The sequence below is a fragment of the Lemur catta genome, chromosome 12, assembly GCF_020740605.2.
Source record: "Lemur catta isolate mLemCat1 chromosome 12, mLemCat1.pri, whole genome shotgun sequence".
NCBI classification, from domain to species: domain Eukaryota; kingdom Metazoa; phylum Chordata; class Mammalia; order Primates; family Lemuridae; genus Lemur; species Lemur catta.
The window spans coordinates 92,760,654-92,832,742 of NC_059139.1; positions in this window are offsets into that span (position 1 = coordinate 92,760,654).

The following is a 72,089-nucleotide window of genomic DNA, read 5'->3' on the forward strand; positions in this document are numbered from 1 at the left end:
TTGCTATTGAGTTGAGTTCCTTATGTATTTTTGACATTAGCCTCTTATCAGATGCATGGTTTGCAAATATTTTCTCCCAAATCCATAGGTTGTCTCTTAACAGTTTTAATTGCTTTCCTTGCTATACAGAAGCTTTTTAGTTTGATACAGTCCCATTTGTCTACTTGTACTTTCCGAGTCCTACCCAAGAAATCATTGCCCAGATCAATGTCATGGAGCTTTTCCTCTGTTTTCTTCTAGTAGCTTTACAGTTTTGGGCTTTATGTTTAAATATTTAGTCCATTTTGAGTTTATTTCTTGTGTATGGTGTGAGATAAGTTTCTACTCTCATTCTAAATTTATTGTTCAAATATGGAAATCCAGTTTTCACAACACCGTGTTTTGAAGAGACTGTCCTCTCCCTATTGTGTGTTCTTGGCTCCTTTGTGAAAATCAATTCACCATAAATACTTGGGGTTTATTTTTGGATTTTATATCTTATACAATTGGTCAGCATTTCTATGTTTTTATGCCAGTGCCAAGCCGTTTTGCTTATAATAGCTTTATTTTGTGTATATATACATATAATTATGTGTATATATATATGTATGTTTTTTCCAATATATTAAGGTGGTACAAGTGTTTTTATTACATGAATGAATTATACAATACTGAAGCCAGGGCTTTTGTCTGCCCATCATCAAAATAGTGTAAATGTACCACATGGGTAAGTTTTTATAACTCACCCATCTCCCAACCTCCCCCCTTCTTAGTTTCCAACGTTCTTTACACCACTTTATGACCATGTGTACCCGTTGTTTAGCTCTCACTTATTAGTGAAAACATGGTGTTTGTTTTTCTACTCTTGAGATACTTCATTTAGGATAATGGTGTCCAGTTCCATCCACGTTGCTTCAAGAGACATTGTTTCATTCCCTTTTATGGCTGAGTAGTACTCCTTGGTGTATATATACCACATGTTCTTTATCCATTCATGAATTGATGGGCACTTAGGTTGATTCCACATCTTTGCAATTATGAATTGTGCTGCAATAAACATTTAGGTGCAGGTATCTTTTTGATATAATGACTTCTTTTCCGTGGGGTAGATGCCCAGTACTGGGATTGCTGGATCCAATGGTAGGTCTACATTTAACTCTTTGAGGAATCTCCATACCGTTCTCCATAGAAGTTGTAATAATTTACAGCCCCATCAACAGTAGATAAGATTTCCTTTCTCACCACATCCATGCCAAATCTATTTTTTTTAATTTTTTAATAATGGTCATTCTGATAGGGGTAAAGTATTATCTCATTGTGGTTTTAACTTGCATTTTCCTGATGATTAGTGATGTTGAACATTTTTTCATTTGTTGGCCTTTTGTCTCTCTTGTTTTGAACAATTTCTTTTCTTGTATTTTGCCCATTTTTTATGGGGTTGTTTGTTTGTTTTGACTGATTTGTTTGAGCTTTTTGTAGATTCTAAATATTCCTTTGTTAGATGTATAGTTTGTGAATATTTTCTCCCATTGTGAAGGTAATCAGGGAGTGTGATGCCTCCAGCTTTGTTCTTTTTGCTCAAGATTGCTTTGGCTCTTTGAGGTCTTCGGTGATTCCCTATGAATTTTAGGATTTTTTTCTATTTCTATAAAAATGACATTGGAATTTTGATAGGAAATGCATAAAATCTGTAGTTCACTTTGGGTAGTATTGTTATTTAACAATATTAATTCTTCTAATTCATGAATGCAGAATACTATATAGCCTTTAAAAAGAAGGAAATTCTATCATTTGTGACAATATGGACAGAACCATATGGTATTATGCTAAGTGAAATAAGCCAGGCACAGAAAGACAAATACTTCATGATCTCACTTAATGTGGAATCTAAAAATTCAATGTCATAGAAACAGAGAGTAGAAAGGTGGTTACCAGATGCTGGGGGCAGGGACGCAGAGAGATGGGAAAAAGGAAGATGTTGATCAAAGGGTACGAAGTTTCAGTTAGACTGGAGGAATTTGGTGATCTACTGTACTGCATAGTGACCACAGTTAATAATGATGTATTATATATTTCAAAATTGCTAATAGATTTTTGATGTTCTCACTCCCCCCAAAGTATTATAAGTTGGCAAGGTGATGGATATATTAATTAGCTTGATTGAGTCTTCCCAAAATGTATACATAGATTAAATCATATTGTACCCCAAAATATACACAATTATTTATCAATTAGAAATAAATTTTAAAAAAGAAAAATATTACCATTGGCAGAATTTTATTGAAATCAACTATAATAGTATTCTATAAAATTTTTAAATTAGAAAATATATTGCATCTAGTTTGCAAAGTGTATTTATGTTTATTTCTTATCTTATAACAGACTTTAGTGATAAGTGAGGTAGAAACTGTCACTCTGTGCTACAAACAGAAGAAACAAGAGTTTGAAATAAGAAATAAGAAACAAACAGAAGAAATAAAAGCTTGAAGTGACAACTCTAAGTTCACAATATTAGTATGTAATGAGCAATATTCCTCCAAGTGGGGATCAGATTTGTTCCATTGATATGACTTTTTATTTATCTGTATCCTGGTAAAATCATATCACATTGGACAATTTTAACAATTCTCTGCCAGTTAGATGGCTACTTTCTTTCTTCTTATTCTTATTTCAGCATATTGTGGAGGTACAAAAGTTTAGGTTATGTATATTACCCATTGCTCCCCCAAGCCCCCGAGTCAGAGCTTCAAACGTGTCCATCCCCTAGACAGTGAGCATCACACTCATTATGTATGTATCCACCCATCCCCTCCCCCACCCACATCTGCCCAATGCCCGATCAATGTTATTCCTTAATATGCTCTTAGTTGATGATCAGTGAAACCAATTTGATGGTGAGTACATGTGGTGCTTATTTTTCCATTCTTGGGGTACTTCACTTAGTAGATTGGATTCCAACTCTATCCAGGAAAATACAAGAGGTGCTATATCACCATTGTTTCTTATAGCTAAGTAGTACTCCATGGTATACATATACCACATTTTATTAATCCACTCATGTATTGATGGGCACTTGGGTTGTTTCCACATCTTCACAATTATGAATTGTGCTGCTATAAACATTCAGGTGCAGATATCTTTGTTATAGAATGTCTCTTGTTCTTTTGGGTAAATGCCCAATAATGGGATTTCTGGATCAAATGGTAGGTCTACTTGAATCTGTTTAAGATCTCCATATTGCTTTCCACAGAGGTTGCACTAGTTTGCAGTCCCACCAGCAGTGTATGAGTGTTCCTATCTCTCCACATCCACATCAATATTTATTGTTATGGGACTTTTTGATAAAGGCCATTCTCACTGGAATTAAGTGATATCTCATTGTGGTTTTGATTTGCATTTCCCTGATGATTAGCGATGTTGAGCATTTTTTCATATGTTTGCCAGCCATTCTTCTGTGTTTTGAAAAATTTCTGTTCCTGTCCTTTGATAGGGTTTGTTTGATTTTTTTCTTGCTGATTTTCCTGAGTTCTAAATAGATTCTAGTTATCAGTCCTTTATTGGATGTGTAGCATGCAAAAAATTTTTCCCATTCTGTAGGTTGTCTATTTACCCTCGTGACAGTTTCTTTGGCTGTGCAGAAGCTTTTTAATTTAATCAGGTCCTATTTATTTATTTTTATTGTTGCTGTGATTGCCCTTGGGGTCTTCATAAATTCTTTGCCTAGGCCAATGTCTATAAGAGTCTTTCCCATATTTTCTTCTAGAATTGTAATAGTTTCACTGCTAAGGTTTAAGTCTGTTATCCACCGTGATTTGATTTTTGTGGGTGGTGAAAGGTGTGGGTCCTGTTTCAGTCTTCTACATGTGGCTATCCAGTTTTCCTAGCACCATTTATTGAATAAGGATTCTTTTCTCCAGAGTACGTTTTTGTCTGCTTTGTCAAAGATTAGATGGCTATATGAGGCTGGTTTTATATCTGGATTTTCTGTTCTGTCCCACTGGTCTGTGTCCCTGCACTTGTGCCAGTACCATGCAGTTTTAATAACCACAGCCTTGTTGAATAGTTTGAAGTCTGGTAAACTAATACTTCCCATTTTTTCTTATTGCTTAAAATTGCTTTTGCTAAATGGGGTCTTCTCTGGTTCCATACAAAGCATAAAATTATTTTTTCTATATCTGTGAAAAATGATGTTGGTAATTTGATAGGGATTGCATTGAATCTGTAGATCACTTTGGGTAGTATAGACATTTTAACAATGTTGATTCTTCTGATCCATGAGCATGGTATGATTTTCCACCTGTTTATGTGCTCTACGATTTCCTTCCTCAGTGTTTCATAGTTCTCCCTGTAGTGGTCTTTTAGGTCCTTAGTCAAATGTATTCCTAGGTACTTTATTTTCTTTGTTGCTATTGTGAAGGGTATTAAATCTTTGATTTGGTTCTCAGTTTGACCGGTATTGGCATATATGAATGCCTCTGCTTTGTGGGTATTGATTTTGTATCCTGAGACTCTCCTGAATTCATTTATCAGTTCCAGGAGTCTGTTGGTTGAATCCTTGGGGTTTTCTAGATATAATATCATATCATCAGCAAAGAGTGAGCATTTGATCTCTTCTGTCCCCATTTGGACACACTTGATTCTGCTGTCTTGCCTGATTGCTCTCACAAGGACTTCCAGCAGTATGTTGAATAGCAGTGGGGACAGTGGGCAACCTTGTCTGGTTCCAGTTCTAAGTGGGAATGCTTTCAATTTTTCCCCATTCAGTATGATGTTTGCTGTGGGTTTGTCATATATGGCTTGTATCATTTTTAGGTAGGCCCCGTCTATGCCTATTTTGTTAAGCGTTCTTATCATAAAAGGGTGTTAAATTTTGTCAAATGCTGTTTCTACATCTGTTGAGAAGATCATATGGTCTTTATTTTTGCTTCTCTTTATGTGGTGAGTTACATTTATTGATTTGCATATGTTGAACCATCCCTGCATCTCTGGGATGAAGCCCACTTGGTCGTGATGGATTGTTTTCTTGATAAGCACCTGGATTCGATTTGCTAGGATTTTTGCATCTATGTTCATGAGGGATATTGTTGTGTAGTTTTCTATTTTTGTTGCATCCTTTCCTAGTTTTGGTATCAGAGTTATGTTGGCTTCATAAAATGTGTTGGGGAGAATTCCATTTTCCTCGATGTTGTGGAATAACTTTTGTAGGATAGGCACCAGTTCTTCTTTGTAGGTGTGGTAAAATTTGGGTATGAAGCCATCTGGTCCTGGGCTTTTCTTTTTGGGGAGGTTTTTTATTGCTGTTTCAATTTCAGTTCTTGATACTGGTCTGTTCAGGAATTCTATTTCTTCCTGGTTGAGAAAGGCTACTTTCTTTAATAGCATACTGCCACTAGAAGATGTGGTATGCATTCCTAAAAGACAAGGCAACACTATAGGATAAAACTGTTATAACACAGGCAAATGGTAGAATGAATTTGGTGTCATCAGATTTGTTCTCTTAATATCTAGGAACTGCTGAGAGTAAAATATTGATATAATATGGAATTTCTACATGATTCCCAAAATGTCTATTTATAAAAGATCCAACTACATACATGAAAAATATTTGGAATATTCTTATTTATTGGTTCTGAAAATAAGAGACAGTTTTCTCTAGTAAATGCTCTTGGGAGAAGAAATAATTTATTAAAGATTATAATATTGTTTATTTCTTCAATTTTTGCATTAACCTAATATTGACGTAATATTTAATACTGCTACACAAAGATATTGTTACCGTATTTAGGATTCAATATTTGTCGAATGCAATTGGAAACTTTGCTTTTATACCAAATAAAGAGGAAAGTTGAGTTTCTGAGAGTGAACAGTTTGAGTTACATAAATAAGTACATAATGATTATAATAATAATTAAGCTTTTTAACTTAATAGCCACATGACTTCAGATAAGTTACCCCTTGTCTCCTGAGCTTTATTTAGTTCTATCATTTGTAAATAAAACAAGAATTCCTCTCTTACTGGAATGTTGTCAGGCTTAAGTGGAATAAAGAGCTTTGAGACTCTAGAGTCACACCCATTTAGGATGCTACAACATTTGTTTTAAAAACCACTGTTATTTTTTTTCCAAGGACAGAGAAGGGATATTGTGGCCCACCTACCTTAAATGTACATAAAATATTTCAGGCTTAGTGATATATCCAGCTCATTATTCTCTCCTTGCTTTACAGGAAAAGTGAAAAACATATATATATATTTTTTTAATCTTGGGCTGAAAATTAAAAAAAAATGAAACCTTGCTTTTGAGAACATTCTGGTGCACAGAATATTTTAATACTAATTGAAATACGGTGATGATACAATTAAGTGATATAAAATTTAAAGAGCTTGGCTGTATTCACATATATATACTTTACTTCAGGTTATACAATTTTGTTCACTGTACCAAAAACATTCCTGTCTGAACATATCCAATGCCTCTCTGTTCATTTTTTGGGGGATTCTACGGGCAAACGTGTCCTTTCGCAGTCACTCGAACTCCTCCCTCTGGAGTGGCTGTCACACAGCTTAGATACCCCACAGGCACTACAAAGGATACAAGACAAATTATTTATAGACCCTGACCTCAGATTGCTTGGCAGCTAGTTGGATAAGGGTAAGTCAATTAAAGATAAATAGCAAAATACGAGAAACAAGGGAGGTGGAGCCGGGGAGAGCGCAGGGTGGCGCGGCCGGGCGGCAGGTGCCACGGGGCGCACGGCAGGCGCGGCTCGTCCCCTCGCTGGTCGCTAACCAAGAACCTCATCACCGATGTGATACACAACCAGAATTATCATGTTTTCTTAAAATACTGTTTTTGCTTGCCGTCATATTCCTCTTTCTGTAGGGGCGTCACAGCCTTCTCAGCTATCAAGGCCTAAAACATCTGTGATCTTTGACCCTTCGCTCCTTCTGCACCCGGACCCCCGGGCGGGCTCCCCCGTCGCTCGCGTGTTTCCCTGCGGTCCGGCAGGTCCGGCCTCGCGGAGAACAGCGACTGTCCACTCTGTCCCCGCTGCGCCGCTGCCCGCCCGGCCCTGGCTGCGGCCGTGCTCCTGGGGACAAGCTGCTGACGCAGGCGCAGCCTCCGCGGGGTCCCGCTGTCCCCTTCCCGGGACACCGCTCACTGGGGACACCCGCCCTCCCCGCTGAAGTCCCCTCTCTCTTGTCAAAGTCCGCAGCCCTCACTTTCTGCCTCTTCTACAGCCTGTCCCGTTCTAAGCCACAGTATAATTATTAGAGAACATACGTTATTCCTTAATTAGCTTATAAAACCATAAAGAAAAGGAATTGTTTGTTTCATTTTGGTATCCTAATTCTTGTGGGGTAAAATAGTAATAAATGTTTGTGTATGAGTGACAGCGAACAGGTGAATACGTGACTGCAGATAACTTCAGATCGAAATAATTTAACATTTCCTTGAGGTTACTCTGTTTTGAGAATTTTCCTACATACACAATTTGCATGTTATCTAACGAAAAAGCATATATATTTAGATATATACACATAGATTTTTTTTCTTGAGATTTACTCTTAGTATTAAAAAAGAAGCATGTCTTCTTTCTAAGAATGCTACATCACTCCTGCAGGGATTTAAATATAACCTTTTTGTTGTCAGGGGTCAGGGTGGAGGAGCAGGGAGAGGTAGTTAAAGATATTCCTTGGAGTTAAAACTTTTAAACTAGGAAAAATAGTGACAAGTATAATTGGAAGGGACCTAAATAGCGCCCACATGTGCCTGGAAGAGGCTTGAGGCCTGGTTCACAAAATTTGCAAAATTCTACTCATCCCCTAAGTTTTATCCAATCTCTCCCCAGCGATTCTGGAGTTTGTTTTAGTTTCAAATAAGTGTCTAGAAGGAGAGGGTGCAGGAGGGGCCCCTCTGTCCCGTCTGAAGTGGCCGGACACAGTGACGGGCTCGAATGCGGCAGAAGCCCTGACCGGGATCTTAAAGGAAGCTGATGGAATAAACACGGGGCATTTTCATTCTGGAGCCGCCGGCTCGCCTGTGTTTGTGTGCGCCATGTGCAGAATTAACATTCTTTGCTGTTTGGGACAGGACATTTAGTTCAGCAAGGTGGGCAAGAGGAGGAGCTGGAAAATCCTTTCTCAATGCATATTATATCTTGTATAGAGGCAGGTGTTCTATACTGGTAAATGGAAAATTGAGATATCAGAGAAGTCTGAATATAAATGGGGATAATTCAGAAGTACCCGTATTATTCACTTACAGATCTTGTATCCCTTTAAAGTATTGTGTCTAACTTTTTCATAAACCTACTTGTACGTGTGACATATATGTTTATATGTTTATACACACATATACGTATTTTTATCACTTTTTGAAAGAATGCATATGGAAGAAATGTTTATCTTTTTTATTATATATAACAAATAGAAGTCTCCTCCTGAGACTATTTCTAAAGAAAGCTACAAATAAATGTAGAGTGATCACAGCTAAGAAATATTGAGCACTTAAGATACGCCAGTCACTGTAGTTTTTGTGCATTTTCTCTGCTTTTGTGTTTTCTTTGCACTACAACACTTTAAAGTATTATTTTCATGTTACAGATGAGAATACCGAGATTTAGAGAGCTTAAATAACTCACATAAGGTGAAATAATTTATAAATGGTGGTGCCAGGATTTTAAATCGGGCAGTCTGACTCCAGATCCCAAATACATCACATCAGGGGCCATGCATGTAACTTGGTGTCGTCTGTGTTGTCTGGATCATGAAGGCCTCTCTGCCAGGTTACCCGCTGAGGCTTCAGAAATACCAAGTATAATTTCCATAGATTTTGCATAATTATTATGCTGTGATGCTCTTACTCCGGGGACCTGCATGTCGTTTCAGGAAGGTGACAGGCAAGCACTTGCCCGCAGAGCTGCCACGTGCAGAAACAAGCACGGCAGCCCTGGCAAAGCGGCTGCCCAGTCTCAGTGGCATGATCACATGAGGATTGAAAGGGAATTCTTATCTGAAATCATTTTTTAAAGGTTTACACATCAATTTTGTCATTGATGGGAGTGGACTCTTCAATTTTTTTATCACATGTTCAAAAACCACAAGTATTTGTACTTCTCTAACCAGTCAATGCTAAGCCAGATTTTTCTTCTAGTCACTATTATGGGAATAATGCATTAAAGACCATTTACATACAGGATGCATATTTGGTCCTAAAAAACACAAAATGCAAAATGCCAAAGTTAATCACTATTGACATCATGAAAGAAGGCCTGATTGTTTTGCTCAGTGCTTGAACATTTGGTGACGCTCAGCTGGGATCCAGAGGAGAGGGAAGAAGACACGCAGCTTTCTAGAAAACAGTTGTGCCCATTAGGAGGCCCTGCAGAGCCGTGGGGAATAAGGCAGGATCCACTGGCATCTGACCCCAACCCTAGCTCTTGTGTTCAACCTCTCTAATCACCATCCCTCTGGGTCACTTGCTAAGTATGCTACAGTCACCAAAGCAGGACATTAAGCATACACTGAGATTTCTTCTCCAAAGGTTATTATGAGGGTTGATGAGATTATGTTTATGAAGTATTCCAGGAAACATCAAATGAAAAACACTGCCTGCATATCAAGAGCTACTATATTTGAAACAAAATATCATTTTTTTCTCCTTTTTTTTCCTTGTCTGCCTCAGAGACCCATGACAACATTTATTCTTCCATTTTCCCAGCCTGGATGATGTTATAGAGAGGACAAAGCTCAAAGCTGAGGTCAGAGCTGCTTAGACAATTAGGTCTAACTTACATTGCTATCACCTCTTCTAAGTAGAACATTTTTAAAAAATATACTTTATGCACTTCTACATGTATTTAAGTAAGTGAAAGTTTCTTTTATTAAATACTTGAAGCAAAATCTTATAAGAAAAACTTTTCCCTGGCTAACTTATTTTTGAATTTTTAATATTGCTATAAATTTTAAGATGTATGTGTAAAACAGAATGCTGTCTTGTTAGGCTTAAAAGAAGTATGTTTGCTACTTTCATTTATGATTTTGGTGATTGTTGTCATAAGTAGAATGAGGTCTTCTACTAGTTTCTGTAGAAAATAGTTTTAGAGAGGCAGAATAAAATCACAGTTAAGAACACAGACACAAATCTCACAGAGTTAGGTTCATATACTGGATCTGACACTTATTAGCTGCCTGACTTTAGGCAAATAGATCAACCTTCCCAAATCTTTGTTCTTTTTGTGCAAAACTAGAATAATAATCATACTTGTTGCATAGTGATATTATGAAGAAACCAGATATTTTTGTATGAAGTGCCTGGCACAAGTTTTATATGGATGGTCATTACTACTGATGTTTATGTGCTTTCGCAATCCCTGTCAGAAGCAAAGAAGTTTGTGAGTACAATGTTAGTATGGGAATTAGAAGGCTAGCATTTCTCTCTCGGGCCTCTCTCTAGTGGCCTAATGAAGTCATTACCTTTTTCTTTCATTCTTTTTTTTAAAAATTTATAGCCATTTATTTGTTTATTTTGTTCTTTATTTTATTATTCTTATTTAAGCATATTGTGGGGGTACAAAAGTTTAGGTTATGTATATTGCCCATTGCCCCCCCCAGCCAGAGCTTCAAGCATGTCCATCCCCTAGACGGTGCACATCACACTCATTATGTGTGTATACACCCATCCCCTCCCCCCCCACGTCTGCCCGACACCCAATCAATGTCATTCCTAAATGTGCTCTTAGGTGATGATCAGTGAAACCAATCTGATGGTGAGTACATGTGGTGCTTATTTTTCCATTCTTGGGATACTTCACTTAGTAGAATGGGTCCCAACTCTTTCCAGGAAAATACGAAAGGTGCTAGATCACCATTGTTTCTTATAGCTGAGTAGAACTCCATGGTGTACATATACCACATTTTATTAATCCACTCATGTATTGATGGGCACTTGGGTTGTTTCCACATCTTTGCAATTGTGAATTGTGCTGCTATAAACATTCAGGTGCAGATATCTTTGTTATAGAATGTCTTTTGTTCTTTTGGGTTTCTGTTTGTTTTTTGACAAGCTGGTAGCTAGCCTTGCTGAGGAAAAGTTTTTTGCCCTTCAGAAATACACCTGAACATTTATATATATATATACACATACACTTAAGCATGTACATAAAATTTCTGTCTATCTGTCGTCTGTCTGTCAGTTACGTGGCTGTTTCTGCAGGCCACAGAGAATTCACCCTATTGACTGGCTTTGGGGTAAGAATGAATTGATTGGCCCTCAGTTTATTTATTTATAAAATGAAGAATTTGTAGTAAATTAACTCCCGATTTTAAAGCTTTATGATTTAAAAATTTGTCCTTTCTTATCTCCATATACAGATAGATAATACAGAATGTGACACAGGTGTGTGGTATGAGCCACTTCACCAGGGACGCCTTTCCTTACCTCCTAAGTCAAACCTCCAGTGCGCACTTCGCCAGGCCGCGTGCCCGTCTCTCTGTGTGCCCGGGGCTCCCACGTGGGCTGCGGTTTCCGCGCTGTGTTCCCGCCCAGCACCCGCGCGGCAGCTGCGTGTAACAGGTCCTCCGGGCATGGCCGCGGGACTGTTTCATAGCTGAGGGCTGACTGCTGTGAGTCGTCAGGTAAAGCCCACTAGAATCTGTTTTTTCTCACGGTATTTTCCTCAAGCAGGGATTTTTTAATAAGGTCATCCTACTTTTTTATTTTTTAGAATTTTATTCAGTGGCACATGCAGGGTCAGAACCTCGAATCTCATGACCCTAGTGGCATCCTGAGTAGGGCCTGCAGACATGCCCCTTCTAAGCTGCTCTCTCTCAACACGTCCAGGTAGGGGAATTTGATTCAGGGAAGATTGAGGCGCCCTTAAGAGAAGACACAAAATTGTCTACCATCAGTGCGGAAAAATGGACACGTTTCATTTTCTTTGCCTGGTACATAGTAAGTGCTCAATAAATGTTTGCTGATGGACTGAAAAAAAATTTTATTTATTTATTTTTTATCTCAGAATATTACGGGGGTACAAATGTTTTGGTTATATAAATTGCTTTTGTGCCATTTGAGTCAAAGTTATAAGTCATTTTTTTTAAATAATGCATTGCCTTGTTCTTAGGATATTAGGTAAAATCTGGGAATGTAAACAAACTTTAGCAATTTATTTAATGTAATCCTTGGAAAATAATCAAGAACAGAAGTTAGGGTGTGCTGAGCTGAGCAGACTGACCTCTCTTTTAAAAAGACATTACATAATACTTAAAAATTACGGGCAGCATGCAGTACCGAGAAGCGCTGAGTGGGTTCCGTGAGTAAGTATGCTTCACTTACTGTGTGATCTTGCTCAGTCTTTTAGCCTCCTCAAGTCCCTGGTTCTGAATTGAAGATTAGACCTACAGTAGACAAGGAAAACTTCTCCTTCACCCTCAGAAGGGTCACTGAAAAAATAACTCACCAAAGGCAAATTAGTAGGAGAAAAGGCATACAAATTTGTTAGCATGCATGTAGGAAGGGGGAGGAATTGCAGTGTGATCAATCCACTATGCAATATGGTACAGGTGAATATATACCCTTCTTAGGGTCAAGGTAGATGGGGGACTATGGATGGTTTTGGGGGATAGTAAGCGATTTTTAGGGGATGACAATGGCCGGGACAAAGCTGTTGGGCCCACGGAGCAGACAGTGGTTGGTGACAAAAGTCTGCCCTGGTGTGTGAACAGACATCAGTCTTTCTTCCTGAAACATGAGTTTAGTTAATGAAAACTCAGGGAAGTGAATTGTTTCCTTCTTTGGCTGATTGGTCTTTAGGAAGATAAGGGGACTTCAGAACAACTTTGTCCTGTTCTTTGGAAGGAACATGGGATTAAGATCCAGGAGCCAGGGGATGGCAGGTAGAGAAGTCCAGAGAGACTTTAAGGCTCCTTCAGTAAAGCATGTCAAAGTATCATATGTTGGGGTATCAGTTTCTGAGCCCCAACATGCCTGATGAATATAGAGCGATGATTAAATTAAATATGTTGGATAATACCTCAGAAAAGCACCGGCACTCAATCCATATTCTTTTCCTCCCTTTTCAAATATGTATCACAAAGATTTAACAGAGGAGTTAAGGAAAGTTCTTCCAAGTTATTGCTTAAACTAGACATTCTCTTCTTTCTTTACTTATATATATCTTTAAACAAAAGTAAATCCTAAAGACATTCTACATTGAACATAATCTTTTCCCTAGGAATACCCACAGACTGGTGTGCACATGATGGGAATACAATGGAAAATCATGTTTTTCATCTGAGTCCAGGCTGACTGGAACCCAAATGTTAGCCCTTGCCCTCTCAACTGGGGGTTCATGACATTATGATGATAGTTACTGTTTTAAAAGCCCAGCAGAAATGACATTTAAAGTATATTGCTAAATTTTTATGTATATGTTATACAAAGAAAAAGAGCATTGCTTTAAAAGAGTAGCAAGTTATTGATAATTGTAGTATGATTAATAACATTTTTGGGGAAACATGAATTTCCTATAGAAAAATTAATGCAAAGAATTCTGGATATGACAAATTTGAGAAGCAGCTACTAATATGTTTTGTTCAGACATATGAAATTCAAATTGTGGTATAGTTTGTTTCAAATTGTGTGTTTGATCCAGTGAAACATTTGCTCTTAATGCTTTATCTTATCTCTTCTCAGCACTGAATGCTTGCCTCTTCTATTATTGTGAGCATTTATCTAAATAAATCTCATTAGTGCTAATTCCCAGATTAAAGGGATTAGCCATATTCCTTGTATATTGATTTTTTAATGATTATTTTGAGCAGATTGTGGTTTGTCCCCAAAGATCCCGTATGGGTGATGGGGGTGGAGCAGGGGTGAGTAGGCATGTTGAAATGTTTGTTCTTATAAAAAGCCTTCAACAAAAATGTGGTGCACGCTAGTTTCCCAATTACAGAATTGGAATATATTTAATTACTCACACATACTTAGGTGACAGGAGTTCTCCTGAGATGCTGGAGCACATATTTTTAAAGAAGGATTGGTGTTAGTGATAAAAACAGAGGTGACAAGGTGACAAAAATGAAGAGCATCATTTATTTTCAATATTGCAGTTCCATTGAATGCAATGTGGAAATGTACCTGCTTCAAGACCTAAATATTTGTGTCTTTCTTTCTTAATATAACAAGTAACTGCTATGATTCAAAAGCACTATTTGGTCTCCTTTCAATTATTTTATTTTACATTTGGAGGTTATGCATTTGGACAGTGGTAAAGCTAATTCATTTCTCAATCTATTCTCCTACGTATGTGAGAATGAAGCAAATGTTGAGCTGGCAAAGCATTTTTGTTGTTGTTGTTGTTGTTTTGTTTTTTTTTTACTGAATCTTCTACAATTTTAAAAACGTGTCTCTGCTGTTAACACTTTATGGAAATGTATGCATAGGAAAATACATCCTATATTTCTCTTTTCTCAAAACTCATTTCCACTGCCCTAAGGCTAAAAATTCCATGTCACAGGCTGGCTTCATTACTTAGCCATGAGTGTGACAAGAAAAACATTAACACCAATGTGAACCATCACATGTGGTACATCTAATTTATCTGGCATTATTAGGGAATTAGATGAGAAATATAAATGAATGTTTAGGATAAGAAAGGGTTTACTTCCTTGTGTCCTTTTTCATCTTAGCAAGTTTTCTCCAATGCTTCTTTCTAAAATGCATTATATTTCTATGAATTCTTGAAATATACTCTTCTGAATACCACCAAACATCTTTACAGTGGTGCAGAGTCATCATCATAAACAAGTTATGTTCTTTCATTTTCTTCCATATTGAAATGCCTCAGAAGACTTTGAAGAGTACACAACATGTTTTGGTCTTTTACATAAACAAACTGGATCCTCTTAGTTGTGTGTGTGTTTGTGATAATACACACTTCTCTCTGGGTGGACACTCGTAGGCAGGTCGCTAAAGGAAATGCAGAGCTCCGTAAACTGGCAGCCATCCATCAAGTACTAGTGACAAGGGAAATGGAAGCTTATAACTGTCAACATGTTACAGGTAACAACCAACCAGGGACTAACAAAGGTGGTTCATCCAATACTCACTGGATGTGAAAATGCAGTTGTAACTCATTGATTGAACTAGCAGAACACAGCAGGGGCCCACGCATCTTTAGTCTTTCACATCCCCAATTTTCCTGCATGTTCCTAGCTAAAATCCTGTGCAAATCTCATGGCTTTTGTATTCACTCCAGGTACTAATAACAAAGCTTCAATCTCTTAATCAATGGAGTAAATGGAAAGGTCCTGTCTTCCACTGTTCAGGCCGCCCTAGCTTCTTCACTGTTCACCCTCCTCTTCCACTCACCAGGCCACACCTCTGCTTTGGAGAGTGGGGAGAGGAGGAGAGAGGAGAGGTAACAGGCCCGGTACGCTGTTGGTGGCTTCTGAGAGAGCTGGATGTCCACCTGCAGATTCTTTGTCTTGTGAGGTGGTTTTGGGGTTCCTTGGAGAGCCCTTCACGCGGGTCTGCCAATCGCCTGGCAGCTCCCTGGCAGCTCCCTCCAGCGAGTTCCCTGCAATGAGTTCCCTCCAGCGAGTTCCAACTCCTGGTCGGTGCCTGGCTGCCAGAGCCTCCCCGTTAGTCACCGCCCAAGTCCACATGGTCCACCTGGATGGACTCACGTTCAGGAGAGCAAGGCTGGCTCCTTTCCTCCAGGGCCACCTCTGGTCTCTCTCCTCTCCCCGCTGTTACTCTCTTCTTGCTCTGTTGGCTCCAGGTGGGCTCCTGAGCACGTGAACATCTTCACGTGTGCATGCGTACAATCCATAAACTCTGGAGGACACATATCACCTTGCAATAACCATGTCTCTCCCCAGTGGTTACATTCAATGCCCATGGATTCTAATGCACGCATTTTATGTAATCAGGGTACACACAGGCAACACTGAGCTGTTCCATTGAAGTATGCCATGCTCACGCAGGGTGATAGCACCAGTAGGACAGAAGGAGCAATTAATAAGTCTCTCCTCTTCGCAGGTTAATACCTCCCAATGTGGAAGTGTCGTAAATCTTGAGCGTAAAAGGGGAACTTAGCTTTTGCCTATGAAACGAACGGGTGAATGGACTCTGTATCAGATGTTAGTACGACCTGCTAAAAGCTATCTGTCTGACACGAATGCTTTTTTCACTTTCAGATCTCTCTCTTTTTTAATTTGGAATGTTCTGTTTATGAAGTATTTATAATTCCTGTTTACCAGAAATGAATTTGGACCATTGCCAAAAGCACCGGGTCTACTGTTTTTGAACTTAAAAAACATTCTTTGCTTTTGTTCTGTTTAATTCTGTGGGCTTTTGCCTTCCTCTTATCGGACCATGATTCAGTTGTTCGGTGTGTAATTATCCCAAGTGTCCTCTGTTTGAAAAAGTGACAATCTCTATATTTTTGTCAGAAAGCAGAGTGAAATCTTTTGCAGCATTTTTTTCTCAGTTATGCTTTTGTGATGCTGAATGTAAACACGTGAATTTCAATTTCTACTTAGCAGAGAGAACTAGTCTTGAAATAAGTTAACCTGCCCCCCACCCCATTTTAAAAACTGCATTCAGAGAAGAGATATGTCAGGAAATCTTCTAAAAACTTCCATTTTACTGACCTCTTTGCAGAGTCAATTGATATTTCTAGGTACCCCAATGCTTCATACGGTTAACTAGCCTGAAGTTTGCAGTGAGATTCCATTAATGGTGAACATCTCTATTTTGCTGACTTTTGCCCGAGTCAAATCACCAGCAGGTGTATTGAGGGCAGACAGTGGCAGCCCTTCCAAAGAATCTTTCACAGGTACCTGGTGATTCTCCAAGGAAGCACTGCTCTCTTCCACCACATGGGGGAGGAAGAGAGCAGGCAGGCGTTTCCATTCTTTTTCAGGAAATAGATGATGTTGAACTATGGACTTCTTTAAAAAGTCTATTATACTAAGTGAAGTATCCAAAGAAAGGCAAACCAAGCATCACATGTACTCACCAGAAAACTGGTTTCCCTGATCATCACCTAAATGCACACTGGGGAAGGATACCAATTGGATATCAGACTGAGGTGGGGGGTGGGGGGAGGGGATGGGTGTATGCCTGCATGATGATTGCGTTGCGCACCGTCTGGGGAATGGTCATGCTTGAAGGTGCTGACTCGGGGAGGTCAGGGGTGGGGGGAGGGGATGGAGATATGACTACATGGTGAGTGCCAGGCGCACTGTCTGGAGAATGGACACGCCTGAGGCTCTGACTCAGGGGGATGGGCGGGACATGGACAATGTATATAACCTGAACTTATGTACCCCCATGATGAGCTGAAATAAAAAAAAAAAAAAAAAGTCTAAACGTAAGCGTTCAAATTAAGGAAAATCACCTGCCCCCCGCCCCCCAAAAAAAGCCATGGTGTAATTTTTGAGCTATTTAGATCTAATTAGTTTTCAAGGCCAAATCAGTAGCTTTACTGATTAAGCTTTTTCACTGTACTGAATTTCAGATGCATTATTATTATTATAGCATGGTTAAAATGCTTTTAAAATTCTAACTAATTCCAAACCATATACAAGATAATTGAAGCAAAAGCTTGCTTTGATCTGGAGGTGGGGTGGGGAAGGTTTTCTATACAGGAGGTGGTGCAGAGAGATTCTGGGGGCGATGAAGCTGTCCTGTGTGGAACCGGGATGTGGGTACAAGCTCCATACACTTGTTAAAATCCACAGAACTGTACACCACAAAAAATGAATTTTACTTTGTAATTTTAAAAAGTGAATTAGAAGGTGGAGGGGAATATAGAACATAGATTGTAATGACTGTATATGACACAGGAATCACTTAACCACATTGGAGAGGGTAGGGAAGAAAGGAGTTGACCTAAGTAACATTGCAAAATCGTGTGTTGACTGGATACTCTAAGATAAAGATAAAGGGAACTGTACACTAGCACTGTGATCTGGTTCATGAGTGTGTTTATTATAGGTATATTAATAAGGGATTCTGAAATTAATTTATTTGTATACTAGGATTGAACAAATAGTGAATGTATTATAGATAATTATAGCCAGGATTTCCACTGTCTAAGATGTTACAAAAGAAAAGAGGAAGGCTAAAGTGAGCACTGTGGTCCTGAATTAGTGGCAGAGGTATCAATGTGGATGCATACCACAAAAAAATCATATCTACACAAACACTGACAGAGATATAGATATCATTCTTATGTATGCATGATTTAATATACATACCTATATTTCCTAGCTCTCTTCACTGTGGGATTAGAAACTGACTTCCTCAGTAGCAGTGAGCACACTTAGTGCTCATATCTTCGTTTCTAAATGCCATTCTGCAATAACAAGAACTAGGGATCCTTGGAGAACTGCTTGATTCCAGGGCTGAGGTGGAGAAAATACAAGATGAATCTTGTGGTACCAGAAAGTGATAGGTGCTAAAAGTAAGGGAACAACGGAGGATGCACAGTGAAAGGAACACAGAAGCTAACCCAAAAGAGCCTGAGCAACAAAATAGTGATAGTATTGGATTATGTTTCAAAAAATAGAACAAATACTCATGGGCCCATACTGACATAAATAGTTGAGTAAATGAATAAGGTGGTGAAACAAACACCATTCCTGGCAGAGAAATTCCAGTTATAAATGGAGAAGGAAGGACTGCATTAAAATTCAAAGTTACAAATAGAACATCACTGTTAGAACACCTCAGTAATAATTGCTGCAAGGCAAAATCTACCAACGGATGCTAAAATTAGTGGGCGAAAATGTAAGCAAAAACAGGATATTTGCAACTCTCAAAGTGTCTTGTCCAAAATATTTGTTAATTACAAATGGAAAAATAGTAACTTTACAGTGGACAGTCTTGGCAGAAACCCTCTCGGCTGAGGCTGACGTACCCAGCAACACACACAGTCACGTGCACCCCTGACGCCAGCTGTGTGGTGTCGTCCCCAGGAACGCACAGTCTCAGTACGATCATGAGAAAACATCACAGTGAAATTGAAGAACAATCTGCAAAATAACTGACCAGCAGTGTTCAAAAGTCTCAAGGTCATGAAAGACAAGGAAGACTGGGGAACTTTACAGGCTCAGGTAACTAGGGGGAATGAAAACTAAATGCAATATGAGACCTTGAATGGGATCTTGGAGCAGAAAAATTACATTACTAGGAAAACTGGAGGAATCTGATAAATTTCTGTCCCATACTTTAGTTAACAGTATTGTATCAACGCTCTTAGTTTTGATAAATCTTCTATAGTGATATAAGATGTTCACAGAGGGCAAGCTGGGTGAAGAATATATGGGGATTCTCTTGTACTATTTCTGCAACTCTTCTGTAAGTCTAAAGTTATCTCAAAATGAAAAGTGCTTTTAAGATTTGCTTTGAGTTTTTCCCTACCAACAATTCTTTCCCTAACATGATATAAAACTTTTTCCAATCATTTTTTTGAGTGTGTTTTCAAATGAGCAACCACCACCTGCAGCTGAAAGTGGTCGTGGCATCTTTCATTTACAGCAAAATTCAGCCTCTTCATCTCAAAACAGAACTGGTAATTCCCAAATGGTCTGAAAGAGGAGAAGAACCTGGAAGGGGCGCCTTGACTAAGATTCTGAATTGTCTACAAATTATCATTTCTATTCTTTTCTCCTTATGGTACTTTTAATTGCTACTTCTTCTCCTGCTGTATTTGTTTTGTGATCTATAATATTTTGATATTTAAATACAATATTTTAGTATTTCGTGTACTGCTATCAAGGGTCCAATTTGGTTTTTCTTTGGTTCTCTTTTGGGTACACACACACACACACACACACACACACAAAGTAGAGAAGTTTCTTAGATAACTATGACTTGGCTATAAATTTGCTAACAGGTTTGGAATTACTGATGATCCAAGCTGCTAGATAGCATGTAAACTACAGTACGGCAGGCAGTGCACTCTGCTGTGCTACAGAGTGGCCTATTCAGAGGCCCTGTGTACCCCCCGTACTTGTCATTTTCTGAGTGGCCTTTCTTAATAACCCAACACCAGCTGTTGGGTGTGCCGAGTGCTAGGCTGGCCAGAGCAGCCGGCCAGTGTGGCCAGAGCAGCAAGACTTGGAGAACGACTCCCACCTCCTTCTCTGCCTCCCTCCGTGAGCAGCCCCAAGAAGGGACTGCCCAACCCCTGGCTGCCACGGCCTGCTTTTCTCCTCTCAGCAAGTCGCAGACGAACCTTCAGGAGAGGCTGGGACTCTGCTGCCTGTGAGAATGGCTCAGTGGCAAAGTGCTCCTTCAGGCTGCCCCTGGCTACCCCTGGCTGTCTTTTGGGTTTCTCTTCTGCATTTGGATTTTGAAACACTGGTCTGACTTTTTAGCTTTGTTTATTTTTTTGTTTCAGATCAATTTAGTGTAACTCTATGTTAAAATGTCTGCATATTTTTAATTAAATATTTTTATTTTGAGATAATTGTAGAGTTGCATGCCATTGTAAGAAAAAATACAGAGAGATCCTGTGTAACTATTACCCAATTTTCCTCCAATGGAAAAAACATACAAAACTATAGTATAGTATCACAACCAGGATACTGGCATTGGCACGGTCAAGACACAGAACATGTCTGTCTCCTAAAAGGTCCCTCACGGTATCCTTTGTAAACCTGCCTCCCTCCTGTCTCACCCGTTCTGAATCCCTGGCCACATTCAATCTGTTTTCTACACTTCTATGCACTACTTTAAAAAATAATTCATAAACAGGTATTGATTTGTCTGCTGTAACTTGGAAAGTTTTCAGACTCAGACGGTCTGCAGAGCCTTCGTCTGTCCAGTGGGCGTTTGCGAGAGACGGTGCACTCGTGGTGTGGTGACAGTCAGGGGCCTGCTGAGGCCCGGGAATTTCCCACCGCGGGTCCAATTCTCCCTCTCCCATTGGCTGCCTGACCTTGGACAAATTAGGAGACTTCTCTGAAACAAAGTTTCTTACCAGGGGGGAAAACAAATAAGAGGACAATAACAACACTTACCTCCAAGTGTTTAGAACAGAACTAAATGAGTTGATGTAAGTAAATTATTCAGCATTGCAACTGGTACCTACGAACCCTTTGGGAAACTGATGGAGGTGTTTCTAGAAGGGATCAGAATGTGAGGAAAAGGTGAATGATGTCTGAAACCCCAAATTTATAACTACTTCCTCAGGCTCACGAAGGAAGAAAAGGCAATAAAATTCACATAAGCTTCTTCACCAAAAGTAATCATTAAAAATCATTAAGATATTCAGAAAGCATGAAATTAAAATTAAAATTAGAATATATCCTTGATCAAAATTTTAACTTTGAATAACCGTTAATAGTGACAGTTGCTTTTCATTATTAGTGGTTTTTAGATTTTTTAACTGTGTTAGAATTTTCCCCTAAAAATGCCTTTATTTTACTATGTGGGCTTAATTTGCAGCACAACCCTAAATGTGCACCTGGACAGATTTAAATTTATTCTCTACGATGAAGCATGCCGATCCCAAGAGCAGTTGGGCAGAGCAGTGTCTAATTGATAGGACGTATTGGTAAATCCACACATTTAGCTTCCCCCTGGCGAGTCATGCAGCTGTATATATCTAAAATAAGCCATAATTCTACCTCCCACAAGCTGGCTTGAAGACTATCTGCTAATGGTTATTTGGCAGTTGATAAAAATGGAATAATTATGTTGAATTTGTTTTTCTTTCTACCATTTCCAGTGCTTCTTTACAAATAAGCCTCTTGGAGAGAATATTTGGAACTTAATGCCTCCCATTTCTCTCCACCTCCTCTGACACGCAGGCAGCAGCGTGGAGCAAGCAGACATATCACTGTTAGTACTATTTTCTTTTACTAGAGCTGGATCACATTTTAACACATATGTCACGGATGTAGTGGCTTTGTCAAATCTTATATAAGTCTCAAACATTGATTTAACAATGACAATGAAATAGAAATTTTCTCTGTCTTTGTAAGTGAATTAACACATTGGTTCATGCATAAATGTGTGAGAATGATTCTATTTTTAATGTAATTTATTATTATTCTATATAAATTATTACCTATAGAGTGATATTGAGAACTCCATATTTTCATTTATTTTATACCTATGTGAGGAGACAGACATCCACTTTTTTTTTCTTTTTTCTTTTTTTTTTTTTTGAGACAGTCTTGCTTTGTTTCCCTGGCCACCAGAGTGCAGTGACATTATCAGAGCTCACTGCACTCTCAAACTCCTGGACTCAAGCAATTCTCCTGACTCAGCCTCCCAAGTAGCCAAGTCTACAGGTGTGCATCACCATGCCTGGCTAATTTTCTATTTTTAGTAGAGACAGGGTCTCGCTCTTGGCTCGGGCTGGTCTCAACTCTTGACCTCAAGGAATGCTCCCACCTCAGCCTCCCAGAATGCTAGGATGACAGGCATGAGCCACTGCATCTGGCCAACATCTACTATTATGACTGCATTTATGAGCCTAGAATTGGGCAGAGGCAAATAATGAAGCACTTCCATGGGATCTACTTTGCACAGATCCTCAGGCTAAAATCATGAAGAAAGCCACAGCACATAAGACCATGTCAATCCCTTAAAGCCACACTTTGCCAAACTTTCAGAGCCGAATAGTGAATGTAGCATTATCTCTGGCACAGAGGTCGGTTCTAAATCAGGCTTGGTGATAGACTGAGCAGGGCCTAATGTATGAGTGTGTCTCACCTTTAATGGGTCCCGAGGCATCTGCCAATTAGTCTCCATTTCATTTGAACTACGGTGATTGCAAAAAATAGAGAAAGTTGTTCAGGAAGAAATTTAGAAAATAAATGCTGTATTTGGGAAAGCATTGGTAAAAGAATATTTTTATGAGCATGAGGACAAGATATGGGAATATTCATAGAAACGAAGAGAGAAAAAGGCTCTCAATGTACTCTGTTTGAAGATTTAGACTTCTAATGCATTTTTATATGTTTGATGTTCATACATACTTATTTGTCAAAGTATTTAATTGTCAGTTAATTATTGATTTTTCTTTAGATTCTAAATAATCTTGACTATAAAAATGAAATCTACGCCCCTTAGTGACAATAGTTAAAAAATGTAGCTACCGTTAATCTAGAGCTTATTATGTTCCAAATACAAAAGTGCTTTACATGAATTGTACCATTTAATTCTCTAACCTTATGCAGTTCATATTTCGTTGTAAATATTACTAATAAAAGGAAGTGAGGCTTAAAGAAGATAAGTAACATAACCAAGTTTTAACTATTTGGGAAATGTATACCCTAAAAATTAGTAATTACAATCTCAACCCTCACAAATAAGTCTTAGAAAAGGCACAACCTGCTGACTTTTTGATCTAATCAAACTTTACAAGTAATGAAAATGTTCACATCAACTTTCCCTTGACATACAAATGTTCCACTTGTCTTATTTGGTCTAAATTTCTCCAGTTGGGTTGCCCCAGAGTTATAAGCTCTCTTTGAATCTAAATTTATTAAACAGTACCAAAGTGCTTTTTAACTGAAAACTAAGATTGCTGGTAATTGTCCAACAGCTGGAGTATCTCAGAAGAGTTGGCATTCAGAGGACTATTTCTTTGTACTCCCATTTTCTCACTAGTGATCACACTGCTACAAAATCTTGACATCCAAGGTTTTTGTTTTGTTTTTTTATGTTAATTTAACATAGTCAAACAGCAATCTCAATCATATTAATGACCAATTAAATGCTGTCTTTTATGGCATCATTTCCCTCATGAATAATATAATATATATTACTCATAATTACCATTGATTCAGCAATTATGACAAGCTTCTGAGAAACACCACAAAGCACAAAAGTTTTTCTTGAAAAATATCACCAAAAAGATATGCCCATGTCAATCAAGTCTATAAGATATTTTTCAATTTATTTAATTTATTTATTATTATTATTTTGAAATTGACAAATAAAAATTATATATATTTATGGTATACAATATGATGTTTTGATATACGTATACATATGGAATGGCTAAATCAATCTAAATAATATATGGATTACCTCACATACTTTTTGTGGTGAGAACACTTAAAATCTATTCTCAGCAATTTTCAAGTATATGATATATTAACTATGGTCACCAGGATGTACAATAGATCACTTGAACTTATTGTTCCCATCTAACTGAAATTGTGACCATCTTTCCACCCCGCCCCCAGCCTCTGGTAACCACAATTTTACTCTGTTTTTGTGAGTTTTGGGATTTTAGATTCCACATGTAAGTCAGATCTTGTAGTGTTTGTCTTTTTGAGCCTGGCTTATTTCACTTAACATAATGTTCCCCACGTTCCTCCATGTTGCCCCAAATGACAAGATTCCTTCTTTTTTAAGGCTTAGTAGTAGCCACTATCTATACAGACCACACTTTCTTTATGCATTTATTCACTGATGGACAATGAAGTTGACTCTATACTATGGCTGCTGTGAATAGTGCTGTCATGAACAGGGTGTGCAGACACCTCTTCTTCAACATGCCAATTTCATTTCCTTCAGGTGCATACCCAGATATGGATTTGCTGGATTATATGGTAATTTTCTTTTTAATTATTTGGAGGAATCTCCATACTATTTTCTACAATGGCTATACTTATTTACACCACCACTAACAAAGTGCAAGGATTTCCTTTTCTCCTCATCTTCAGCAACGCTTATCTTTTGATTTTTTGATAGCCATTATAACAGATGTGGTTTTGATTTGCATTGCCTTGATGATTCATGATGTTGAGTATTTTTTTACATACCTCTCGGTCATTGGTATGTCTTTTGAGAAATGTCTTTTCAGGTCCTTTTCCCATTTTTTAAATCAGCTTATGTTTTTCATGCTGTTGAGTTGTTTATGTATTTTGTTTATATATTATGGATAATAACTCATTATCAGAAGTATGGTTTGCAAATATTTTCTCTCATTCTGTAGGTTGTCCCTTTACTCTGTTGAGTGTTTCCTTTGCTGTGCAGAAATTTTTTAGTTTGATGCAATCCCATCTATCTATCTTTGTTTTTGTGGCCTGTGCTTTCGGGGTCATATCCAAAAAATCATTGCCCAGACCAATGTTGTGGAGCTTTTCCCCTATGTTTTCTCCTAGTACTTTTACAATTTTAGGTCTTACTTTTAACTCTTTAATCCATGTTGAGTTGATTTCCATGTTATGGTGTGATATAAGGGTCTAATTTCTTTCTTCTGCATTTATTCAATAGCCTATCTTTTCCTCACTGTTCTTTGCACCATTTTTAAATCAACTGACCATAAATGGATGAATTATGGGGCTCTCTATTGTGTTCCTTTGGTATATGTGTCTGTTTTTATGCCATTGCCATGGGGTTTTGATTATTATAGCTTTGTAGCAGATTTTGAAATCAGGTAGTGTCATGCTTCAGGGTCTGTTTTTTTCCTCAAGACTGCTTTGGCTATTCAGGGTCTTTTATGGTTCCATACAAATTTTAGGATTTTTTTTTTTTGTTTTGTTTTCATTTCTAAGTTTTATTTTATTTTATTTTAATTTCAGCTTATTATGGGGGTACAAAAGTTCAGGTTATATATATTGCCATGAAAAATGTCATTGCAATTTTGATAGGGATTGCATTGAATCTGTAGATTACTTTGCATAGTAAGGTTATTTTAACAATATTAATTTTTCCAATCCATGAACACAGGATATCTTTTCATTTATTTGTGTCTCCAATTTCTTTCATCAATGTTTTATAGTTTTCAATGTAGAGTTCTTTAACCTCTTTGGATAAATTTATCCCTAAGTAATTTTTCTGTAGCTATTGTGATTGGGGTTGTTTTCTTGATTTCTTTTTCAGATGGTTTGTTGTTAGTGTATAAAAACATTACTGATACCTTATATCACCTTTAAATGAGATAGATGAGATAGTGGTACATACTCAAATAAGCTGTTATATTTAGGAATTCACACATAGGTAGACAGTTATGTCAGACTATCATAAAAGGGACATTGGGAAATCACTTAATTGCAATAACTTTCTTTTAGTACTTTGATTTAGGAAGTATTTGAAATCTTCCATTTGCTGCAATAAGTATTGTACAAAATTCAACTTACTGAACAATAATGTTTTAAGTCGGTCTTAGCAGTAACCGCATTTGCTTTATGGTCTAGAGCAAGACAGTGATTTCACTCTCAGATGGGGCTAGTGAATTTGCTTCTATTTAAACACATGCCTGATATTTTATCTGCTAGATATGAGAACATGATTAATAGGATGAGAAAATGTTGACGACCATGAATAATAGCTGAACCTAAACCTGAAGCACAAGTTATGAATATGCTTTAATTGCAATTTAAGTTCCTACGTATTGGCCTTGTTGTGGAGAGGAATATGTGAATGGGGTGCCAGGAATCTTCCGGCCTGTGTTATTTCAGAACTTTATTCTGACACTTCGCTTATGCACCTTCTCTGCTATACATTTTCCTAGCAATTTGTTCCTTGAGAAAAGACTATGATGACTCTAGCAGTGTCCCACTTGAGAATGAGAGTGTTTACCAAGTAACTCAAAGGTCAACGAAAGGGTTATTTATTTGCCTAACAGCAAATGAAATGAACTGCTTGGCCTGCTAGGAAAATAGGACTGCTCAGCCACCTTGTGCCTGGAGGCATTGGTGCTTCCTGGGATGCAACTGTGGATTCAGCCAGACGAACATATGGCAGAGACTAATTAGAAGGCTCCTACTGGGAACAAGCCATGCAAATTCAGAGCCACTTCTAGAATGCTGAAAATTTCTTGCAGCAGCATACTCTGTGGTCTTATTTAGCCTTCTGGCCAAATTTGCAAGTTGTATGACAAATCTACTTATGCAGGAGATGGGTTGTACACAGTCCAGCAGTGAAGGGATCTGTGGAATTCTAGAATTAACATATTATGAAGCTTATATTAGAATTACTCCAATTGAGTTGTTTACTTCCATGACATTGTACCGCATGGAGGGCAGAAAGTGAGATAAATGTATGACTGCAAATTATGACTTATAAGGCTTATGTAAAGGTTCTTTTTATAAGCTTCAGTTTCATTATTATCATAATTATCTTATTTTTAAATTTTAGTTCTTTCGAGTTCCATATTATTGCTGAGTATACTCTAGACCTGGAAAATTAGGTGACACTGTGTTATCAGATATTTTAAGACAGAAAAATTTCACTGTTGGCAGAAAAAATCAAGAAAGATGTATGTATGTGTACATGAAATGAATTTTAACTGAAAGTGAAACATTTTTCTGTGTGAAATATTTTAAAAGTACATAAACATTTTGCTACTGTATACAGGGTATGAGTTTACCTGAGGGCACTGGCTTCTTACAGAGAGGCAGGCTGCATTTTGCTGCCTCTCTGTATACAAAATACTCCTGCAGTTCCAGGTTCCCTTGCTTGACACGTGCCTGGATGCATATGCCTTAGCTAGTGAAGAGACATTGTTTGCTCTGTGATAATTCATTAATAATATGTTGCCTCCTGGTGTCTTTTATATCTTTAAAGTGGATTATATCTTAAAAGCAGTAGCTTGTTCTAGCCAGAGAGTGAATATATGTTGATGGACTTTAAATTTAAACATAAATAGCTAAATGCATCTGCTATTTTGGTTGTTAGCCCAATCCATTTTTACATTACCTTTAGTTTAGTTTTTTGGGGGGGTCTTGTTTCTAAATTGATTTTTCTTTGGGAGGTTTACCTTTTACTGTATATATCACCAGGCCATGAAACTCAGCAGAAGCACAGCTAGCTTGATTATTTACATTAATAAAAAAGAATGCTTCCGTGATGTTTGTCAGAAGATTAAAACTGAAGCTGTTGATTAAACACATATTTCAACACATCTCAGCTGTGATGTTTTCTCATGGGACTCCTTACCCCTGAAGAGCCTCTCACACGTGTGACTGTAGGAATGAATTAGCACTCTTGATCAAATTAACAAAACGTGTTTTCAAATACCTCCTTTCATCATAGTAATGTGCTTTTGTTGATGAAACATAATGAGACTCAAAAGGAAAAATGGGGGGATGAGATTACCTCTTTTAAGCAGAGTCTTTATACCAAAAGCCAGAGGTCCAGGGATCCTGGGCTCATAGCATGAGATGTCAGGTGAACAGAGAAAACGCCATGAGCGAAGGCGCCGGGACATTTCTTCAAAGGTGCTGTCACAGGCGCTAATGTGAGGCCAGGGCAAGGCCAGCCTATCGCGGAATCAGGATAAACAGTGGGGTCTGGGTCATGTTTATCAGGTCAGGGAAACCATTCTTGGTATTTCAGCAGAGCAGCCCGAGTCGTTTTTAGGGACGACGAACCTGACAGCACTGTGGTGATTAACTGGAGATGGAAAGTGTGAATACGAGACTCGGGAAGACAACGTGCGAGCTCTTTCAGCAATGCAGCCCTGTGCACACCCTTTCCTCTTTCTTGGTTTTATTTATTCTTTTTTGTTCTTGCTCCCTTTTCTATCCTCCTTTGAAAGTAATTTGAACACAAGAATTTCAGAACTTCAAGGTATTGTTTTATTTCAGATATCTAATGTTTAGACAAATAACTCAGTCTCACTGCCAGAGTGGCTCCTTAGGAAAGAAGTGGCTCCTGGGTACGCCGGGGTGGTTATTCACTCACTGTTGCACGGTGACATTTGCGCCACGGTGACAGTTGCTCCTTCTCCGAGTCAATGCAGAGCCCACTCTATGCAAAGATGACAGGCAGACTTATCACTCACCTCAAGAAAGGCTTGCGTGAAATAGTAACACACTATCAGAACAAAGTGGCAAGCATGAAATTTAGCATAACTTTTAATCATATGCACAATTTCATTCTGAAAATAGTTTGTGGTTATGCTGCCATATGATGCACTTTCCTATACAGCAGCTACTAACTAGATATTTTTAAACTACGTTTATAACAACCTGACTCTGCCTATAATTCTGGCAGAGTTCGCTAAAGTATCCCATCCTTGATCATTACTTTTCAGTTGTATTATTAATAGTACCATTGTCATGAATATTGAATCATATCCACATTTTCTTATGGAAAGAGCATATGTTAAACAAGGTTATTAAAATATAGGTGAACATCAAAGTATTCTCTAAAACGTGGTAGGTATTGTGTTCTCAAAGTTCCAGTAATTGATCTATATACGCCCCATTAATAATTGTGTCAAAATTATTTTTTCCCTCGTATTTTTCAGAGAACTAGGATGTTGCTTTCTAAAAAACTTTTCTAATTTTTTTGGTAACCTGATGCACCTCCTTTATTTATTTATTTATTTTTTATTTCAGAATATTATGGGGGTACAAACGTTTAGGTTACATATATTGCCTTTGCACCAGCTGAGTCAGAGCAACCAGCAGTTAAACAAGAATAAAATATATTCACAATGAAAAATTTTCTTTAAGAAAATAAGGGGATAAGGGTTTTTATTTTTGTTTCAGATATTTTTCATTGTGAATATGGAAAATGTTTTATTCTGATATTTAAACTCTCAAAGCAAAAACCCAAAGTGGATTTAGACATGAGAATAAGAGTCCCAGGCTCCTTTCAGAAAATAGTTGCCAATTATGTTATTTTACTGCACCACATGATTCATTTAATCAGTCATGTAAGTGGCAAGAGAATTCTGTTTCATTAGTTTGAAAAGACAATGCTTAGCTTGACAACGGCTTAGGTGGATGCATTACACTGTCATGCACTTAAGTTTTTTTGTTAGTTCACATAATTTTGGTACTTTTGAATGGTATAAATGACCAACCTTATCATGAAAACTTTTACTTTGTGTTTTAGACATATCACTCCCAGCAGTACAGGAGAAGAATACACACCCCGTGGCAGACCAGTTACTTAGAGCACCTCCTTTTATGTGGGAGGCACTGTTCCAAACACAGGGGGTACAGCAGAGAATAAAATAGATCAAGTCCCTTCCTTCAAGCAGATTTAATTTTATTGTAGAGATACAGACAGTAAGCCCATAAACAAATAAATATAATTCAGGTGGTGATAAATTTCTATGAGGGAAAATAAAGTGGAGTAGGAGTGAGAATGTACTGCTAGGAGGAAGGTATTGAACAGAGTTTAACTTGTCACTGATATTACTTAGCATCATCTATTTTAAATATTAATATTTTCATGACTTATTGTTACAGTTATGTTTGTCTCTAAACATAGATTTATGATCTCAGCTGTCACTGCTGTAGGAGTCATGTTACCTACCTCATACTGTACCACTTTAATTTATTACTTGCATGGGCAAGGAAACCTGGAAATTAGCCTGGTGAGGAAAAGTACACTAAGAATCAATCCACTGGGGTCTTTTTCATAAATTCTTTGTCTAGGCCAATGTCTATAAGAGTTTTTCCAACATTTTCTTCTAGAATTCTTATAGTTTCACACCATGAGTTGATTTTTGTGAGACATGAGCAGTGCAGATCCTGTTTCAGTCTTCTACATGTGACTATCTGATTTTTCCAGCGCTATGTATTGAATAAGGATTCTTTTCCCCAGTGTATCTTTTTGTCTGCTTTGTCAAAGAATAGATGCTATTTTAGGATGTTTTCATATCTGGGTTCTCAGTTCTGTTCCATTGGTCTGTGTCTCGGTTCTCGTGCCAGTACCATGCTGTTTTAGTTACTATAGCTTTGTAGTATAGCTTGAAGTCTGGTAAATTGATGGCTCCCAATTTGTTACTTTTGCTTAAGATTGCTTTTGCTATACAGAGTCTTCTCTGGTTCCATATGTAGCATAGAATCTAGAATTTTTCTAGATCTGTGAAAAATGCTGTTGGTATTTTCACAGGGATTGCATTGAATCTGTAGATCACTTTGGGTAGTATAGACATTTTAACAATGTTGATTCTGCCGACCCATGAGCATGATATGGCTTTTCACCTGTTTATATTCTCTGCTATTTTCTTCCTCAGTGTTTTGTAGTTCTACCTGTAGAGGTCTTTCACCTTCTTAGTTATATATGTTCTTAGGTATTTTATTTTCTTTGTTGCCATTGTGAAGGGTATTGAGTCTTTGATTTGGTTCTCAGTTTGACTGTTGTTGGCATACAGGAATGTTACTGATTTCTGTACATTCATTTCATAACCTGAGACTTTGCTGAATTTATCAATTCCAGTAGTTTCATGGCAGATGCTTTGGGGTTTTCTACATATAAGATCATAGACATTGGCCTAGGCAAAGGATTTATGAAGAAGACCCCAAAGGCAATCACAACAATAACAAAAATAAATTAATAGGACCCGATCAAATGAAGAAGCTTCTGCACAGCCAAGGAAACTATCACTAGAGCAAACAGACAACTGACAGAATGGGAGAAAATATTCACATGTTATACATCTGATAAAGAGCTGATAACTAGAATCTATATAGAACTCAGGAAAATCAGCAAGAAAAAAATCCAACAACCCTATCAAAAAGTGGTCAAAGGACATGGATAGAAACTTTTCAAAAGAAGACAGACTAATGGCCAACAAACATATGAAAAAATGCTCAACATCTCTAATCATCAGGGAAATACAAATCAAATCTGCAATGACCTATCACTTATCTCCAGTGAGAATGGCCTTTATCAAAAAGTCCCAAAACAATAAATGTTGGCATGATTGTGGAGAGAGAGGAACACTCATACACTGCTGGTGGGACTGCAAACTAGTACAACCTCTGTGGAAAGTAATATGGAGATACCTCAAAGAGCTACAAGTAGAACTACCATTTGATCCAGCAATCGCATTATGGGGCATCTACCCAAAAGAACAAAAGACATGATATAAAAAAGACATCTGCACTAGAATGTTTATAGCAGCGCAATTCACAATTGCAAAGATGTGAAAACAACCCAAGTGCCCATCAATACATGAGTGGATTAATACAATGTGGTATATATATACCATGGATTTATACTCAGCCACAAAAAACAATGGTGATGTAGCACCTCTTATATTATCCTGGATAGAGCTGGAGGCCATTCTACTAAGTGAAGTATCTAAAGAATGGAAAAACAAGCAGCACATGTACTCACCATCGAATTGGTATTAACTGATCAACACTTAAGTGCACATATAGTAATAGCATTCATTGGGTGTTGGGCAGATGGGAGCGGGGAGAAAGGAATGGGTATATACACAGCTAATGGGTGCAGTGTGCACCGTCTGGGGGATGGAGATGCTTGAAACTCTGATTCAGGTGGGGCAAACACAATGTACATAACCTAAACATTTGTACCCTTGTAATATGCTGAAATTAAAAAACATTAAAGAAAGGAAAAGAAAAGAATCAATTCAGCTCTACATGAATGCTAGGGAAGGTTCATAATTTTTATTTAAGCAGTTTTTTATGTGACATATGCTCTATAATCTCAGTAACCTTTTATTTATAATTTGGTTAGGCTTTGAAGAGTTGAGATTGAATAACATTTAATTAATCATTGTCATTTTTGTCCCCATAAGTGTCCATATCTGGATTTTCTCCTAATTCACTGAAGGATCTTAGGTCATTTACTAAAATATGGGTAACTAGGATCATTAACATAATTATATAACATAACATTGATAATGATTGCTTCAGTTAATTTTGTGCTTTTCAAAGCAAAATGATTTTTACGTGTATAACTTGTATTATTTGTGTCAGTCTTAATCTATACAAAAAGAGATAAGATTGATCTAAATTGCAGTTTTGCCATCCAAGCATTAATGTACAGGGTAAATTCTTCTGATCTTCTTCACAATACTACTATAGCTAATGTTAATAATAGTAATGTAGAGTTTCTACTAGCTCAGCAAAATGAGTAGCATATATTTAAAAATGAAGGTGACTTACCCTGAGTTCCTTTTCTGAATAATTAAGCACTCCTTAGAGGTCTGCTATACATCTATACAGAGGAAATGGTGCTGATATTAAAATAAATTTGAAAATGTGTTGGTTTCCTTCTGCTCTATACATACATATACCACTTTTTGCAAATGTGCTGTCAGCTTACGAAGCCTTAACTTCACTCTTTTATAGGATTGCATATGCATTGTCAAAATCTGTTTTGCCAACTTATATAGAGACCCTGGAAGTACTCACACCTCCTTTAAATAGACTGGAATAGATACAATGTAAAACTTAGTGATATTTGATCAATCAAGTCAATTCAGTTTAATAATTCCATCTCCAATTACTGGGTCATGCATACAAAGCAGCCTCTATTGTCTCCATTTCACCCACAATTACCCAAATCAATTTACTACTTAACTTTTCTCCCCTCTGGATTAATTTCTTTTCCCAGAAGCAGAATGTCTAAGGGACTATGTTTGTTTCAATGATTAGCAGGCTCTTCCATAAGGCTGGTAGACTCCTTCAGTACATTACAATGAAAGGCACTTTTTATTACCAAAAAGTTCATCACCCAACTATAACAACACCTGACAATTTTATAATTCTTTACAATTTATAAAGGACTTTCTGATACATTTTTTTTCTAATTGTGGTGCTCCCAACAGCCTTGTAAGGTAAGTGGGGCAAGAATTAATATTCCTGCCTAGTTCTATAATATATGCATTCTAGTTGATGGCAATTTAATTTAAAGTGCTCACAAATACTTACAATGAAAGTGTATAGGTACATATATATTTAAAAGTATAAATATTTGTGATATGTGTATTTGTTATCTGTAACATCATGCTCATATTGAAATTTCTATGCATAATTCTGGAGAACCCTTTTGGAAAATTATTCTCCTGCATTAGTGTTTTATATTATATTTATATATTAGTGTCTACATGACATATTATAAATTTTATAGGGCCATCCATAGTCTATGTAAAGTACCTTAACACAAATAAATAACTTTTCCTTTGGTTAATTTATTTTAAATGGTAGTTTAACATTTACCTAATATTAAAGTTTTATTATTTTAGGAGTAATACTTATAACCAATATTTCATTGAATTATAGAAAAATGAAAAACTAACAATCATTCTAGATTGCAAGATATTGTCAAAATTACATTATCATAAAACACCATTACATATATGAGGTTGTGATTAGCAAATATTAGGCTTGATCAAAGATGAGATTGAATTTATTGGTTTTCCCTTAAAATGTGATAAAGTTTTTACATATGACATTAAAAAAACCTGCATTTATTCATAGGCCTTTCATTAGAACGTTACCATGCTATATTATCAACTTAGAAGTGGATTCGTCAACATAAACAATAATTAAGCATTTTATCCACAAGTATTTTTAAGGTTTATTAATTGGATTATTAATTTTAGACACTCAGGATAGTCCTGACATATAGCAATTTTTTGATATAAGACAAATATTATTATTTTGTAAGTAATTTCTTCTGCAAGTGGGCCCAAATAACCTAAAGCATGGGTATTACTCATTTGATTATGTCTTAGCCCTCAAGTTTCTTGAATATAAAGAAGATTGTGCCCTACTACACTCATATTCTATAACTTATATTAATAGGCACATCATTCTCTGAAAATAAAATACAAATTTTAATGGAAGTAGACATCAATTTGTGAAGTAGGATACAAGTCTGAGAAACTTTAAAACTACTAATCTATTATCATGTAAATGGGGAGTCACTATTAGAAATCTGCATTGCTACAAAAATGTCTGTTTAGTTTTTGCTCGGGAGCATAAACATCATTTTAGGGGTAATGGATTTCTTTTAAATTTTCACTAAACAGGAGCTCAGAAATACTATATTTTCTACTGCATTCCCACTAGGGGGTGAGCTCCCATTGAAAGTATTAATAGTAAGAAGAGGAGGTTTGAAAACACACTGTAGTCCTACCAAGGCAAAAATGGAAATGCTAGGTAGGCTAGAAAGTTCTCTCCAGCACTCACCATCAAATTGGTACTAACTGATCAACACCAAGGTGCTCACGTGGCAGTGATATTCACTGGGTGTTGGGGGTTAGGGTGGGTAAACAGACAACCAATGGAGACCGTGAGCATTGTATGGGGGAAGGGCATGCCTCTAACCCTGGCTTGAGTGAGGCAAAGTCATAACATACCCAAAATGTTTGTACTACCATAATATCCTGAAATTAAAAAAAAAAAAAAAAAACATAGTTCGCAACTAAAATGTTTTAAATAAGAGAAAATAAAATCAATACATTTGAAAATAGTTCCAGCAAGGAGAACCTCCAAAATCTTTACTATACATCTACAAAACACACAATTGTGAGACTTAAAGATAAATATGTTGATCATTTTTTCTGAATATCCAATTTCAGACGTTCTAGTTCTTTTCTCACCAATGTAGACCATAAGAAGCATTTCTGTAAAAGATAACTTCACCTTTACTTCTTCTTTAAAGAGTACAGTGTTCCATTCTGGAGAGAATAATTTCTAAAGTTTGCATATTTAATGCTTTCTAGATGAATATTAGAAAATATTAGGTGGGGATTTGAGAAACGGTTGTGACCTGACAATTATCAAGGGTGTACTCAGAGCTAGATACTGTCCTAGCTACGTTTCATACATCACCTCCTTTAGTCTTCACAATCCTTTTGTTTAAACCATAAGTGACGTGAAAACTCCACAGAACTATAAAAGGGGAAGTGGGCTGGGGGTTGGGTATTAGGCAATGGAAAGAGGTAGGGTAGAGAATGGGAGGTTCAACATTTTTTGGAAAAACATCACTTATAATTACTAAAGAAAAATGCTTGTAAGAACTAGAATTGAGGTTACCGAATGATCTGCGACTACTACGAAAAAGAAAAATATTGAAAGATCATGGATATGAAGAGCAAAACTGGCTGCTTCTAAATTTTTCCCCTGGAATTTATCTAAAATATCTCCTCTAGAATCTTGTTTTTGTAGAGACTTCAGAGGCGACCTTGGCTTCTAGTGAACATGGGTTTTATACAGTCACTATTGTTTCTTATTTAATTTCCTGACAAAAAATTTGAAAGGCTTTTCTTACAGCCAAAACTTTGACTACAAAGAGCCCCATTTTAGATGCCATGGTTACCTAAATGTATTAAGGAAAATATATTCCCACCTGATTTTCTTCAGCTTATTGCCATATTCATAATAACACAAGGAAAGGAGCAGCTATTGAGAATTACTGCTTCTTTAGTATCATTAGTATTTCCAATTCATAAGAACTATGTTATGGCATTTCTCAAAGGAGAGCTCAGATAAACCACAGTCTAATCTGTGGCTTTCATTCTGCCCAGAGGATTTTATGCTGACAGTATGTGAATCCTCGACCTCATAAGATCTGTCCTGAACCTTAGGGAGATAATCTTCATAGTTCATGGGTATTTACATGTAGTTTTTCCCCCCTAAATTAGATAAAAAAGGCACGCAACTTATTTTCTATTTCATGTATAGAATATTAATGATGACACATAATATTCTTTACATTTCATTAACTTGGGGATTTATTAAAACTAATGAGAATATGTAGCATTAAAGAGAACTTTAAACTCTGTGTTCAATGTATCCTTGTTGTCTTCAAGAGGAATATTTGTAAGATCTTTAGAAATTTCCAGGTTTGGGAATGTAAAAAAAATATTTGGACAGTCTTCTGTTTTTGTTAGGAACTGAATTTTTACTCTGAGTAACTTTTTGTTTCTACCTTTTCAATTTTCACTGACATTTTATTTCTTACATGTTGGCTACTATTCATACAGAAACCTCCATGTTTTTATCATTGAAAATGCAGCATGTGATGCTGCCTGGCGGGCTAGGCTCACTCACTAGCACAACAGCTCACATCCAATTCACCAGCCCCATGGCATGAATCTTTCAAATCTATGTTTCGGCCAAATATGAATCCCCATAGTCATGGATCTTCAAGATGAAAAACTGGTAACATTAAATTCTCAAATGCCAAAAATCCACTATACTGTGTTTTTAACAGTATTTTCAGGATTGAAGTATGACCCCTTCAATCAGTCAGGTATTTAAAATTCTGTACACACTGATGGTGGATTGCTTGAAACTATACATTTCATAACCCTGAATATATATGGGTTATTTTATCCTAAGACTGCAGACTCATCAAGGTCTTGCTGTTATTAAGTTTGTGAGTACATTACATAATCAGCCCAAGTTTTTGAAAAGCTCTAGAAAGTAGAGCTTTTCTCTATTCAGTATTATTCTTTATATTGTCTAACAAAGGATTCCAAATATGTTCATTGTATTCTAGAAAAATTCTTCTTATCTATAGGTTAAGGCAATAGTTTCCAATTTTGGATGAATGTCACAATTTCCTGCAGAGTATTTAAAGTATTCCAGTACCTTGGCTTCAGTCCAGATCAATTAAATAAAAATTATGAAATGAGTAATTTTTATTTATTTTATTTTTATTGCTACATAATATTTGCACATATTTATGGAGTACATATAATATTTTGTTACATGCATAGAATGTGTAATGATCAAGTCAGGGTATTTAGGGGATCCATTTCCTGGAGGATTCCTCACCTTGAATATTTATTATTTCTCAGTGTTAGAAGCATTTCAACTCATTTTTATAGCTATTTTGAAATATGCAATACATTGTTGTTAATTATAGTCATCCTACTCTGCTATCAAACATTAGAACTTATTCCTCCTAGATAACTGTATGCGTATACCCTACTAACCAACCTCTCTGCATGCCCCTTCACATGGACACCCTTCCCAGCCTGGATGTCTATCATTGTACTCTCTACCTCCATGAGATCAACTTTTTTAGCTCCCTCGTATAAATGAGAACCTGTGATATTTGTCTTTCTGGGTCTGGCTTATTTCACTTAACAAATGACCTTATTTGCATTCATATTTCTGCAAATGACACAATTTCATTCGTTTTGTGGCCAAATGGTATTCTACATTTCTTTATTTGTTCATCTGTTGGTGGAAGCTCTGGTTGATGTTGTATCTTGGCTGTTGTGAACAGTGCTGTGACTATTGTGGGTACTGGAATCCCTTCGATATACTGATTTCCTTTTCTTTGGATAAATACTCAGTAGTGAGATTGCTGGATCATATGGTAGTTATATTTTTAATTTTTTGAAAACTCTCCATACTGTTTTACATAATGGGCATACTACTTTACATTACCACAAACAGTGCATTCTGAAATCAGTAATTTTTAAAAGCTTCCTGTCAGGGTTGATTTTTTGAGGGATGTTTCCCCAGTTCTTTAACTCTTGGCTTGGAAGAATCACAAGCCAGGCTGCTGCCACAGAGTGATGACAGACACAAGCAACTCACACAAGCGCTATTTCAACACAGAAATAGAAAGCAAAAGTACAGTTCTTGAGGGACAAGAGGTCTATCGCCATGACTGGAGAAGACACTGTGTCTTACCACACTTTTACTTTTATGTCTATACCTTATGATATGCTAAATGGTAGGCAGAATATTCATTATTTCTCTGGGAAAGCATGGAGAGTTCTTGGAGCAAAGTCCCCCCTCCACCCCCCGCCGCTTTTATCCTTATAGGGTAACTTCCAAGGGTTGCCATGACATTTGTAAACCATCATGGTGCTGATGGGTGTGATTTTTACTATGCTAATTCATGTTAATGAGGACATGAACTCCTAGTTTCTGCACATACTCCTGGCCAGGAAAAGTCCCTAACTACAAGTTCCTGCCATTGCAGGTTAGGTTCTAAATGCTCGTTATCCTCTTCATTTTTGCCCCTCTCCCCTTTTCCTGTGGTTAGTGCTGCCAAACTGCACCTGTTCCTAATATTCCCAGGTGATTCTAATTATCTACTGGGATTGGAAACCAAGGGGTTATAGTGATTATTTTTAGCCATTTGGAAATAAAATGCTGGCAGATATACACATGTGCAATGGGATAACTATGGGTGAAATATAACAGATGCAATTGATTTCATACATTTTATTTTAACAAATACTTATACAGAACTTACTAGATTTCAGGCAGGATTTTAAATGGTTAGCTCATTTAACTCTTGTAGCATTTTTTATGAGACATGCCACTAACTCATCCCCATTTCAATATAAGAAAATTGAGTTAAACAATTTTTTCAAACTTATACAGTTGGTGAGGGGTTGAGTGTAACTTAGAATCTGTTTTGTAATCTATTGGTTCTTAAAGTGTGATTTCCTAATCAGCTGTGTCTGATTGCTTGGAAAACCATCATTGATAATTTACTCAAGAAAAAAGCCTTGTAAGTACTAAAATTAGAGATCTAAACAACTTGTGACTACTCTGATAAAGACAACTATTAAAAGATCATGGATTTCAATAGCAAACCTGGGTGCTTCTGAGTATTTTCCTGGAATTTGTCTAAAAGAAATGCTTTAGAAAGTTGTTTTTGCAGTAACTTTAGTAATGAGCTTTGGATTCTAGTGGATTTTAACCATTTTCAATTGGGAACTTGTTAGAAATCCAAATACTCAGACTGGGTGTCTAGAGTTTCTTAGTCAGTAAACCTGGCCTGGGGCCTGAGAATTTGCGTTTCTAAGTTTCAAAATTCTGCTGCTGTTGCTGATCTGGTAAGCACACCTGAGGAACCAGTGCTCTCTATACTACATTTTCTCTCTAAATTGCACAATGAGTTTAACTCTATTGTCCAAATATGCTATACTACAGAAAGTCTTTTAACTATAAGAATAATGTAAATGTAAAAGTCCAAGACTTGGTAGACATAATATATTTTTATTTCTTAGAATCACCTTTGTTTATTTGGAGAGGTAAAGGCTGGCATTGTTTGGAGTTGATAAATCCATGTGCAAATTGCACAAGCTACCACTAAGTTCTCAATTACAGATTGAAAGAGTGAAATGATCAATTCCAATAGTCTCATGGCAGAATCTTTGGGGTTTTCTAGATATAATATCATATTATCAGCAAAGACCGATAGTTTGACCTCTTCTGCCCCAATTTGGATGCCCTTGATTTCCTTCTTTTGTCTGATTGCTCTGGCTAGGACTTCCAGCACTATCTTGAATAGGAACGGTGAAAGAGGACAACCTTGTCTGGTTCTAAGTGGGAATGCTTTCAAATTTTCCCTGCTCAGTATGATTTTGGCTGTGAGTTTGTCATATATGGCTTTTATCATTTTTAGGTAAGTCCCATCTATGCCTAGTTTGTTAAGAGTTCTTGTCATAAAAGGGTGCTGAATTTTGTCGAATGTTTTTTCTGCATCTATTGAGAGGATCATATGGTCTTTATTTTTACTTCCATTTATATGTTGAATTACATTTATAGATTTGCATATGTTGAACCATCCCTGCATCTCTGGGGTGAAGCCCATTTGGTCATGATGGATTATTTTTTGATAAGCACCTTAATTGGGTTTTCTGGGATTTTTTTTTTTTTTTGAGAATTTTGCATGTGTATTCATAAGGGATATTGGTCTGTAGTTTTTATTTTTTGTTTCATCCATTCCTGGTTTTGGTATCAGGGTGATGTTGGCTTTATAAAATGTGTTGAAGAGGATTCCTTCCTGCTCGATGTTGTGGAATAATTTCTGCAGCATAGGTATCAGTTCTTTGTAGGTCTGGTAAAATTTGGGTGTGAAACCGTCTGGTCCATGACTTTTCTTCTTAGGAAGGTTTTTTATTGCTGTTTCAATTTTGGTACTTGATATTGGTCTGTTCAGGAATTCTGTTTCTTTCTGACTGAGCCTAGGGAGGCTGTATGTTCCTAAGAAATTGTCCATGTCCTCCACGTTTTGAAGTCTATATGCATAGAAGTTCTTGTACTATTCATAGATGATACTTTGTATTTTTGTGGTATCAGTTGTAATTTGTCCTTTTTCATTCCTGATTGAGCTTATTAGGGTTCTTTATTTTCTGATTATCATTAATCTAGCCAGAAGCATGTCAAATTTTGTTTATTTTTCCAAAGAACCAACGTTTTATTAATCATGTGTATAGTTTTTTTGTAATCAATTTAATTTTAATTCTGATCTGATCTTTGTTCTCTTTTCTTCTGCTGGGTTTGGGGTTGGTTTGCTCTTCCTTTCCCAGTTCTTTGAGAGGATTCATTAGAATGTTCACTTGTGATCTTTCTGTCTTTTGGATGTAAACATTTATAGATATAAATTTTCCTTTCTGGACTGCTTTAGCTGTGTCCCACAGATTTTGATAACTTGTGTCTCCTTTATAATTTAGTTCAAAGAATCATTTGATTTCCATCTTAATTTCTTCCTTAATGCAATAATCATTCAGCAGAAGGTTGTTTAGTTTCCATGACTTTGTGTAGAGATGAGAGTTCTATTGGAGTTTATTTTTACTTTTATTCCACTGTGGTCTGAGAAGATGCATGGTATAATTTCATTTTTATTTTTTAAATTTGTTCAGACATGCTTTGTGGCCTAGGATATGGTCAGTTTTAGAGAATGTCTCATGAGCTGTTGAGAAAACCATATATTCAGTGATTTTGGGGTAGAATTTTCAGCAAAGTCTCAGGTTACAAAATCAATGTGCAGAAATGAGTAGCATTCCTATACACCAACAATAGTCAAACTGAGAATCAAATCAAAGTCTCAATACTCTTTACAATAGCAACAACAAAAAAATAAAATACCTAGGAATATATATAGCTAAGAAGGTGAAAGACCTCTACAGGGAGAACTATAAAACACTGAGCAAGGAAATAGCAAAGGATATAAACAGGTGAAAAGCCATATCATGCTCATGGGTCAGCAGAATCAACATTGTTAAAATGTCTATACTACCCAAAGTGACCTACACATTCAATGCAATCCCTATGAAAATACCAACATCATGTTTCACAGATCTAGAAAAAATAATTCTATGCTTCATATGGAACCAGAGAAGACTCTGTATAGCAAAAGCAATCTTAAGCAAAAGTAACAAATTGGGAGCCATCAATTTACCAGACTTCAAGCTATACTACAAAGCTATAGTAACTAAAAGAGTATAATAATGGTATAAGAACAGAGGCATAGACCAATGTAACAGAACTGAGAACCCACATATAAAACCATCCTCATATAGTCATCTAATCTTTGACAAAGCAGACAAAAACATTCACTGGGGAAAAGAATCCTTATTCAATAAATGGAGCTGGGAAAATTGGATAGCTACATGTAGAAGACTGAAACAGGATCTGCACCTTTCACCTGTCCCAAAAATCAACTCATGGTGGATAACAGATTTAAACCTAAGGTATAAAACTATAAGAATTCTAGAAGAAAATGTTGGAAAAACTCTTACAGACATTGGCCTAGGCAAACAATTTATGAAGAAGACCCCAAAAGGCAATCACAGCAATAACAAAAATAAATTAATGGAACCTGATCAAATTAAAAACCTTTTGCACAGCCAAGGAAACTATCATGAGAGCAAACAGACAACCTACAGAATGGGAGAAAATATCCTCATGCTCCACACCCGATAAAAGGCTGATAATGAGAATCTATATAGAACTTGGGAAAATCAGCAAGAAAATATCAAACAACCCTGTCAAAAGGTGGATAAACGACATGAACAGAAACTTTTCAAAAGATAGTAGACTAATGGCCAATGAATATATGAAAAAATGCTCAACATCTCTAATCATCAGGGAAACGCAAATCAAAGCCACAATGAAATATCACTTATTTCCAGTGAGAATGGCTTTTATCAAAAAGTCCCAAAGTAATAAATGTTGACATGGATGTGGAGAGATAGGAACACTCATACACTGCTGGTGGGACTGTAAACTAGAACAACCTCTGTGGAGAGTAATTTGGATGCAGATACCTCAAAGAGCTGCAAGTGGAACTACCATTTGATCCACCAATCCCATTACTGGGCATCTACCCAAAGGAACAAGAGACATTCTATAAAAAAGACATTTGCACTAGAATGTTTATAGCAGCACAATTCACAATTGCAAAGATGGGAAACAACTGAAGTGCCCATCAGTATATGAGTGGATTAATAAAATGTGGTATATGTATACCATGGAGTACTACTCAGCTATGAGAAACAATGGTGATCTAGCACCTCTTGTATTATCCTAGATAGAGCTGGAGACCATTCTACTAAGTGAAGTACCACAAGAATGGAGAAACAAGCACCACATGTACTCACCATCAAAATGGTATATTAACTGATCAACACTTATGTGCACATGCAGTAGTAACATTCATCAGGTATCAGGCAGGTGGGAGTAGGGAGGAGGGGATGGGTATATTCACACCTAATGGGTGCAATGCACAGTGTGTGGGGGTTGGACACACTTAAAGCTCTGACTTGGGTGGGACAAAGGCAATATATGTAACCTAAACATTTGTACCCCCATAATATGCTGAAATAAAAAAAATTGGAAATTAAAAAATTAAAAAGCAATGAATAAAAAGCGGAATTAAACAACAAAAAGGAAATGAAAGAGAAAAGGGATTGTAGATAGAGAGTATCCCCATTTCACTATTCCTTTGACTACAACTCAACTCATTTTCCCTTCTAGGTCCTTTGTTTCATGCTATCCTTACTCCATTTCCTTTGTTTAAATAAGTCAGTAGTTAGCAATATAAGGGACAAAATTACTGTTATGGAGTTATTTGTAGTTGATATTTAGAGGCAATTAGCAGTCACATTTTAAGCTACTACTATTAATCTTTTGTTTCGTGTACATGTGTTGGGATGTGAGGTGTATTATATTTGCAAATCTGTAATCATGAGTCATGCTTTAGAAATGATATCATATATAACCATCTACATATGAGATAGAGAATTTGTGGTAAGAATATGAGATAGAATATCAGCTTATCTTTATAGCAGAGAAGATAACAAATGCTGAATTCATTAATTATCTTTCTGGTAATATTTCAGCTCCAGAACTTCAGTGTTTGTGTAAATCATGTATAATGTCCCAATATTTTTTTTTTTGTCAGACCTTGGATCTTTAGTTGGCCCTTATCAAATACAGTATAAGTTTCCATCTCTGTAGGAATGCATTTTCAGTACAATTCTGTGTACTTTGTGATCTCTCAGTTGATAAATGTCACAATATGTATTTAGACTCAGGAGCAGAATAGAGCTTGTTAAAAGAACATTTTAATTCATTCAAAAATTCTGTTTTACATCATAAATAGTAATACAAAATTTAAAAATGCAGACCTAGCAGTTAGAAAACATGAATATACTGGTTGATTTGGTAGACATTTGAGTAGGCATCTAATGCCTGATGAGTTCCACTGCTATGGGATGATTCCTCTGTCTATGTTTCCATGTCTCCATCTGCAATCTTCAGCCTGACACATTCCAGGAGTGGCGGGAGAGACAGATCTACAAGACAGGCCATGTCATCCAGAGTCGTTTCACCAACCATATCCATCACAAAATGGAATAATTTTTAGAGCACTTTTTTTGCAAATGCATAAAAATCAACTATTTTCTATAAAAATATGCTCCATCCAAAAATACTGCTACAAAGCAGGAAAGTATTAAAAATTCTGTTAGTGAACCTAATAAGAAATAGATGCATAATTCCTTAAATTATACTCCCCATTTGTCATTGCCACCATGAGCACTACATTATGTTTTAGGATATGGGAAAATGATATTACCCTTGTATTTTATACTGACTCATTTTATGAGACTCAATTTTTGTTCATATCCTTTTTCTTCACCGTTGCCATAAATGATTTTTGTGAAATAGAATGAGCAAACATGTTGTACTTTTGAAAATCTCAGATAATGGTTTATCCAAATGCAGTTATTATTGAACCTTGTTTTTGTTGTTTTAATTGTGGTTCTTGATATTGGCTTATAAGGACAGCAAAACAGCTAGAAGTCTGGACAATGTTCCAATTCGAGACTTGTGAATAAAGTTGTTCAGGTGATAATCTTTGCTATAGAAAAGAAGGCAAGTGTGTATAACAGTGGATAATGCAGTGAAGACTTTTGGATGTTGCTGTTTTTCTTGTTTCTGAAAAGTCTAAAGCCACTAAGTGAAATTATAAATGTGGAAAATTATAATACTTTTAAAACTTCTGCATTTGATGAATAATAATAGTATCCATCCCCTAGAGGTATTATGAGGATTAAGTGAGATAATGTTTGTAAAGTGCTTAGAACAGGGTCTAGTACACAGGGCCATGGAACTCTCTGATGAATTGGTAATGAATTAACTACAAACAGATTCATTTAAAGCTTCTTCATGTGATATTCTTGAAGAAAAAGCTTTATCCCCTGAATCGAGCTTGCCATTTTCAAAATATCTACAAGTCCTGTTCAGAGTGGCCCCTTAGCATGCCACCCGTCAGTCCCAGGCTGCGTTACACAATCCTCCTTCTCCCTTTCCTGGTACCTGTTTCTGTTCCATCTGTTGCCTGTGGGACCATCTGTCCTTAGCTGACTCCTGAAGATGCCACTCTACCATTGAATAGTCCTCTCTTAATTAGTCCTGTATCTCTTAACCGTCAGTGGGATCTGTGGAATATCAAATGAGACATGTTCAAACCTAAATACAGAAAAGACCATTGTGCGTAGAGTATGATTATACCCTATAGAAAAACAATTAAGCAAAGTATTAAAAGGAGGTTTCTTGGATTTTAGGTGATTTTATTTCTTTTCCCAGATTTGTACAAATCATCCACTATGAGATTGAAACAATGACTGCAGAAAGGGTTTTTAAAAAAATCTCATCCCCCCATTTCAAAAAGAAAAGCTTGAAGTTTTCTTCATATCTACTTCCATAAATACAGAGAACATAATCATCCTGTGAACAATAATCGAGTTTGATGTTTCAATGGTAATATGTTTGTACTCCTAAATTGCAACATTAGACCTAAAAATGTCACTTCAAAGCAATGCGTGAATTTCACAATTGCCACAAAGTGTTTCTTCATGTTCTCAACATTTTCTAATGTTTTTACGTATGTTTTATGTCTCCAGATCACCACAGTGAGAACTCCAATTTCTTCCTACTTAGGTCCTTCTCAAAGATGAATACTCTGATCATTCTATGAGAGCCAGAATGTGAGAGTATATCCTTTTATTTTCATATTTCTTAAACCAATGATTTAGCCATTCTCTTTGTACTGAAATATCTTTTACTTCCACAAGATCTTCTGTCCATCTCTGAACACTTTACTAACTTAGAGCCAAATTACCCACTTTTCACCTGGGTTATTGTGGCATTGACTCTGCTGACTTCTTGCCTGTGAATTTCGAACAGCCGAGAAGGCAGAGCGTGAAATCATTAGTGCTGTCTGACGCTGGGTCCGAGCTCAGCCGGGCTGCGCGGTGACCCTCAGCGCAGAGCTGCGCTTGGGGACGGCAGAGGCCCGGCCTCCCTTGCAGACCGGCAGCCGCGGGAGCCCAGCATGGCCTGCACTCCCGGGTGTCAACCTCCTCCTGCCATGGCTCAGAGACCCCTCTTTCTGAGTTCTCTCCCCTCACTGATCATACAAGAGGGTCTTATTTCTTGTCTAGCAGGGGCTTTTAATCTTCAGTTCATTATCTGCCCCAAAGTGCCCCGGCTTACGCGCATCGCTGCCCTTCCTTCTCTAGAATTCCTCTGGCAATTTCCTCATTTCCCTCTCGGAATTGTTTCTCAAAGTCCTTTCTGGGAAGTTTTGAGATACTTGACCCAAATAGCAACAACCACATTTCCAGCAGGAAAAAGAGAAAGATTATACTCCCACAGCCTTAAGCAGTCATACTAATTATCTTAGAGAAGTTCCCAAAAATGCGGCAAGGAGAGAGAGCAAATTGTAATGTTCACTCTCTGACACGATCCGGCAGTAAATACCATCGTCAGGGGCGGAATAAGCACCATGATTTTAAATATGTTATTGAAATAAGTTTGCCACTTTTTATATCCGATATTTAATTCTTCTGGCATTTTGTTCCTATGGACTTCACAAGATTCATATGGATCAAATAGCAGGAAGATGTGTGGGCAGTGTTAATGCTGTAAATTTAGCAGTCTGAGCCAAGAAACTTAACTGGCCCGTGCGTCCCTTTCTTCCTTGTGGAATGACGGTCGCCGTGTTGACTGTGATGAATTCTTCCACCCCTGTGGGCACCTGTCTGATGCCGAGTGGGGTGATTCTTCCCAGTTTCATTAGTTCATTGCTCCTGAAATGGAGAGTTTGTTGCTTGCATGGAGCCCCTGAGGTCACACACAGCCCGAACGAGTGCGCTTGTGGGCACAGGGCCCTGAGGCAGCGCCCAGCAGGGCAGTCACATGGCGAGTCGTGGCTCTCCAAGCCAAGCTTCTCAGAACTGGGTCTCCTGACAGCTCAGCCAGCAGTATACTAAGAGACTTGACTAATTTGCCCGAGGTGAAAATTGCCTTTCTGTTTTAGCTTTTTGTTTGAGTAAAGAAGACATTGCAATAAAAACAGAATTGTCATTTGAGTATTAAGTATTTAATTGTTTTGTAGCTTGTATAGAAAATTTGGCATCATTTCAAGGGGACCTGGGCTGCTTTTGGGGGAAAGTTGAGATGGGAATGGAGCACATCCTAATTCTTGCAATATGTCTTCCCAGCGCCTAACAGCCTCTGTAACTCCAGGGAAATTGGATGGAAGTGTGTCGAGGAGAAGGCAGAAACTCAGCTTTGTGATGTGACGAGGAAGCCATGAGATGTCTGTGTTTGCAGCAGGAGGGGGTGGGAGCCCTAGGCTGGTCGTGGAGCACAAGGAGTGGGTGGGGGTGGGAAAGCAATGATGTGGTGCGCCCTAAGGATGCACAAGAGCCTGGAAGATGTGTCAGATGTTAATAATCTCTGCACTAAGGAACTATGGCATCATGGAATGTTGCTGACAGAAGAAATGTTGAAACTAGAGACTTCCAGACCACGTAGTTTATAGCTAATGAAACTGAAGCCAAAAGAAGTCCCCTTGAGAGCCCACTGCCAGACAGAGGCAGAACTAGGAATAAATCCTAAGGGAAGTATCTAAAGAATGGAGAAACAAATGCCACATGTAATCACTATTAAATTGGAACTAACCGATGAGCACACATGTGTAGAGAGAAGTATATCTCAATGCAAATCAAACAGTGGAACGGGAGGGGATGGGTGAAAACCTACCTAATGGGTACAGTGAACACTATCTGGGTGACGGGCACACTTACGGCCATGACTCAAGCATTCGAAAAGCTATCCATGTAACCAAACATTTGTACTCTGATGATACTTTGAAAGAAAAAAAAAAAAAAGCCAAAAACCATATATATCAACATTTGGAAGAACGGATAAAAAATAATCTGCTTATGCTGTCTTACAATTTGACTTTCCTAAATCTTTTTGTTTAAAAAAATAAACCCAATCTTCTGATTCCTAGTTCAGTGCCTTTCTCTCTGAGCTCTTTGCCTCTTTTGTTGAAAACATTGTACCAATATTTGCACTGTGTCCTCTGTCTGGATACCTGTGTTTGCTTCCTTTGCTTTTTGCTTCCTTCATTAACAAGCCATCTTAAAGTATAATAAAATTTTAAATTTTTCCTTCATATTTTCTGTGTGACTAATAAAAGTTTATAAAGATATTTGTTTTCCTAAACTTTACCACCAAAAGTCTCTTCAAAACTACAGATGTCTAGAAACCTATCTAGTCTCAAACATACTATATGATTGTTAAATACTGATGTTTCCAGATATTTTTTTTTCTGGTGCTCAGAATAACATTGGTGCATTTCCACAAAATTCTCAGCATTAGTAACTCATATATTAGCTTTGTCTTCAGTATTTATAAATCAGGGCATTCACAGTGTTTTAAATGCAGATAAACTTACCAGAACAATCAGAATTTGCACAGTTGTTTTATCAATGAACTAGATTATTCTAAGTAAACAACTGATGGCACACCTAGGATTCCTACCTATAGTAAGTGATTCTCACTGACCTTAGGCTATTCACCTGTAGATGCAGAGGATAAACTGGAGCATGTGCTACAGAGCATGACATTTTTCAGTAGTATTTTTGCACATTACCATCAATTTCCTTTCTCCACATGTAACCTTAAAATGAAGAATCGTGCCTTTTCTTTTAATGGAGGTGAAATTTTCTTCCTTAAATTGCCCTGGGTAAAGCACTTTGCTAAAGTGATTCAACAGCTAAGTGTCCGTGAAATAGGAGTGCCGTGATGCTTTTGTACTCCAGGTGTATCATTAGGTGAGGCTACAGTAATGACGATTCTGCCAAATTTTTCTTCTTCTTCCATGCAAGGATAAGAGGAAGAAGCAGGAGGAATAGAAGCCCACTGCTGGCTTTACACACATCAAGTCATTTAATGCCCCTATGAAAAAAAAAGGAGAGAGGGTATAACTGTCTTTCAAACTGGGAGCATCTTAGAATGAGAGAGGACACTGCTAATTCTTACTCAGGGGCAACGGGTGTAAACAAAGACTATTCTGGGAACATCAGGGAATGTAATCATCCTACCTTTGACTCCTAGATGAGGGGCCCAGACCCTCCCACTGTGCAGGCAAGAGAACTGAGGTTTAGAGAGATACATAATGTGCCCAAAGTCACATTTAGAAAGTGGATGGACGTCTAACTCCAACTCAGGACTGTCTGACTCCAAAGCAGATGCGTCTTCCTTTTTACCTTCTTTCCACACCGTTTCAGCAGTTCCCAGACTTTTTATACAAACATGCCGTTTTGTGGCCATGATCGAAGCAACAAGGGTATATGCTTGGGGACAAGGAGCTATACTGAACACCCTGTTGTTTTGTGTGGTTGATTGATTATGTAGGTGTTTATTGTGTGAAATGGCTCTGAGCAGCCTCACCCCGCCGGGAGGAGCTCCCCCGGCCACCCTGCCCTGTCTCACTTAGAACCACACCTGCTCCTGATTGTCTTTATTCCAGGCGTCTGCTTGACATATCTAACCTGATACTCCCAACTGAAAGGATTATCTTCCCATTGTAGAGGCTCATTGCTTATATTCTTTTTTTAAAACATTTTTTTGCATTTCAAAAAATTTAGGCAATACAAGTGTTTTTGTTGCATGGGTGGATATCATACTGAAGTAGGGCTTTCAGTGTGCCTGTCACCAGAGTAGTGTGCATTGTACCTAACAGGTAGATTTTCAGTCCTCATCCCCTCCCACCCTCCCTTCTTGGTTTTCAATGTCCATCATACCACTTTATGACCTTATATATCCCTCATTTACCTCGCACTTTTAAGTGAGAACATGTGGTGTCTGTTTTTCCATTCCTGAGATACTTCACTTAGGATAATGGTCTCCACTTCCAACCAAGTTGCTGCGAAAGACATTATTTCATTCCTTTCTATGGCTGAGTAGTACTCCATGGTGTGTGTGTGTGTGTGTGTGTGTGTGTGTGTGTGTGTGTATCACATTATCATGGGCACTTAGGTTGATTCCATAAATTTAAGTACAGGTATCTTTTTGATAAAATGACTTCTTTTCCTTTGGGTAGATACCCAGTAGTGGGAATGCCGGATGAAATCGTAGTTCTATGTTTATTTCTTTGAGGAATCTCTATACTGTTTTCCACAGTGGTTGTGCTAGTTTACATTCTCACCAACAGTGTATAAGTGTTCCCTTTTTACCACATCTATGCCAACATTTATTTTTATTGACTTTTTATTAATGGCCATTCTGACAGGGGTAAGGTGGTATTTTATTGTGGTTTTAATTTGCCTTTTCCTGATAATCAGCGATGTTGAACATTGTCTCATGTTTCTTGGGCATTTGTCTATCTTCTTTTGAGAAAAATATGTTCATGTCTTTTGCCCAGTTTTTGATGGGGCTGTTGTTTTTTTCTTGCTGATTTAGGTTCTTTGTAGATCCTGGATGTTAGCTCTGTGTCGGATGTATAGTTTGCAAATATTTTTTCCCATTCTATAGGTTGTGTATTTACTCAGTTGATTACTTCCTTTGCTTTGCAGAAACTCATTGCTTATATTCTTGACTCAACATTTGCATTGTTTCCCAAAGTAGAAACCTCCAGGATCAATAACTATTAATAATTTTGGAATAATGATTATAAACTAAAAGAAAGCCAAATCTTGCCCCTAACTTTATCGAATCTTTTATTCCTTTTTTTTCTTTTCCTCTTACTGTTACTAGACCCAATAGGAAATATTAATCAATAGAAATGTGAATTAAAATAAAAGTCATGTTCCTATACCCATGCAAAAATCAATGAAATGTAATCCATCTATTTAAAATTTATTCCATTTGCTAAAAATGTTAAAGGAATAACACAGCATTGTGCTTACTTTTTTCTTTTTTTTTCTTTAATTATACATTCATTCATTGCCAGGTTACTATACATATTTAAAAATTTAATTTAAAAAGCATAAACTACCAAACCTGTTCATATAAACTTTAATTACATAAATATCAAATAAAAAGTATTTTCAAAAGAAAGAAAAAAACCTCTGCTCCTCTCCCGCTCCCCCTGCCCACTCATGTGCAGGGTCTTCCAATCTTGCCCCTCGATACCGGCACCACTTTTGGAGCCCGCTACCTCGTGCCTGCATAATTTCGGGGGCTTCCTTCAAGTGTTCCCACCATGTTTTTCCCCTTACATTGCTACCAGGGACATACTTCTGAAAAATAAGCCAGAGCATAGCATAACTTGCACTGCTCCTATGGTGTTCTCTGCTGTCTGTAGGATAACACTCAGGCTTGCCAGAAACATACAATCCGTTCCTTAGGAGAAAAAAAAAAAATCAGTCTTTCTCAGGAAGAAAGAAAAAAGAAAGGAAGCAAAGAAGGGAGAGAGGGAAGAAATGTGCCTTTCTCAGGGACACACCGTACAAAGCTGGTGACTGCTCAGGGCAGCCGAATGCTAGAGCCTGGCCTGCTCGCTGCTCTCCGTGTCCCCAAGCGCAGGCCTGTGGCTGGGACTGCCTGGAAGAAGAGGCTCCTTTCTCTCATTGGCCCACCAGCTCCTCCACGTGCCAACCCACGTGCCAACCCACATGCCCACAGAGCGCCACCCCTCTTCGGATTAGCATCTTTTACAGCTATATCCCCTGCGCTGGGCTGGCTTGTTTTCTCTGACAGACTTTGCAAATCTCAAGGGTAGGGCTCTAGTGTTACAGTGCTGCGGGGAGTTAGCTACGCTCCCCGCAAAGGGGTGTTTTTTCTCTTTCTTTGGATCAGGTCTCTAAGTTGACCACGCCAGTTTGCAGGGAGTTAGCTACGCTCCCAGCAAAGAGGTTTTTTCTTCAGATTGGGTATCTCAGGCAGGGGTCATCGCAAAAGATGAAAAAATAGTAGGAAACAGAAATAATAATAATAATACACAGAGCCAAAGATATAGTTTATAAAGTAAAGGTTTATGAAAATAGATAAAAGCAGGGTATCCGGATGGGGATATTTCCTCCCGCTAGAAATATCTCCAAAACTGAATATCCACACAGGTATTATATAGGGTGGATACAGGCTCCTGTTGCCAAGGGCAACGGAATTCACATACTAACAGGCAGTTTGCTTTAGGGTCAAAGTCTTCTAAAAGGCTACTACAGATCCTTCAACTAACTCTAACTAGGGGAACAATGAGTTGTAAAATCTTCTTGGGGCAAACTTCTAAGTTTTCTGATAAGGCTATTACTTTAGCAAAAAACAGAGACATCTTGGCTCCGGTGATTGTGTTCTTGGAGACAGAGATGATTTCAGAAGTCAACATGAGCTGCGCTTTGTGTTAATTACTTTAACCGCATGGCTCCTTCTGGGCCCGGCTTGGGCATTAGCATATCTCTCTGATCAGCTCTCCTCTCCGGGGGTCCTTGCCAGCTCTGGCAACCCATGGCTCTAGGAAGAGGCCTGTCTTGTCTTTCAAAACAGGTGAGAACCATAGGCCCAGTTTACAGCTGTTTCTTTGAAGTGCAGCTTTTACTGACCAAGGAGACGCCCTCCTGAGATGAGGCAGCTTTTGAACCAACACATTTCTTTTTTCTTTAAGGCAAAGCCTTATGTGACTTCTGAAATCAAATCTTGTCTCCAGAAATACAGGGGGCATTTCTATGACTCAGTATTCTTAGGCCCAACACAGTGCTTCCCCGACTTCAGTGTGCAGTGAGTCAGCAGGGGGGAGTCTTGCTAAAATGCAGGTTCTGGTTCAGTGCTCCTGGGTACTGATGCTACTGATGCTTTCTATGAATGCCCAGGTCCTAAAATCTTACAGTGTTCCTAGCATATGATAGGGGCTCCATGCACACATGTTCACTGGATGGGCTATTGGAAGCAAGGAAGAGGAAGACTAAAGCGTATTGCATGCACACGAGGGACCTAGACATTCATTTTTCTTATGCATTTAGAGAAAAGATGCCAAGTAAAGGTACAATTGACAGAGAACTGTGAATTGCTTTTCCATAGGTAAACGTTTTTGAAAGTCAGGGCCAGACCATAAATCTGTCAGAGGAGTTCTCTGTGCTTTCTCCCAGAGCCTGCCTGTACCCTGATGGCAAAGCCTGGGCTCCACAGACGGGCAGACGCTCAGGGCACAGCACGTGGTAAATAACTGCTATGTAACATTTGTGTGCTCTGAAGTTTATGTAACTTTTGAAGAATTTAGGACAGCAATCTTGTTGGATAGACTTGAAACCATTCATTTCAATGTTTTCCCCTAAGAAAATAAGAAAAAGTGCATACTCTGTCATTGGTAATAGACAAACAGCGATGGTAAACACGTTATTGCTTTTGGGGGCCATGAATGTCTCCAGGTTGCTTCTCTTGCTTCAGAACTGGAGAAGAGGGGTGCAGAGAGGGCCAAGACGGGGCCCAGTAGAGCCTGCAGGGGCTGAGCCAGAGGCTGGGTCCGTCGCCGACCCCGCAGTCCCCCCGCCCGGTCCTCAGTCCTCAGACGCAGCCCGGGTTTGCCGCGTGCTCCCTCGGCCTAAAGGCCCCGTTCCCAAGGAGGTATGAGTGAGTGCATTGAACTGGGTGGCCCCAGCCTTCTTTTTTTGGTGTAAAAGTCAGTAATATCTGTAACTTGCCTGAGTACGAATACATGAATGAATTAAGCCAAGTAAGTAAATGAATGAATGATCCCATACATACATCCGCATGTATATACATACATGCAGAAAATCAGTCTGTGATAGCAGCAGATTTAGACACTCTTCAATTTGTCACTGTGTTTGTTGTTTTCCTCTCTATATAATTATTAGACCACATTTCTCTTTGGAGTTGAATTAGACCTTTTTTCAGACTTCAAGACAATATTTGGGCAAAGTAAAGGGTTAATCTGATCTAATCAAAACTGCTGCTTTGTACGGCTCTTTATTTCTTAATGATAAATATTGCTCCACACTTAGGCTTTCTTTTGAAGCCTTTCCGGAAAGGAAAAAAAAAAAAAAAAGAAGTATACGTTTTTGTTCTCTAACAGACTGGCAAGTAGCACAAAGGCCGCACTCGGCTGTCCGCTGCGGTTCTCTGAGGAAGGTGTTTGCGTGCCCTTCCCAGGAGAGGCTCCCACAGCCACAGCGGTGTTTGCTGCTAGGCTGAAGGTAATGCTGCTTGTGGCATCGCCAAAACTGAAGATTTATATTCTGGGGATACGAAAATATTTTGATGTGCTTAAATATTTAACAATTAAAGAGAAAAGAAGATTATTGCTAGCCAGGAATCAGTTTATTAAAGTATATTGTGTTTTTCTTCATGTCATTTATAAATATTTTTTTACACCAACACATATTAGAAGTATTGTATAATATGAGAAAGTTACTCACCTAGGGACTGCATTTCTGGTGTCTGTTTGCTCTCGGTTCAGTGGCCCAGAGAGGTGATGGTCATCGATCACATGGCAATATTTCTGTGATAATAACTGCTATCTCACCTTTAGATTTTATTTTCTTAAAACAGATATTTTAGTGTCCATCCTACTGGCCTTTTCTTGAATTTGTAGGTGTGACTCCTGCCCCTATAACGTATAGAGCAAGAAGGTCAGATAAAGGCTTAATGACAAATACAGCCATTAATTAAAAACATTTCCATTAGATATTATCAAATAGGGATGAATTTTATACAGTCTCCACTATGTGAAAAATAAAATTATAGTAATTTGGAAACATTTTTATTGAGCCTCAAATGGGGAGACTGTTTCAGAAATATGGTAGGTTTTAAATTCACCACGTTCAATCTATAAATATATTGATTTTTCAGATAAGCCTGTTAGTGCATATCAGCTTCTGCTCTGCTGTCTTCCTTTGTTTTTTTTTTACTTCAGGATATTGTGAGGGTACAAACGTTTTGGTTACATTTTATGTCTTTGCCTCACCCAAGCGAGGATTAGAGGCATGCCCTCCCCCTCTACAATGCTCACCCACCGCGTCCATTAGTTGTGAGTTTACTCCCCCAACCCCCTAGTCCCTGGAGAATATTACTACCGTGTGAGCACCATAGTGTTGATCAGTCAGTGCCAGTTGGACGGCGAGTACATGTGGATACTAGTCCTCTGATCTTGTGATACCTCACTGCGGATAATGGGCTCAAGCTCAATCCAGGAAAATATAAGAGGTGCTAGATCACCATCGTTTCTTATAATTGAGTAATATTCCATTGTATGCATATACCAAATTTTAATAATACACTCATGGATTGACGGACACTTGGGTTGTTTCCACATCCTTGCAATAGTGAATTGTGCTGCCATGAACATTTGGGTGCAGATGTCTTTATTATCTGCTCTCTTTCTTTTGTGCACTTGGGCACACATTCATGCGCACACACACACACACACACACACACACACACACACACAGATACAATTAGTGCCTTAAAATAGTTTGTAACATAGAGATAACAAAATTAATATATGGAAGTAAAGATAAACAGTTCTAAGAGCAGTGGAGGAAAATGGATAGAATGGATTATATGAGATTTGGAAAAGTCACATGATAAAATAGAAGAAAGAATTTTCTGGATAGTTCTTAAATGATGTCAACAGGATGTGAGCCCTGGTGGTGGGACAGGGTCTCAAGGGCTGATGGAGCTCCATGTGCTCCAAAACAATTTCATCCCATACAGTTCAACCTACATCTCCTATCTTCCTTCTGTACTCTCTGCCCCTAAATCTCCTTCATGGTAACACTTTTCTGAGAATGAAGCAACCATAGTAATCTTCATAATCATGTCTACAAAATAGGGGACACTATTTTTGCATCTTGAAAAGTTATCAGTGCTTCAGTAAGAATACCAAAAACATGCACATTGAATTTTAATCTTCAGAAATGAACCTCTTTAAATTTGGCTCCAAATGTGATTTCTCCTTCCTTATTCTTAAGGCACCTCTCATGTTTTCCTCTTAATGCCAGTAAAAATGCTAGCAGAGAAAATTCTATTTAAAAAAATGAACGGATTGAATATCAGTTATGCTGCAATTTTCTTCTTTTGCACTTCGTCCCTAGAGAACAAAAGAGAGTAAGGATTAGAAATGAAATGCTGAGATGTAAATAATAAAATTTCAATATAGAGATGCTGTTGAACTCCAGAATAATGGGGTTGAAATTTAGCCTCTTGATCCCAATTCTTCACCCAAAGCTATACACGACTGCAATTGTCACTTGGAAATAGGTTTGTTTGCCTTTAAATCTGTTGAGTCGATAGTGGCAAAACCAAATGCGAAAGATGTCAGCGATCCCAGACAACTTTTCTTGTATGAGCATGCCACTGTCCAGGATTTCCTTGGATCACAAGCCTGGATTTTATATTTTGTTAACCCATCTCTTATGAGTGTGCAAACCAGTCCCGGGAATATCATCCTTCCCCCTCCATAGCTAATAGAATAGGCACAATCCAGTATAGCTTTTAAACTGCGTTTTCCCAGCTCTGACAGCGCCTCCCTCACTGGCTCTCTTGACGTGTCTGAGATCCGTCATTGCCATGATGCTCTGGAGTTAGCTTTTGCAATATCTGTTTACAGATTTGCTTTCTCGTTGCTCTTTGATGAATGTTATTCTGATTAATGCTCACATTTTGAGGTTGTGTGAGAATTGATGTCATGTCTGCCGTGCTATAGTTTTTTTTATCAATATGGAGTCCCTAACGTATTATGGGCACTTGATAAGCACGTGTGCATAGATATGCTGTTTGTGCCTCTGCTGGGCTCATTGCCTTCCTGAGGAGAATGATCACTGGTTATTTGTCACACAGGCTGAGGAGAAACTGTTAGGTCTTAGGCTGTGACGTTGGGTGCTCTTGCTACTCTGCTTCCAAACCCTTGCACAATGTGTTGGGCTTGTGTTTATAGTCATTAAGGTACCAAATCTGAATTGATAAAGACATAATTATACCATAGTATTAGGCAGAACTTCCTGGTAAGAATGGTATCCATCCATCTTTTTTCTCCCTATAATGGTAAGATTGGCTTGTGAGTTTGTTATGGGGGGGGGAAGAGAGAGAGAGAGACTGTGCTCTGTCTATATACTGAAGAGTGTATATTCGCATGTTGATCTTACGATTTTATGTTTTGTTCTGGTAAACCAGAATTTGAATGGTCAGATCATGCTTATTTCATTTTTTGGCTTTTTTGTTGTGTAACTAAGCAGTAGCATGGCCATAGATCATACAAAGCAAGACACTTTAAGAATAAAAGAGGCACCTTTATAATTATCCAAAAATGAAAAGTATAAACCCAGACTGTAGGGTCACAGCATCATTGTTTTCCTTTTTTTTATTCCCTTTAAGTCCTTACCCTACTGGTGAGCCCCTGTCTGGCTGTGGTCAGGTGCAGGCAGGGGCCTTGCTGTGGCTCTGGTATCCGCGGCCTCTGTGGCCTGTGTGGCCCGTGTGGCCCGTGTGGCCTCTGTGGCCCCTGTGGCCCGTGTGGCCCATGTGGCCTCTGTGGCCCCTGTGGCCCGTGTGGCCTGTGTGGCCTCTGTGGCCCGTGTGGCCTGTGTGGCCTCTGTGGCCTCTGTGGCCCGTGTGGCTTCTGTGGCCTCTGTGGCCCATGTGGCTTCTGTGGCCTCTGTGGCCAGTGTGGCCCCTGTGGCCGCTGTGGCCCGTGTGGCTTCTGTGGCCTCTGTGGCCCGTGTGGCCTCTGAGGCCCCTGTGGCCCATGTGGCCCGTGTGGCCTCTGTGGCCCATGTGGCCCGTGTGGCTTCTGTGGCCTCTGTGGCCAGTGTGGCCCCTGTGGCTGCTGTGGCCCGTGTGGCTTCTGTGGCCTCTGTGGCCCGTGTGGCCTCTGTGGCCCCTGTGGCCCGTGTGGCCCGTGTGGCTTCTGTGGCCTCTGTGGCCCATGTGGCTTCTGTGGCCTCTGTGGCCAGTGTGGCCCCTGTGGCCGCTGTGGCCCGTGTGGCTTCTGTGGCCCCTGTGGCCCGTGTGGCCTCTGTGGCCCCTGTGGCCCGTGTGGCCCATGTGGCCTCTGTGGCCCATGTGGCTTCTGTGGCCTCTGTGGCCAGTGTGGCCCCTGTGGCCTCTGTGGACCGTGTGGCCCGTGTGGCCTGTGTGGCTTCTGTGGCCCGTGTGGCCCATGTGGCCCATGTGGCCTCTGTGGCCTGTGTGGCACATGTGGCCTCTGTGACCTCTGTGGCCTCTGTGGCCCATGTGGCCTGTGTGGCCTGTGTGGCTCGTGTGGCCCCTGTGGCCCGTGTGGCCCGTGTGGCCTGGCTGTGTTCTGTAGCTTTTCATCAATTACATGTCTTTCAAAGACATGAAGGATGCCGGCCTCTGCTGGGAAAGCCTGTGTCCGTTCTGTCTGGATACCATCAGGGAATCTAACGAGAACGAGAATGATGCAGCAGCTGTGTTTTCCAAGTGTATGTTGTCAACATACTGCAGTGGACAGAAATGCTGTGACGTGAGTCAGTGTGACTCGTGCCGTATTTTTCTCTTGAGCCAATCATCATGGACTTAGCCCTTTTTTTCCTAAGTCTCAATCTGTAGATAATTATACCACTAATATCAATATTGCCAAATTAAGCCCCTGTTTCATGCCACCCACTGTGCCAGACACTTCCCTACGTAATTTCTAGTCACTGAGACAGCCCTGCAGGCCAGTGGCCAGTGTCGGAGCCCCATGTAAAATCTGGAGAGAAAGTAGAGCAGGGAGGTTCAGAAATTTGCCTGGTCAGTAAACTGTAGATTCTAGGTTGCATCTGACATCTGCCTGATGCTAAGCCCGTGTTCTTTCTACTAAACCATCATTTTTCTTTAATCAATAATTACTGCCAACTCTCTGGAACATAATTATGTCTTGCTCTCAGTTATTATCTGATAGCAGTCATTTGCTATAAATATATGAATAAAAGCTCTTTGTTTTATTTTATTTTCATGTTACTTAGGCCATTGTTAAGTCATAAACTAGAAAACTAGACAGTCACAAAATTGACAAGTACTTAAATTTAAGTAAATGAACAATGAACAATTGCCAGTGTCGAAATTGTTAACATAGCATCAGCTGCTTAAAGGTTAACTTGTTTCTTGTGCTTTTTCTCCATGAAGATGAAGTAACATGGTTTTGCTTTATCCTAAAGAAAACTGTTTCAGAGTGTGGGATGCTTTATTATGATGATGCACTAGTAGTGTTCTCAATTCTATAGATACATGCTTTAAAATATAGCAGTGAGGTATAATTTCAGCACTTTATCAACCACGAAAGGAAGTTTGTACCTAAATTATTACCACCTCACTGACAATTTGCAACTTTAAATTATTCTCAAAGTTTGAAAGAAATATATCCCAACTTTATATTTATGGAGAATTTAATACAAAAGTAATGTTTTTAGCTTGTTCTAAGAAAATCTTCCATTTCTAACAATGAACATTGCGCTGAGGAATCAAAATAACAAAATTTCACAGAGAAAAAAATACATCTCCTTCAAAAAATTCTGCCTTCAAGAGGTGAATAAAATTAAAAGATATTTTTAAAAGCCAAGATATAAGAGAAGAAAATGTGTGTGTGTGTGTGTGTGTGTGTGTGTGTGTGTGTGTGTATGTGTCTCTGTGTGTGTGTGTATGTATTAACCTCTATGGACAACAGTACGGAGATTCCTCAAAGAACTAAAAGCAGACCTGCCATTCGATCCAGAAATCCCACTACTGGGTATCTGCCCAAAGTACACCTGCACGTGCATGTTTATAGCAGCACAATTCTCAATTGCAAAGATGTGGAATCAAACCAAGTGCCCATCAACTCATGAGTGGATTAACAAAATGCGGTCTATGGATATCATGGAATACTACTCAGTCATAAAAGGATGAATTAATGCTTTTTGTCGCAATTTGAGTGGAACTGGAGACCATTCTCCCAAATGAAGTATCTAAAGAATAGAAAAACAAACACTCCATGTACTCGCTATTAAATTGGAACTAACCAATGAGCACACATGTGCACAGACGGAAGCAAAACTCAGTGGAAATCAAGCAGGGGGTATGGGGGGAGGGGATGGGCTAAAACCTGCCTAACAGGCACAGTGAACACTATCTCCGTCATGGGAACACTTATAGCCCGGACTCAAGCATTACAAAAGCAATCCATGTAACCAAAAACATTTGTACCCCCGCAATATTGTCAAATAAATAATATATGTATATTTTATATATATATATATATATATATATATATATATATATATATATATATATTTAAAAAGTGACTAAAGAAGGAAATCCTGACATTTGTGATATCATGGACGGACCTGGAGGACATTATGCTAAGTAAAATAAGCCAGATACTATATGATCTCACTTATATGTGGAATCTACAGAAGTTAAACTCATAGAAGCAGAGAGTAGAATGGTGATTTCCAGGGTGGGGAAGGAAGGGACATGGGGAGGTGACAGTCAAAGGGGACAAGTTTCAGGTTTGCAAGATAAATAAGATCTGGAGATCCTCTATGCAGCGCAGTGCCCAGAGCTAATAATACTGTGTTGCGTACTTTTCTGAGGGTCGATCTTATGTTAACTGTTCTTACCAGAAAAAAAATAAAATACTACTAATAAAGAAAGTGGTAGGAAACTTTGGGTGGTGATGGATATATCTGTGGCCTCGAAGGTTTTGCAGGCATATATTTATACCTAAACTCGTGGAGTTGTATATGTTAATTATGTACAGCTTTTTACATGTCAACCATACCTTAATAAAGTAGTTAATAAAAGATATTTTTATAGCAACATTTATTTCTCATTAAAGTATGATCATGGGCATGTGTGTGTTGACAGGTCTATAAGATTATTTTCCTTTTTCAATACCTCTGCCTAGAGAATTCTGGTTAGCCAATACCCTAGGGAAATGTTCATTAACAAACACTTCTCTGCTCAGTTCTAGTGACACATAAACTGGGTGTATGCAGAAATCCCTGCGTGCCAAGTTTCCTCAAGGTAATCAGCACCAATTTTGTGGCTAGTACACCAGTGTTTGTTATTCTCCACAATTTAGTATGCCTAAAATATTAACATAATATTAATAAAAGATACATCAATTTAGCTTAGACTAAAGTTTCCATGTCAGAGCAATATTTGCCCAACCTGAAATGTGGGATTGCTCTAAAAGGATTGGCTTCACAAGAATCTCTACTCATGGTGTTCACTAGTTTGTGTCAAAATTTCTACTCATGTTGTGCCATGTTATGCCAAACCCTACTCATGGTGGGTCATTAATTGCACATGGCTAAGAGTCCCCAAGGTTTTAGGTGAACAAGTGAATCACGTTGCTCTGTTGGAAATACTTCCCATTTATATGGCACAATTTAATTTATAACACAACTTCATCATCCTGTTTATTTTTCTAAGTGACACAGAATAATCTTCCCTTATGTGATTATATATAGGGTATTTATAAAACTAATAAAAAACTTAGTCTTTATCCTACTTAGACAAAATGATGTGAATACACATAGAAGTTTAGACAAATGAATACTAAATAATTATTTTTAAATTTTGTCATAAAACCATTTGATGGAAAGAAAGATGGACGAGCTGCCTGAAGCTCTGACTCTGAAGCTCCCACTGCCGCTTGCCAGCCCTGTGTCCTCACGGAAAAGCCGCACACTCCAAGCCTCGCTTTCCTCATTAGTACACTGTGGGTGCAGCCACATTGCTGGGTCTCAGAGTGATAATGATGACCCAGTGAAACAAAGCATATAAAAGTCTTTTAGAAGCTATCAAGCACTACACTCATACAAACAGTTACTGTAAAACATATTACATTTAACATGCTTTTCTCTGAATCTTAAGTAAAATGAAATTGATTTGTGATAGGAAAAATATTATTACAATGATAATAAAATTAAAATTTGCGAATTTGTATGCCAAGAGATTTTTATAGGAAACAGATGAATTTAATTATCTTAAATATAATCTAACTTTTGCAAAATGTTTATTCTATTAGGATACCTGAGTTTATAGATAAACGATCAAATATATTAATATATTTTCATTTGCATGATTTAACTTTTTTTATTGCCTACTGTTGATATATATCCCTCCTTAAGTTCTCTCTCTCCCTTCTTCCCTCCCTCCTTCCCTTTTTTCTTTCTTGTTTTCTCCCACTCTCTCTCTCTCTCTCCGCCTCCTATTTTCTTCCCTGACACCAGACTCAAACACAGTTCAGGCAGTATGACGTCTGCATTTCTGATTTCCCGACTCTTCTGAGCCAACCTCTCCCAGAATTTCTTGCCATACAGTCATTTTGAAATCCACGTTCTTAAATCTGAGGTATGTATCCGGAATTCTGCTCCAGCGTCCCGTCCCTACCTTTCACAGTCTGAGATGCACAATCCCTTTATCTTCAGGGTCTTCTTGCTCCACTAGCTCATTCCTCCTCATCTGCCAGAATTTGGTTTGCAGGAGCCCTTCTTCCAGTGATGTCTCCTCCTTGGGAGACTGGGACTCCTAGCCTTCAAGAGAAGCTTAGGGGTGCCGCCAGCTGCTGGAGTTCACCGTGGGCACTGCGCCCGCCCGCCACTTGGTCAGAGACACCAGTGCAGCATGCTTGCCTCTAGATGGCCCAAGCAATTCCTGCAGTGATCATAACCCCGTTCCCTTTCTTTGTCTTTACTTGAATGTTCCCCAGTTCCTTTATTCCTTCAGGTGCATAAACCTCCACACAGGTGTTCTTCTTTTTTTAAGAAGTATTTCTCCGACCCGCTTCTAGCATAAACTGGTTCTAAGAAATGACGCATACCCTTATCATGTTGCTTGCTTTCCCTAGGCCAATCTCACGTGGGTTCTGTTTTCAGAATTCTGTTTGGGTGTAATTAATTCTTCATACCCTGAGTGTTCCCTGACTGCTCACCCAGGGTGGTTCTGAGAGCTTGCTCCTCCTCTTTCTCTTCTGTGTCTCCACACATCTCCCTAAGCAATGGCTTTTGCTCATGCCACTTGTGCCACCCAAGGCTCACTCATCACCTGCTCTGATGTCCACAGGCAGGACCAAACTAACACAGTTAAGATTACATTCTGGAATATCTCCCCAAATTTGTTTCTCCAGGCTTCTCCACTTTAGGAAAACATTGAATGGGTCAAGTTAGATACTCCAGGGTGTTCTTGGATTCCTGCCTTTCTCTCACTTTCCACACTTAATGTCCCCTGACATATCCTCAATTGGTGCCTTTTCTTTGTCTCGATGCCACTACTGCCTCTCACTTGGGGCTTCTCCAGTAGCCTCCTGACTATCTCTGCTGTGTCCACTCAGCTTTTCACTGAGCACCAACAGAGATCTTCTAATGTTGTAAATGAGATCATGCCACTTGCCTGCTTAAAACTCTGAAATGGCTTAAATTTCACTTGAAATAAAGTACAGTATCCTTTCCAAGCCCAAACTTAATAACCAATATTTGTATGTATCTTTTTATTTAATCACTGCAACTATACTATGTGGTGAATATTAATATCATCATTGAATAGACAAGGAAACTGAGGCACAGAAAACACAGGAAACCTGTCCAAGTTGATCTAGGTAATAACTACTGAATCCAGAATTAAAACCCAGGCAGTTGTCCCTAGAGCTGTATCCTGAAGCCTCACAGGTTGTTGCTCAAAAACCCTGCAGAGCTGGCTGTTGCCTACCTGGTCAACTCCACCATGTCCACACAGTGACAGAGGTGTCAGTCTGCTTCACATGCTGCCATCTTCCCAGAACCTGGAACAGCAGGTGCACACAGGAGGCAAACTCTCTTCTACTTGTGGATTTGACATGCTGGTCTCTCTACCTGGAGCACACGTCTAAATCTTATCACAGAAAGCTTCTCCTCATCTAAGGTCTAACCTCAACTGCAATCCCTACTCTCAACCCCCACCCCCCCAGAAAGGCCCTCTCTGGCCACCATACGTAGCCTATTCTTACCTTATCGTTCAATTAATTTCCTTCATATTATTTATGCTAATTTTGACTTATTAACCAATTTATTCCTTTCCCTTTTGATGTACACAACAGAATGTAAGCTCCACAAGGGCATAGACATATTTATTGCTGTAAACCCGGAGTTTCTCATAACAGGCATTCAAGAAATATTTGTTTAACGAATCAACTTTCCATAGTCAACTTTAAGCTCCCTTTAAGATCAGAGATAATCTGTGAGAAGCATGGTTATTTGTAGTGCATTTATAAATTCAATAAATATTAAATTGTCTATCCTGAGGCTAATTCTATGCTATGAACTGGAGATACCACAGTGAGCAAGTTAAACATTGTTCTGAACCTCAGAGAGCTCATAGTCTATATCAAAAAGAAATATTAATAATAAAAGTAACAATAGCAATACCAAATGATTATAATGTAATACAATAGGATAAGTTATTATAGAATAACCCATATTCTTGGTATCTTAAGACACAGTGACAAAAATCTCAGTTGATATAAGTCATTAGACCTTTTATTTTCCAACAGGATATGTGTGTGTGTGTGTGTGTGTGTGTGTGTGTGTGTATCTTTTAGAAACTGAATATGCTCATATTAATTTGGTTAATACAGAGAGCCCAGTGGTTCTCAGTCAATGGCAATTTTGCCTTCCACCCCAGGAGACATTTGGAAATATCTGGAGGCATTTGTGATTGTCACAACTGGAGGGCATCTAGTTGGTAGAAGCCAGAGATGCTGCCAAACATCCTACAATGAGCAGGACATCACTCCTCACACCCACAACAAATAATTTTTCTACCCTAATGTCAATAGTACCAAGGTTGAGAAATCCTGAAATAACTTTGTACTAGCCTCACAATTGGACTTCTGTAGTGTTTCATCAATGACATCATAAAAGCAATAATTCATATTTCTAAGACTTTTTACTAGGTGTAATTCACTCAGAAAATATTTATTCTACTATACTATTATACTATAGGAGCATAAGAAATGCAATGGCTTTTCTGGACTCCTTGTGTAATATATGCTGGAGAGATGTGTCCTGAGATTATTATGTACAAGCTTGTTTAGTCATTTACCAATTTACCAAATTTCTCTTGGTAGACATAAGAAGGACTCAGAGTCTCAACACCATGACAAGGGCAAGAGTCAGAAAATTTTAATAACTTTGCTTCCATTAAATTCTCAACCATCCATGAGATAATTGTGAAGATGACTTGTAATTTATTTTTTCCTCCTCCTAGTGAGACTTGGGGTTGACTCCTTGGTGTGTGTAGACGTGAGTGACTACGGAGTGGCCTTGGGTGTCCTCTGGGACACATAATTTATACTTTATCTAGTGTCCATGGTGATTTATTTTATTGTTTAAACAATTTAATTTGTTCTGTTTTTTAGTTTCCACTTGAAAAGTCATAAATTTTGTAATTTTAGAAGGAAATCCTTCTATTGAAATATTTCAATATTGAAATATATTATGTAGGTTATATATTTTGGTAAGGCCCAAAAGGGCTTAAGGATCATTTTTTTGACAATGACAGGTAACAGTCAAGAACATGTGGTGCTATTCTGAATCCCGTTGACATGCACCCATTGTAATCTATTATCATGAGCATCTGCAACGTCCTATTTACATAGAAGACATTTACTCTCTTGAACAGGGGCTTCATTTCTTGAGAGGAGAGCCTTAGTTTCACTTGAAAATGCTATTCCTAAAATCATCAAATCATCTTGAAATCACTAATTACTACTAATACTACTACATTGATTTATTTAAGATCTTGTGATTGAAGGTTTTAATTTTTTTAAAAAAACAGTAGTTTCTTGATTGTTTGCATCATTTGTCTACACACAAAGTGTTTTGATGGCAAGGACAACTGCAGCATGGAATTTTCTTAAAAATAAAATGAATAGTTAAATTGCACAATCATCTCTGTTTACTTCTGTTCATTCATGTTTTGGTTTTTCTACCCAATTATTATGCTGCATGTGGCTAAAATTCACAAGCTACAAAAGGGTAAACATTGAAAAGTGTATTTTTCTCCAATATTAGATACCTAAAGCCTCTTACCCAGTCACCCATTGTGAATATTATCTTTCCAGAAATAGTCTTTGAATATAGACATAGGTATAGATATATACATATCTGTATTTACATACCTACATATATTTGTATGTGTGTAGTCTCTTCTTTTTTAGTGTAAATGAGGGCAATATATATATATATATATATATATATATATATATATATATATATATACTATTCTGTAGTTTAATGTTCTTTACCCAGTCACATCTCTCTAAATGTACTGCACCCTGACAAACAGAGATTTTCCTTATTCCTTTTAGGGCTGCAAAAGAGAACTGCTGAATAGATGCTGAGGTTTGTCCTTAGGAAATCAGACTAGGGGCATTTAAACCATCTGAAATAAAATTTTAATTTCTTTTTCACATATTTTCATTTGCTCAATTTAACTTTGAAGCTCACGCCAGTCATGTTCTTTCACGACTTCTCACAATTTCAAATTCAATTTCCTTCGTTGTTGGTTACCATCATTTTTCTCCACTTCTCCATACCATAGTCAATTGGTTTCCCCGCATATCAAAACGGTCACCGAAACTGTTCAGAAAGCTCCCAGGCTTTGCAAGTAGTGTTGAACAAATTGCTCATTTCTCTGGAAATAACCTAACATTTCTCAAGAGGGACCATTGTCTTGATTATATATTTCCTAATAAAGGTAAAAGAGAAGATTATTTCACTACCCTCATTAATCTTCAGGCTCAGAATAAACACAAAACTCCATTGTTGTTTTGCTTATATAATTGTTTAGAGACTCTCTATAACTAATAGACCAAAATTAAGAATGTTAATTTGTTTTAGTCCTTCCAATTATTTATTGAAGGCCTTCTATTTCCTAGACATTGTGCCATGCATTCAGGAGTCACTAAGAAAAATCCCAGATCTTTACCTTCACTAATTCTTGATTTGAATCTTAATGATGGAGAAGATTAAGCCAGAGAGAGAAGGTGGAGGGGGGAGGAATGCAAGCAGTGGAGAAGTGGGGAAAGCTCCAGGAAGAACGAACAGGTCAATCCAAGACAGGAAGCAGCATACTGTATTTGGGAAGCTGTAAGTAGTTTAGTATAACTGGAGTGTACTGCCCATGGATGGCTGCAAAGAAATGCAAGGGACAGTCACGAAACCTGATGCCAAGGAATTTGAGCAACTGAAGTTTTGAGGCACGGAATGATATAAATGGATTTTAACTCTGGCAGCTGTATGACAGATGGAGTTGAAAAAGAAGAGAATGGGCCATTTCAGAAGCTACTGAAATAGTCCAGGCAAGAGCTAATGAGACACAGACCTGAGCACTGGCAGGGATGATGGAAAGAAAATGATAGTTTGATATTTATCTAGAAATTAAACAGACAGGACTTAATTCACTCCTGAGTTGTTCACCAAGAAGATAATCATAATCTAAGTAGAGATTTTAATTATCTGAAGATTTGAGTCAGAATCTCATTTTCTGCAATGCTTGAGCCACAAAATTTTTGACACTTTTCTTCCAAAAAAGGTTACCTTTTGTTCGAAATGTTTTTTATGTTATTTTATACATGAGAAATATATATAACATTTAAATATAAAGCATAATAATAAAATAAATGTTCTTGAACTCACCATCTAATCCAAGAACCAGAACACCATTAATAAGTGAGTCTACCTAGTTATTTCTCCCCTAATCTCCAGTGGCCGGAGTTTAATAAGACGCAAAGGCCTAGTGGCCTTCAGAATTGTTAGGGTTTTCTTGTCTTCCACTGGCTCCAAACAATAGCCAACGTTCCAAACTGTTCCTACCTTCATTCTTTCTGTATTTTCCCTTGTGTATACCTCTCTACTCTTCAGAGATAACCGAGAGGAAAAAAATCATTGTTCTTAATATAATATCTTCTACTATTTAAAAATCAGACATTTAGGCATAGAAAAAAAAAATCAGAGCCTCTAAGTATTTTACAGTCTCTGCTTGCACATGTTTGGGAATGAAGAACTTGTTGTATTCTGTGGTTTTTAATGCTATATAACACACCCAAAATACATCTCCCTTACAATACTTTTCCTTTATCAGTCCTGCGGAACCACACAGGAAAAGTTCATTCCTCTTCTATTTAACAGCTTATCAGACATATGAAGATTATTATGACCCTCTAAGTTTTATCTTTTCCAACTAAATATCAGTACTGATACTTTTAGCATTTCTTCTTGGTTTTGAATCCTTTTGCCACCCTGATCCTTGTCCCCAGAGCACTCTATTACATGAGTTACAGTGTAAACGCACATAGGCAGCCAGCGGGTGATGTGAATGTGTAAATTTAACTGTGGATATATGAGAAATGAAGCATTCAGGAATAGTCTTCCCTTTCATTAGGACCTATGCTCTCTTCTTTTATTTATTTATTAACATGTAGCTCAGCCGATAGTTTGTTTTCCCACTTTCAATGGAGACGAGGATAAAATAATATAGTAACTTAAATCTCACATGTAAGATTTAAATCTTTTTCGTTTAAATCTTCCCTATGAAAGCCCACGGTACACACCTGGTGACAAGGCTCCCTGGCTGGGCTGCAGGGCGCCGGGAAGACGGTGGCGACGGACGCTCCGCGCGACGACAGTCCAGGCCCGGCCAAGGGCGTCGCCGCGCGTCCGCCTTCAAGCCAGCCTGGAAATGTTTTCACTTTTTCGGTTTTCTAATGTGAAATTTTCTGATTTTTAAATTTGGTTGCCAATTGAAATAAAAAAAGAAAGGAAGGAAGAATAAAAAGAAGGAAGGGAGGAAGGGAAGGAGAGAGAGAGCGCGTGTCCACGCCGTGCCAGCCGAGCGAGACAGACGGCTGCATCTGTAGGCCAGACGCAGCGAATTTATAACTCCCGCGTGTCAGTCGCTGCCATAAATGCTGTTTGCAGAACAGAAGCTCCTTTGGCAAAAATGCGGAGCTGGAGGGGCCGAGTACGAGCTGAGCCGCACCGGGTTCCGGGTGGCGTCGGCGGCCGCGCTCAGCAGCTCGCGGGGGTCTGCGCGCAGGCGGCGGCCACAGGCAGGCAGGCAGCGGCCGCAGGTAAGTAGGCAGCGGCCGCAGGCAGGTAGGCAGCGGTCGCAGGTAAGTAGGCAGCGGCCGCAGGTAAGTAGGCAGCAGCCGCAGGCAGGTAGGCAGCGGTCGCAGGTAAGTAGGCAGCAGCCGCAGGCAGGCAGGCAGCGGCCGCAGGTAAGTAGGCAGCAGCCGCAGGCAGGCAGGCAGCGGCCGCAGGTAAGTAGGCAGCGGCCACAGGCAGGCAGGCAGCGGCCGCAGGTAAGTAGGCAGCGGCCACAGGTAGGCAGGCAGCGGCCACAGGTAGGCAGGCAGGCAGCGGTCACAGGTAGGCAGGCAGGCAGCGGCCGCAGGCAGGTAGGCAGCGGCCGCAGGTAAGTAGGCAGCGGCCGCAGGTAAGTAGGCAGCGGCCGCAGGTGGGTAGGCAGCGGCCACAGGTAGGCAGGCAGCGGCCACAGGTAGGCAGGCAGGCAGCGGCCGCAGGCAGGTAGGCAGCGGCCGCAGGTAAGTAGGCAGCGGCCACAGGTAGGCACAGGCCGTTGGCAGGAGCGGTCTCATGCAGGCAGGCAGGCTTCACCCAAAAGTCTGGTGGAGTAAGCCAGGGAGAACCGTGGGCCTACGAGGGTGCTGGCAGTGGACATGGTTTAAGTCAGAGGCAGCCAGCTAGGTAGGAAATCTGAAACTGGAACCGGTCACGTGGAAGGAGCTGGGGCAGAGCCAGGAAGGTGAAGCAGAGTGCAGATACTAAGGCTGACTTGATGCTGAACTGTTAACCTAGACGACCTTTCATTATGCCCAGAAAGAGGATTGGCTCCAGAGCTACAGTGAAGCTAGGGCTTGGCAAGGACGATATAGAAATAACAGAGGCTGCATAGAGAATAAAGCCTCAATCTGACTTAGCAATCAACAAGAGATTGGCAAAATGGTGATAGATTATGAGATTAGGGTATATTAAACTAAGAGTTGATACAATTCTTGTAGGTTGGACCCAAATCCCTTATTTTAGAGTAGAGCAACGATGAGATTACCAGAAGAAATACAGTCATGTGTTGCTTAATGACAGAAGATGTTCTAAAAATTTCATTCTTAGGTGATTTCATCGTTGTTTGAAAATCATAAAGTATACACTTACACAGAGATTATATATCCTACATACTTAAGATTTTAATATATGGTATAGCCCATTGTTCCCAAGCTACAAACCTGTACAGCAAGTTACTGTACTGAATAGTGTGGGCAGTTATTACACAATGGTATTGGTATAGCTAAACAGAAAAGTTATGTTGTGTTATGATATTACAATGGCTACAACATCACTAGACAATAGAAATTTTTCAGCTCCATTATAAGTCTTATGGGACTTATATATACATTGTATATACAGTCTCTCATTGACCGAAACATCATCTAAAGCATCAGCTCAGCCAAGGCTAGTAATTGGTAGCCCTGAGGAGTTGCCTAAGGAGGACATATTGGAAATAACCTTGAAGATAGAAGTAGCGATCTCATTAGGTGATGATCTTTTCCCATGATATGAAATTCAGATGTTCAGAGCAAGCTGTGTAGGCTCTTTCATACTTTAGCACAGCGTGATGTCTTGGTGTGAGTTCCAGGTTCCTGGTTGGAATGTGTATGATAACTTTACAACTTGAAACTGAAGTCTAGGTACCTGATAAGGCAAAAAGCTGTCACTGATAATAGATGAGAGCAACACTTTGTTAGACAATCAAGCAAAAGCAATTTTTTTTCTTTTTTTTAGAATAGGAGCTACTTTATTTTAAGTTCAAGAGCTTTTCTTCTGTGCTGCTAATGGCAACATGTGGCTGTCCTCTAAGTATTTAACAACAGAACATCAAAACCTCATGGTTGCACTCTGAATATCCTACATTTAAAATATAGCAAAAAATAGTGACAATAATCACTAGTGGTGCCATTATAATCCATATTGACTATTGCGGAGAAGATGGAAGCAAAAGCTAATATTTGTAAGGCTTCTACATTATGAGATTGCTTAATAGCATGATTTTAAAACAAATTTTTAGATAATGATTTTGTTATCAATCGATCTTACTCCTAGTAATAGATTTTATGTCAAAAGTGTAACTACTCAATACAACTAAGTTTGGCTATCAAGTCAGGTTCAGCATTGACATTTTAAAGCATTTCTTTTAAAATTCAAATAATAATGTGGTTTTCACATAACCAGACTAGTAATTAGTGTCTTCTGAGTTTAGACTGTGGTTTGTATGGCCAACCCATAAAGCCACAAACTGATGAGATAGGGATCTTAACAGAGAACTTCAAAACTCACAAGTTTATATATGTAGTGATTATCTATTTAAAATAAATCATGACATTATTTGGTGGCTGTTTCATTTGGTGAAACATTTATTCTCAATTGCTCATTTATTCTCCAATGTGAGAGTCTTGGCCTCTTGTTCATATTTTTCTTTTCCAATTGGAAATTTGAAATCTCACTTTTCTAAAATGTTGCTTTCTAACTAATAAAGAAATAGAAAATTCCAATGTGATTATGTTTGAGGGAATTACTTTAAAGTAAGGCATCAAAATCAATCTCTCTTTAAAGCGTTTCTGTTGTTATGGTTGATGTAAAAATTAATTACAGAATATCAAGAGATAAGTGAGAGCATAAGCTCAAGGTCATCAAAACCTTACCTTTGAAACTACTTCTAAGTAAAAATTATCCAGGCAGTTGCCACTGCTATTAAGTGAGTAGGGAACTGCTGGGCCATCTCGTCAAGTCCCAAATCTCCACTTTTTAAGGATGAAGAATCAATCTACGCCCTTCACCTT